At 40.9% G+C, this 51,812-nt stretch overlaps 1 protein-coding gene across 3 annotated transcripts; it reads right to left on the bottom strand.

The window, feature by feature from the left end:
• Positions 1 to 9,542: 9,542 nt before the first annotated feature.
• On the bottom strand, positions 9,543 to 43,347 carry Vapa (VAMP associated protein A). Of its 3 annotated transcripts, XM_048806741.1 has the most exons (8): positions 42,092 to 42,112; positions 41,484 to 41,544; positions 27,312 to 27,464; positions 24,398 to 24,501; positions 23,895 to 23,975; positions 17,919 to 18,053; positions 13,601 to 13,774; positions 9,543 to 10,306 (listed from the first exon to the last, which is right to left on the bottom strand). In XM_048806741.1, exons 1-8 carry the CDS (start codon positions 42,095 to 42,097, stop codon positions 10,148 to 10,150), a joined length of 873 nt encoding a protein of 290 aa, XP_048662698.1. In that variant the 5' UTR covers positions 42,098 to 42,112; the 3' UTR covers positions 9,543 to 10,147. The 3 variants fall into 3 exon arrangements, with proteins under 3 accessions (XP_048662698.1, XP_048662699.1, XP_015361521.1); XM_048806742.1 differs by lacking the exons at positions 41,484 to 41,544; positions 42,092 to 42,112 and adding an exon at positions 42,632 to 43,347; XM_015506035.2 differs by lacking the exon at positions 17,919 to 18,053.
• Between the last annotated feature and the right edge of the window lie 8,465 nt (positions 43,348 to 51,812).

Here is a 51,812-nt window from a genome sequence, read left to right as displayed (position 1 = left end):
GGGGGGGGGGGGGGGAAGAGACCAGAGTCCTGCAGGCCCCAGGGACTTCACTTCCCTCCAACTGAAACCAGAGGCCTTGGGGCACGCAGAGCTAGGAGAGTGCTCCAAGTCCTGCCTGATGGAGCAGGGGACAGGGTGGGGTCCAGCAGAGCTGCTAGAAGACCTGAGAAGAGGGAGACCAAGGGGTAGATTGGGAGATGGCCACGGAGGCAGTGGGGAGAGGGGGATTCCGGATGCACTTTGGATGCAGGTTGTTTGGTGTCCATGTGGTTCTGGGGTTGAACCTGGGCCCTCCACACGGGGCTCTACCCCCAGCCCCGTTTGAGACAAGGGTCTCACTAAATTGCGCTGGCGGACCTCCACCTTGTGCTGCAGTGTTGAGGGGCGACAGGAAAGGTCTGCCCATGTTGGCACAGCTGCAGTTTTTCTCCAAATATTTCCCACCTGCAGTCGGTTGAGTCCTCAGATGCCACAGAGGAGGGCTGTATCTAACCCACAGTGTCACACAGATGGCCGTGACGATCAAGATCTGAATTCAGGGAGCCATTTGGGCTGGGGAGAGTGGGGGAAGGAGGAAGGATTGCAGCCCTCAGGTGTTCGGCCCCACTTCCTGCTGGGGATCTGGGGAGACCTGTAACAGTGCCACCCTGCACAGCGTGGGGCAGGAGCGGCCTCGGGAAAGATGGGTGTGGCTGGGTGCTCAGAGGAAAGTCAGGGAGAGAGAGGCTCCTGGGACAGGAGAGAAAGGCCCGGGCTGGCCAGGGCTGCACTGGGAACGGACAATGGAGGGCCAGCAGAGGCCGGAGCAGGGAGACCCAGAGGAGCAGGAGCACCAGTGAGACCCACGTCTGAGGCCAGACTGGATCTGGGGCTTTGAATGGAAAGAGACCAAAGTAACCAAGTGCGCCAGGAGGAACTGGATCTGCCTGGGGGACATTCTATTCTGCTTCCTCGACTGACTTCCCAGTCCCTGAACCAACAGATGGAGTGACCAGCCTGCATCCTCTGCTTCCCCTCTGCTGGACGTGGAGCCCAACATGAAGAAGTGGTCATTGGCGGTGCCCCCACCACGCCCCGCTAACCCCAGACCTGTAAGCAGGAACCGCGGTCTCAGCAACCGCAGCTGGGGTGACCCTGCGCCCTCGGCCATGGTGACTCACCGCAGGAGGGAGGCAGCAGATCAGAGCCAGAAAGGGCCCCGGAGTCTGGGCGCAGGACAGGAAAGCAGCCGGGGCACAGGCGCCCTCTCGTGGCCGGAAAAGGAAAGGACCAGGTTCTTGGCAGGCTCCAGGATTGTCCCGGCCCCGGCCCCGGCCACCCCCAGACAGATTTTAAGATGTATTGAGTCACTGAACTTCTGGTCATCTTTTACAGCCACAAACAGGAAAAGTAACAGCCTTCCAGAAGGAAAGCAGAGCAGACTTCAGGAAGAAGAGGGAAAGAGTGATGGTGCCCAACTCAGCGTCCCACCCCTAGGCTCAGTCCCCACCAGGACAAGTGACTGTCACGGGTGGGTGTGTTTCTACCTGCATGCAACCCTCACATTTCAGAACAATCTCCAGATGGCTGGGCTTCACCCCAGAAAACCCAATGCAGTAAGATCCCTGCGCCTCCACATCCCTTCCCAAAAGAGATTAGGGCCGTCTTGAGCATCTAGGAGAATGAAGGGGAGAGAGAGAGAGGAACTAGACTGCTTGACCTGTGTGTCCTCCACCTGTTCAAATGGGAAAGCAAAGCCTGGGCTCTTCCCCACATCCCACAAAGGAAAACAGGAGAGAGGCAGAGGCCAGTCCTCAGTGGTCCCTGTTCCACACACACACAGGTAAGGTCACTTCACATAACCGGGAACTTCAGATTTTATCTAAATGCCTGAGAGGAGATGTGAAGATGTGGAAATCAGCACCATTTTCACATTTCAAATACTTTCTACCAATGTCCAAAGATTCATCTGTTTTATCCAGTGGTAGAGATTTCAAAAAAAAAAAACCATCACTGGGTTCTGAGTGAACAAGTTCTGTCCATTTCTCTCTCCAAGGCCAGAGCCTCACCCACAGCAAGCACCTAGGAGGAAGAAAGAAGAAACCCCACGCCTGAGAGGCTTCAGGACCCTGCAGCACAGGGCGTGCTCACCAAGTCCTGCCAAAAACAAAGACTGTGAGCCTGGGAGTGGGGAGAGTTTCACACCGTGTGACCGCGGCCAGTCGCCACAGGCAGCCGGACACTGAGGGAGGGCTCTGAATTCCAACCTTCACCAGCAGCTTCTGGGGTGCCCTCTTGGAGGCCCTTTCACAGAGGAAACAATAATGTTGACGGCTACCCCAGTTGGCCTTCGACCCAAGCAGACCGACTCCATGAGGGGCAGGGAACCTCAGTGTCCAAGATGATACCTGGAGTAGGACACATCACGTCTGTAAGTAATCCAGCTGAGGACCAACTCCAGACTCTAACCACAAGGAAACATGAAGACCTTTCTACTGTGCAGGGTGGGGATGGGAGAGGACTATATTCTTCAAACCATCGGTATGATAAGACAAAGGAGCCAGGTGGGTGCAGCAGCCAAACCAGTAATCCAAGCAACTTGGGAGGCTGAGGCAGGTGGATCCCAAGTTGGAGACTAGCCTCAACAACTTAGCAAGACCCTGTCTGGAAATCAAAATTTGAAAAACTGGGGAAGTAGCTCAGTGGTAAAAGCGCCTGGGGGGATTTAATCCTGAGGAACTAGTTCAGACCAGAAGATCAGAGGGATGACAACTAATCCCTGGACTGGCACTGCACTGAAGGGACAATGCTGTGAATGACATCAGTCAATGTGGAAATGGATGTCAGATGAGGGGGGGGGGTTGTATCCACGTGTGATTTACTGAAGCTGAGAGCTGTCTTCAGTCAGGAGTGGCACCCTGAAGTACTCGGGGATGACACAGTACGTCATCTGACATGTGCAGTCTATTCTTGGATGGTCTCAAGAGAATTTGTATGGACAGGTACACACACCTGTGCGGATGTGTGAGCTTGTGGGCACATGTGCTCATACGTGTGAGGAGAGTGAGAGGAGGCAGTGAAGCCAGCGTGACCACGGTCAAGGGTGACAACCAGCGTGTGGGGATCTTGTGGCTACTCTTGCACCTTGCCTTACAACAAGCTCAAAAACCGCTTCCAGGTAAAAGTGAATTCTTTTAATACCAATTTATTGATTTACAAAAACCACCACCTTGGTTTCCACAATGCTGATAGTATCACTATACACATTGGACTTGCAGTTGGGCCTTCTCAGGGCAGAGTTGTCTGCACAGTGGGTGTTGGAATCCTTTCCTCACAGCCACTTTCCTGTCATTTCCAAACTTCCAAAAAGGGCCGTCACCCAAGGGAGGTTCCCAGGGCCCCAAGGATGCCTGAAACCACAGGCGGTTCTGAGCCTACACACAGCTGCTCCCCAACTTTCAAAGGGTGGAACTTATCATCACATGTCCAACCTACAGAGCACCCTGGCATGAACTACCCTGCCTTACACAGAGCACACTGGCCTGCAGTGGGCCAAAAACTACCTAACAGAGCCTACTTAAAGTGAAGTGCTAAAATAGATCATGTAGCTGCTGGCTACTGTACTCCAAAGCAGTTGGTCAGAAACATTCATGCCCCATTGCCAAGTCCAAAGCCACCTAAGTCGAGCTATCCTAGGTTTCAAGTGGCAGGGGGGAGGAAGCGTGTTTTGGAGAGGGTCCAAAACTTGGTCATGGGCAGAGTCGGGCACTGAATCCAGGTTTGCCAATCTGAACCTCAAGCTGTTCTCCTGCGGCCCTGCAGGTACTCACGAAAGCCCACTGTGGCGAGTAAATACCATCAGCTGGAGAACTAAAGACTTCAAAACCCAAGTTATAAGTCAAACACCCATTGTCTGCATATCTTATATTTTAACCTAAATAAACATTGTCCAGTTTTCCATTTCATTCACATAGATGTTAACACTTGCCGAGTCTCTGCTTTGGGCCACGCACTCATCTAAGAGGTGTACACTTTTGTGTATGTGCCAGGGATCGAGCCCAGGCCTCCACACATGCCAAGCACATGCTGTAGCACCCACCGAGCCACACCCCTTTAATACCTTCTGTCCAGTGAATGATGGTTGTTACCTGCTGTACAGGAGGAAGCTGGGACAGAGAAAAATTGCCCAAGATCACAAGGGAAGTGACAGGGCAGAACGGTAACCTAGCTATGTCAACAGGCTTCCCTTCAAGGCACACACTCATGCCTAATGTCCGAAACCTCCGCCCAAATACCAGGACACAGCTGGTTGGCAGGACAGCTCAGCAGTCTCCAAGGAGCTTAAGTGCTGTTGGAAATGCTATGCTCCATTTCCCCACCCAAATGCACAAATGCTAAGGGCTCCCTAGATGCTGAGTGACAGCCACCACGGCCCTCGTCGCCTAAACATACATAGGGAAACATCTCCTCAACCACTGATGGATTCAAGTCCAAAATCAAAGAGCATTTTTCATCAGAGGGATGAGAATTACTTGACATAGTTGAACATGATCAATGAACTTTTAAAAGAAAACCTGAACTTGATTTCTTGAACTTTGTCTCATAAAATGTTTTTGATCTCAAAGTACCCAAAGAAACACTTTTGCAAAGTACTTTGCAAAATGACTTTTTGGATTCTCCAAAGGTTTATTTTTTTATACTGGAGATTTAACCCAGGGGTGCCATACCACTGAATTACATCCCAAGCCCTTTTAATTTTGAGACAAGGTCTTGCTAAATTGCTGAGGCTGGCCTTGCACTTGCAATCCTCCTGCCTCAGCCTCCAGAGTCACTGGGATTACAGGTATGTCACCACACCTAAGACTTTTCAAGTGACATTGTTTACTTCAAAGTTTAATATTCATTTTTATCGACTGACTATATACAATTAGTAATATACATTGAATTACAATAGCATACAAAAAGTACTTTGCCAATTATATTAAAAATGTTTACATAATTCCTAACAAACTTCTACTTTTCTCAAACAAGGAACTAAGAAAACTTACTGCTCCAGAACATGAAAACAGATTTCCATTACTTAATTTGCAATTTCAACCGTTTTTTAAAGAACTTAATATTGTCAGTAACTTTTCTTCCCCAAAATATAATGTCCCTGTATTCAAATTTCTTAAGTATTATTACATGTCATTTCTTTGTAACTACAAACAGTATCAAGAATGTTAACTTTGAAGTCAGTTTTAAAAACCTAGCCATTTGGTTTAAACCATCATCAAATTCTGAAGGAAAACATGTTCATGTTGGCTTTTCGTTCGAGGTTGAGATGATGAGCAGTGTTTTATCCCTCCTCACTACTTCTGGGGATAAACAGGAAAAAAGAAAGTCTGAAAACTTTAAACCTGCAATGTCTTGAAGACATCACTGAGAAATACCTACGTCTTTAATGGAAAACAAAGGCATCACAAAATTACCATACTTATTTCCTCTTTAGAGACACTTGCCTTGACCAGCACACAGGAGATTCCTTCACGTGGCTGAGGACCACAGCCCTGCACCGGAATACCTAAGCCCTACCCTTCCCTTTACTTAAATCTCTGCCATCCAGGAGGTATCCTTCTCCTGAGGTCTGTGAAGACCAAGCAAACTGACACACAGCAACAAGCACCTTGAAAACATCATTAAATATTGAGAAATACAAAAGCAAAATCCATCTCCTAGGTGGACACTTAAATCACACGTTCAGGAAATTCCTCAAAGTGCTTTATAATTTCACACAACTTGCACTTAGAAATTAAAAACTTCTCAAAATTGCCCTGCTTTGGCATTCACAGCTCCCACTTATTTACGAAGTAAAAGCCTTTTTCCTGTGTCCTAGCAACCTGATTTCACAGAGGCGGCTCTCTAAGCCATGCTTACAGGTGACTCCTCCAATTTTCTTTTTTTTTTTTAGTTGTAGATGGACACAACTCCTTTGTTTTTATTTTTATGTAATGCCAGGGATCGAACCCAGTGCCTGCTCACACATGCTAGGCAAGCACTCTACCCCTGAACCACAACCCCGGCCTCTCCAATTTCTTGTTTAAAAGAAAAATTTCTGAAAAAGTTTCACCATATTATAGGAAATAAAAGTCCTAGGTGGGTGTTCCACATAGTAACAACTGGAAAACAAGAACTTGGTTCTAAAATGAAAGACTGATAGGGCTGTATGCATAACCAGGAGGAGGCGGGCCAACCCAGTAGCCCTTGTAAAACATCCCTAACCTTAAGCAAGAAAGTTGACTAAAAATAAAGCAAAATACTTTTGTCATCACTTACACTTGGTTTTCAATAAACTGGACAAATGATCAAGATGAAAAAATAGGATAAAGTAGTATATAATCTGTGATGTGCTTAGAGTTTAATATTACAGGAAAATAAAATGTCCATAGCAACTGGAGGACAGAATTCGGACTTTTCTACATTTACTTTCCAAATTGCTTAAAATGCACGCTATTCTGCAATCCAACATGCAGGAAGAAGAAAGTAAAATGCCTTTTCCCCAGGGATGTATGTTCAAATGTCTTTGCACCATCCCTAGCAGGCTGGACATTCCCAAGTGTCACTCACTGTCCTGCAGAGAACTCCCCTGGAGCTCAACTTCCCCCACAGCAGGCTGCCAAATACGGAACTGAAAACTCAGCTGCTCTCATTTCCTACCAAGAAGTACCTTGAGGTCAGGAGCACACCTGCCATCAGACCCCAGTCCCAGCAGACACCCAGCTGTGAGCTAATACACAAACCATCATGCTATGTGGAAGCAAAATTTTTGTGTTGTGAAAAAGAAAATTACACATCCCATTTTTCAAGTCTATTTATTCACAATAAATAATGGTTTACCTTCCCTTGAAAGCTAGAAAATAAAGATTGCCTATGGACCTGGATTTGTTTTGTTTTCCTGCAGTAAGCACTCATAAAGGTCAAATTTTTAAAATCTATGAACACACCAAAATCTCTTCATAAAGGTCAAATTTTTAAAATCTATGAACACACCAAAATCACTGGACAGAAATGTGCAAAGCTCTGGGAAAGCAATTAGTTGAGTCTGTCTACAGTGGCAGACCAAAATTAGGGGACATACTCCATAAAATGTGGGGTTTTTTGTAACCTTATTGTTAGACATAATGGTATACTTCCAAAGGTCACAGCCCCCCAACATGTAACAACTTCAGGAGGACGTCTCAAAGAAATTAAAAATATTATTTTGACCAGAATTCCTAAATTTGACCCTTTTTTCTCAGTGTATTTTCTTTGTTTACAGGTAACACACCACACACTCAGAACACAATTCTTGAGAGAGAGAGAGAGAGAGAATTTTAATATTTATTTTTTAGTTTTTCGGTGGACACAGCATCTTTGTTTGTATGTGGTGCTGAGGATCGAACCCGGACCGCACGCATGCCAGGCGAGCGCGCTACTGCTTGAGCCACATCCCCAGCCCTCAGAACACAATTCTTAAATTTGCTTCTTATAAATACAAGAATGGACAAAAGTAGGGCACGTGAGAGAACGGAGGAAGGAAAGCAGTGCCCCCAGTGCCCCCAAACCCAAGGCCTGGGCTGCTGGCCACCTGAGTACCCGCTCCACACACACCAGCCAGCAGGTTCTCAAGACAAAACTCCTGACAGCGGAGACCACGTAACCTGCAGACCATCCATGGATAGAGCAGGACCCTGTGGAAGGGTGGCTGTAGGTAGCCCATCTGAGCACACTTCACAGAGTGACTGACAAGCACAGAAAGGAACTCTGTACTCAGCACACATGACTGGGGAGGCCCTGGAGGCCACATGGACTTGTGAGGTGCTGTCCAGGCTACAACCTACCTGGACCAGCCCGTGAGGCACTCTGTAGATGCCTTCCTGAGAACACAGACATCAGTGCAGGTGTGGCCAGCAGGGAGGTGGCCGGCCTGAGCACCAGCGCCACTCCACAGGGCGGTAAGTCTCACAGGCACCTTGAAGGGCACTTCTGCTCATCAGGACAGTCATCTTCGTCAAACAAGTTTTTCCCCTACAAAGTTTCCAGTTACAGCTCTGCCTCTACCTGGAAGGCAAGGAAAACTCTAAGCTCTGGGAAAGCCTCAGATTCCTCAGCTATAAACAAAGGGGATGAGCACAATGACTTCTAAGGAGCAGTCCAATAAGACAGGATTTTGCTTAATTTTTGAAAACCTAAAACCTTCTTAAAGGTATCTGTGAATCATCAAACTTGATACTCTCATCAGTGACGCTGACTACATGGAGAGTTTTAAGACAAGGGATTGATGTGCGTTTACAGGATAAAAATGTCAGACTCTTTTTTTTTTTAGTACCAGAGATTGAGCTCTGGGGCACTTGACCCCCAAGCCACATCCTCAGCACTAGTTCTTTGTATTTCATTTAGAGACAGGGTCTCACTGAGTTGCTTAGCACCTCCCCATTGCTGATGCTGGCTCTGAACTCCCAGTACTCCTGCCCCAGCCTCCAGAGCACTGTACCTGCCAGACTCCCTTTTCCTTTAGCAGCACTTTCCCAGTTGCGAGGGGCCGGGTCTTTACCTGGCAACAAAGCCGACAGCAGTGGAGACATGACCCACAGCAGGCAAGCAATGTCTCCGCACCACTGTTTTTAGTAGGTTTTGGATACATGCAAGAGATTTTTATTCAAAATAACAATGCATGGGATCTGACAAATCCAAAACAATTTTGAAATAAAAAGTAACACAATACCTGAGAACATGTCACTATTTTTACAAAACGTATGCGTGACCTGAGCTGCCATGCTTCACCGCACCACATGTAGCCCCCAAACCCCACTTCCCTCACGTAGAGTGTGCGTCTTTTACAAAACCAACACCTATGTTCAAGAATAAAAATTCACTTGTACTACGCTATACTCAGTTGAAAACTGACCATCTTTTCTCTGGTCCCAAAAATTTTTATTTTGGAATAGTACAAATAAAATAAAGACATAATTGCAGAAAGTGGCAGACCCCATAATGAACACCCATACTGAGAATATATTTCACATGGTTAACAGATCTTGCGAAGGAGACGAATTTTTTCCCCCAGAAAATTCCAGGTTTACTCAGTAATACTAAATTTCCACAATGGAAATTTGAGTGTCAAATTGAGCAGGAAGAAGTCATTTGACTTTTAGCTATGAGGTATGTTATAAAGTAATAAGAATGATTAAGCTGTTGAAAACACCTCAAGCTGAGTAGGTCTTCCTGAGAAGGCACTAAAGAACCTACTAAGGGGTAAAGGAAACAAATGCAAGCCACGTGGCACGCACACACACTAAAATCATTTCACTTTTATTCTCGTGGCATTTGGTTACTTTATACTTCTTAAAAAGACAATTATCTTCCAAAATATCAAAAAAGCTGAAATTTTATCCATTCCTTTCCTTAATAAAACACAGACTATAAATTACAATCAGGTAGCATCTGGACGGGTTTCAACGCAAGAGAATGGTGCACCATGAATTTCCAATCACCACACAGTGGACACTGGTCCCCCTCCAATGACACCACGGACACAAGCAGGCTATCGAGCAAGAATCTGTTAACAGTTTTATTTTTTATGTTAAATACCATGGGACAGGATTGTAAGGATGAAAAACTCAGTCAACAACTGCCTCACGAGGGATAAGAAAAGTTCTGCCATGATATTAGCAAAGGTAGAGGGAGATTTACACTAAGAGGCACCACTTCCCACAGAACACCTCTTGGCGCTTCCTGAATGAGTGGGATTAGCAATCTAAACAAATCATATTTCAAGAGGCAACAGCAACAGATAAAATTTAAAGGGATTATTAAAATAACATTTACAAGACTCGGAACAATTCTTGAACTCTTATTAAAACCACAAAGAAAGAACAATTCTTTATTTATGAATTTCATAAAGGACTGAATGTGCAACTGACATCTGCTAGTGATGATCTGGTAATGTACAATTTGTCCAGTAGCCGAACAGTTTGTTTTTATTGTGTTTTCTAACCGTAAGAGATCATTAAAGGCAAAGCCTATATGACGCTGTACACACAAAAAAATGGTCACCGCGGGCCATACTACCAATGAAATGGTAGGTAAACAAATCTTTTTCTGGTCAAGAGAAAAAAAAAAAAAGAAATAGCACTCTGCATGCTTCGCTCTACAAGATGAATTTCCCTAGAAAGAATCCAATGAAAATGGCTGCAATTACAACAAGAAGTGAAGGAAGAGGACTGGTGACGTTATCTCTGAAGGACGCAGTTGAGGTGGATCCAGGTTTATCCGAATGTGCTACCTTTCTGAGCCTCAAGCCTTCATCCTGCAGAGGAAAAAAATGCACAAAAAGATTTTAAAAACAAACATATGCAACTGGGGGGGGAGGGATGGTTAAGTCTATAGAGATGGAAAGATCAGGGCTTGCCTAGGGGCAGTGTGAGCAAGGATAACTGCCAATGCGTTAGGAAACTTTTTGGAGTCTTGGAAAGACTTGAAAAATTGGATTATAGTGCTGGCTGCACAATTCTCTAAATCTCCCAAATATCACTAACCATACACTCCCAAGGAGTGTCTTCACAGGATGTAAATTATACCTCAATGACACCGGCATAGTGGCCCAGGCCTGAAATCCCAGCAACACAGGAGGCTGAGGCAGGAGGATCACAAGTTGAAGGCCGGCCTCAGCAACTTGGCAAGACCCTATCTCAAAAGATAAAAAAAAGACTAGGGGTGCAGCTCAGTGGTACAGTGTCTCTGTTCAATCCCAGTACCACAATCAATCAACAAATAAAATTGAAAATGAAAAAATATATACTCCCTAAAACTAACTGTGTACATACATTTATTTCTATGATGGCCCAAGGTATTTAAAAAAGGTTACACCTGTCTTGACCCAATCACAGTCATTACTAGATTTTCTGACAAGTCTATTGGTTCACTTTGGCTCAGGAACCTACATGGCAGAGGAACAGGGGGAAGAGATGGGACACTACAGGATTGGGGGGCCAGGAAGATTTCAGTATGAAATTTAAATAACTCAAAGCAGGGATGCTGGTGTGCAGAGGGCGAGCTCTGGGTATGGACTACATAGCAAGAAGAATCACATTTCCTTAAAAGCGGCATATTAAGGCAGAGGTGGGATACTGCACACAGAGCACCCATCGGAAGCTCTGCACCTGGACTAGAGACTGATGTCTTGCCTTTAGTGTCAAAGTGACTTGGATCCAGGCAGCAATAGGCCACTTCCCTCCAAGTGAAATGGCTTCTCACAGCCAAGTGCAGGACAGTCTGTGTACCACGGAGCAGAGTTTCTCATGACAAGGCGGCACAGGCCCAAAGCATGAGGCAGCGATGATGCCCAGTGCTGTGCAGGGCACATGCTGGGAAACACTGACACCCCCCACCAGCCTAGTCTCAAACGCAAGCTCCTCTTTCTTGTCTCGCACAATTGCTCTACTCTGCTTATAAACACATGATCCTCAACTTTATGATGGTTCAACTTACAATTTTTGACTGTAGGGTAGTGTGACAATGATATATATTCAGTAAAAAATGCTCTGAACTTTGACCTCTTTCTAGTATAAGCAACACAGGGCACAGTCCTCTCTTGCCATGCCTGAAGCTACATGATCACAAGGGGAGCCACCAACACCCTACGGTGTGCTTTGTTCCTAAGCTGGGATGATTGATGAGTGCATCAAATCCATGTCTGACTTTTTGATATTTTCAGGTTATGAAGGGCTTCTCAGTATGCAATTCCACCAAAAGCCAAGGAGCATCCATCTGTAAGCACTAACTGGAATAAGAGCCATTACTAGATTTTCTGGAATTGGGCTTTTTTTGATCTTACACAAAGTAAAAAGAAGTTCCAAGTAAAAAGAGCAATAAGCTCCAGCTACACAGCACCAACATCTGAAGACTTTTAACTATTCCCCGGGATTCTGACTCCCTAGGTCTAGGAGTATATAGTTTTGTTTTTTAAAAGCCCAGTGGGTGACTGAGATGCAATCTGGACTAAATTATCACAGGACTAGAGGAGTTACAGAGAGTAATGACCAGACACGAGCAAGAGCAAATCTGACAACACAGTATGATGGGCCTTGTGTGGGATGCTAGGGGCCTAGGGTTTATTCTGTAAGCCAGTGATCTTTCTGGGTGTCTCATTTTTCTTTTTTTAAACAGTAGAATCCTTTTCAAATAAAATCCCATAAGAGCAGAGGCCAGGAACCAAGCCTTGCCTGTTGCTATCCCTGGTTCCCCTACCTATTCCCTGTCCCTCCCCACCTATGCCATCCCTTCAGTTGCAGTGGCCTTGAGAGTAAGTCTGCAGAGCATCCTAAGGAGCACACCCTTCACCAAAGAACAGAAGTCACCGCAGGAAAAGCAAAAAAGCACATCATCCTAAAGCCCCTTGGTGTATGGATGTGAGAGACATTCTTTCCACTTTCTGGAATGGGGGACCTCGAGGAGGCGCTATGGAATGTGAAGAAATAAGTCCCAAACATCCATTCAAAAAATTCTTCAGTGGAGTTCAGAGATCAACTTAAGATACTGTGCCTCAATTCAGAGTGTACTTCCTGAGTACATTTAACAGAAGGAATATCAAATGCAGACTAAATATCAGAATTTAGATGATTTCCTTATATACACTTTTATATATGTTGTAATGTGATCAGGATAAAAGAAAATTTAAAAGTACTCAGGTCTTAAATCAAGTAATCACTTGCCAAAAGCAAATCATTCACCAACTGCGCACATGGTCAACTCCAGCCTCCCTTGCCAGTCATCTAGTTCACCACTTAAACACATGAACAATGACTCTGTGCACGTGCCCAAGAAGCACTGCCGGCTGGGCACAGAGGCAGCAACAGGCCTCGACCATGCTCCTGCTGAACGGAGAGAAGACTACACTGAAGACAACAGCACTATGTCCCAGGTGAAGTTGTGCACAGTGTGTATTGTGAGGAAAGGGACAGGATTCACCTGCAGTCAGAAGAGCCTATGCTAGAGCAAAAGAGGGATGACAGGAGGCATTTCCTCAGAACACAGTAGTTCAAGAGTGTCAACACAGACCACTGTGCACTGCAGACGTGAACCACATGCCACTATACATTTCCACTGTACATTAAAAATAGAGAGCTTGGTAAGTTTTAGTAATATATTTTATTCAACCCAGTAAATCCAAAATATTTTTATCTCAGTAAATAACAAAACAATAAAGAGATTCTACTTTTTTGGTACTGAGTCTTCAACACTACCTTGTGTTTTATGCCCACAGACACCTAGTATGAACTCATGTTTGACAGCTCCACGCAACTAGTGACTGCTGAGGACAGCAAGCAACACGTCTCAGGCAGTTCAGGGTGACAATACAGAGATACAAGGTCAGTAGAAATCAGAGGAGGTGAGCAGATCACAAATGACTAACTAGGAGGTCTGCCTGCTAAAGCCAGGAGGGTCAGGGTGAGACGGGAAAGAGACAGGCTGACAAGGATGGGGACAAGGCAGAACACAGTCTAACCGGGAGGAAGAAGGAAGCGGTGACTCTGGACACACTAACATGGCCTGTAAAATGGTTGGGGGGTGCACCTCCGACTCCTTCAACCAACACACTTACCCTCAGATGTCGATTTTCTTCTGACAGCTTCATCATCTCTCCCTGAAGTCTTTTACACTCTTCCATGAGCTTCCTTGTTTCGGTATCGTTGAGTGAAACACTGTGCGGTTTTGGCATGGGTCCATCTTGCTTAGATGCGTTCAGTGGAACAGCTTTGCTAGGTTCCATATCATTCTGTACAAAGATATGGAGAATTTTTAAACTCAACAACCATGTAAAATTCTACATCTTTCCTTTCCCCAAAATTCTTGAAAACTTTTGACAATTTTTAATTTCATTAATAAGATTTTTTATACCAAATATTATGGTTATATGCAAATGATTTTAAAAGTCCTTAACCAGTTAAGTACCAGCAGTAGAGAAGCTAAATAGGCAGCACTCCCATCCTCTACTCCCACGGCCCCTGGCACTTACCTTACCACAGCATTCATCCTACATCACAATCATGTATCTGTGAAGTTCTTTCCTACAACACTTCAAAGGTTGGGACAGCAAGAACCATTTACCTTTGCATTTAACCCCTAACCCCAACACTTTGGTTATTCAATGAAAATATGCTGAATGATGCCAACACTCAAAATATGAAGGTCATTTTCAGTGCTCAGATTCTGCACAAAGAGGGGTTGGGGACTTGGGGAATATTATCCTAATCATTACAATGAAATCAGAAACTACCTAAGCAAAAAAGACTCAAAAGAAAGCGCTTCTGTTAATGGGAAACAGTATGTGAAGAATTTAAATATTGAAATGGAGGTGATAAACACAAACATATTCTTGCAGAGAAAGAGGGAAGGAGTTTAAGAAGTCTATGATCTAAACATAAACCTTAAACCCTTAGTAATACTGTCAGCTTTAATATGTGGGGCTCACTGTGGAATAAGAGTAAGTAGCACCTGAGGTCCTTTACACACTAAGGCCAAGTCTTCCTCCCTCCTGACACTACTAACCACGTCAAGCTGGTGAGAAGGGCTAGAGATACACACACAGTACCTGCGCGTCTCCTCAAAACCCTTTGACCAACACCCTTTTCACCACCACACATGGCATCAGCAGCAGTGGGGCAAGCCTTCCTTCTCATTTTAAATAAATGTTTTATGGTTAAGTCTCACAGGCCTGGGGTGTAGCTCAGTATAGAGCTTTTGTCTAGCATGCACAGGTACTGGGTTCCATTCCCAGTAAACCCCCCCCACCAAAAAAATTTTAAGATAAAATATCTAGATACTCAGCTGTAAACTGCTAACAAAGACATCTGCAAAATCAATGCTGTGGCCCTTCCACAGAACTCATTTATAAGACTTTCTAGAAGCTGCAGGAAAACACCATCCCTGCTGTCAAAGGCGAGCAGAGGGTAAAGAGACCATTTGCCCAAGAGGCAGAAGGGTGCGTCTCAGGCAGGAGACTGGCTTCCCGGGGTCTAGACCCTCGTAGGAATGCTTCTGCTTGGCAGAGGCTCTAACACACCACGCCACACAGCTGCACTTGTCTCCACACCTGTCCGCTCTTCTTCAGGCTTCATGGCTGAGAGGGGCTCAGAGCCTACTCAACGTCCTCTGAGCTTTTCTGTTCTAGCCTTCTCGTTCTTCACTTTCATCTCCCCAGTGAGCAACCAATCCCACCTCTACTATTAAAAGTCCATTTCAGGTAGACTTTGCTCTCTGCCAGTATTCTTTCCTGTTCTTTTCCCTAATTAAAATTAACTTTTAAATGACTGTCCAAGTGTGCTCAAAGGGCATCCTCGCACAAAGCCAACTTCTGCTACCTCCATGCAGGAGGCAATGTTCAATAATATGGCAACGAACAATCTTCAGGTTCTAGTGAAGAACTGAAGAAAAAATCATGTTCATATCAGAAAGCTGACTGAAACATCAGGAAGACACACATGTGGCCAACAGTGAGAGGAATTAAAGAATCATTGAGCTCTTCACCACTGGATTTTTATTTTTAAATGAAAATTCTCAAAAGTTTAAAAATCACTAACCCAACATGGGCTCATGTTTTCTTCCTGTTTCTCATACTCATTTTATAAAATCTCCAGGCATATCATTCTGCTTTTTGATTTGCTTGCGTATCTTTTCACTTTCATTTAAAATATAACATATCATTAAGAATTCTGTTCTGTGCCTTATCAAACATTTCACTTTGGTTAGGAGTTTGATGAGAGGCTTCCCATTCTGTGGGATTTTAAGTAACTCATCAATGAATTATCCTCTTATAGTGATGGAATCAGATGTTGATTTCCATATTGAAAGTTTTCTAGATGTTGTTATATTGCTTTTATAACAATATATTTCATACCCAACTAATGGAGAATAACCATTAAGACCAGAATGCAAAGGATATATAATAAAGCTTAAATATACTTTGAGCCAAATCTATAAGACAAGCTACACAGAATAGTTACATAACATATTATTAAGCCCCTACAAACCAGTCAACATACATATCAAATGCAAAGAAATCTAATTTATTTAAGTATATTTAATGTAGAAGCATAGATAACCTAACTTGGCGGGGGGTAATGGGGGAGGGCTGTCATTCACGTAGTGACAATCTGAAGAGCCTGATGGGAAGCACTAGGCAGGTGTGACTTTAAGTGAATGCCTCCATTCAGGAGCTCCATTAGTGAGGGCGGCTGCAGGAAACAGCTTGTCCCTTCAGAGGTGCTTCAGACTGGTCCAGAAAGAGGAGACTGGTTGTTCTGAGAACCATGAAACAAGCAAACTAGAAGGATTCAACATGCTGTGACTCTTGATAAACTGAAGAACAGCAGTAACGTTACATTAACATTTAATACTGCGGCTGAGAATAGACTGAAAGGTCAAGAAGTGGATTACTTAAGACAGGACAACATGTACTACATTGCATTCTTCCACGGCTTTATATTAGTTAGCCTGTCTGTGGAAGTCCCTCCATCTATACTCTGCACTCCTTTTCAAAAGGGATCAGAATTTTAATTCCAATATTACAAACAATTCCACTGAAGGCAATTAGATAGAGGGAACACCAGTCTGGAAACAGAAGGGGAAAGGTCAAGTGTAAGGCAAAGGAGTGACTGCAAGCCCTGGGAAGAACAAAGGAACTGAATGTCACCAACACAAGGCTGCATTCTCAGAGTAAGGGACAGCAGCATGGAGGGAGTGGGGTCCTATGATATGAACATCGGGATTAGAACCTTAACCATTAATTGAATAACAAGGTTGCCTGAAATCACTTTTCTAAACAACCAATCTACTATTTCTCTAGGACCATTATTCCCAGAATCAGTTTTAACTCCAAATCACAAAAAAGTATAAGACATTTAGATAAAGGATAATAATTTTCAAAGCCTTATTAGCATGTAAATCCATTGTAAGCCAAATCGAAGTATAAATAATCTGTTAAAACTGCATGCTTTCTGCCACACACAGTGGCACATGCCTGTGATCTCGGCGATTTAGAAGGCAGAAGGATCATAAGTTCATGGTCAGCCTGGGCAACTTAGTGAGACCCCGCCTCAAAATTATTTAAAGGTGGGGGGAGGGGTATGGACTGGGGAGGTAGCTCACTGGCAGAGCACCCTTTTAAGTCCCCAATACAGTAAAAAAAAGGGGGGGGGGGGTTAAAAAACTCTCAAGTTTCCTGTAAGCAAAAATGATAAAAAATGATAAAGGGAATCATATTACACCCATTCCTCCAAAGTCAGCGTTAATCTTAGTCATAGAGTGGCATTTTATCCAAATGTATATTAAGTACACACATGCACACACACGCCACATACACAAACGTTAATATTAAAATTATAACTAAGGACTTGAGGGCTTTAGCTACAAAGAACTTGGGGCATTACAAATCATCAACAATGACAGTTACAGGAAGGTTACTATATTTGTACTTGATAACAAAATATAAAGTGTAATTTCACTTATCTTTTTTATATAAACACAAATACAGTGCCTGCCAGAAAATATAAACAGAAAGCAGTGCCTGCCAGCTCCCATCTTTACAGCTACACCTGCTGACTTGACTCAGATAAGCAACAAAAGCCTTGGTTAGCAAGTGTTTTCCAAATCTCATTCCCAGGAAAAATTACACCAGCTTAATAATGTTCACACTTACTTTGTCCTGCTTATTACTGCAATTTTATTACGTGATAAGGTTTTTTTTTTTTTTTAGAACAGAATCATCAGTGTGCATGATTTTTAAGTGCTTTGTGGTTCTATTATAATCTTAAACAGTTCAAAAATTCAATTCTATCCACATCATATAACACACAATACCACTTATCTGCTTTAACTGTAGCACTAGTAGATGCCTAGTCTGTTAGCTCCCTGTGACAAACCTTCTGCTTCTCCTGTTTGAACACATTGAGTCCCCTGGGGTCACTCTTCGTGTGAAAACTGCCAGGTGTTGCAACTGTGTTGTTGATGCTGCTCCCTGAGGTGACAGTCGAAACAATCCCTGGTGGAGTTATGCCCTGAGATGGCATGGGAAACACATTCTCAGATTCAACCAAATTCTGCCTTCTCCTGTATGATACTGGGAATGACTGACAGACAGTATTAGGCTCTACAACATTCATATTTTACTCTATAAAAATGTGTTACACATAAGAAACAATATGAACAAATAATAGCTCTGTGAAAGCAAAAAATACAAGTTTCTGAACTAGCTTTTTATTTCTCAAATAAAATTAGCTATGATCTATTTGTATTATGATCAGTTAACTATATACACTATGATAGCTTCTTATTGTCCTAAAATAACTTCGAATAACTCTGACTTTGAGGTTCTTAACATTTGTTTTTCTGTTTGTTTGTTTTTTTTTTACTAATTTATACTTGTCGATATGTGAAAAACAAAAGAGCACTTCCATGTTTTCTTACCTTTGATACCACTTAACTTGAACATTTTTTCCCTTTGAAGTTCAAAAACGCCATGATTTGCAAACCTCTTTTTGTACTCAGAAACTCAACATACAGACGCAGACACACACACACACACACACACACACACACACCCCAGAACAATGAACCTGGAGTTATTAACTCCACAGCTCTATAACTCTTCAATTTCCTTTGGTACAGACAAAAATAATATTCTATAAAAGGCTGGAATAGACTCTGAAATAATACTTACTGGTATCAGATATGTTTTCTGTCTTAGAAAACAAAGTATATTTTTAACCATAAAATGTCATTCTATGTATGACCCTTGAAATTTTATTGTTTTGAAGTCTTCATTAAAACAAATCTGTTATTTTTTCTAGAAAATGTCATCATAAGCTAATAAAAACATAAATAAAATTAAATACTAAAGAAATCTGGAAATTGCCAAGTGAAGTTAAGACCACAAAATTTTTTTTTAAATTCTTGGACACAAAACACTACACAGGTTATAAATATTTCACATTAAATCCTGGGGGAAAACCTACCATTAATTCGACATTAGGCATTACATGATATAAAACTGTCAAAAATTAGATGAAGCCCATGGTTCCAAGAACCCCATTCTACAGAACATTCCACACCCAAGTATCCCCTGCCTCCCTCCAGTTGTCCACCCCCAGGAGCGTGCTGAACTCCAGTGCTAGCACTGGCCACCTCGGTCCCTGGTGAACTGCAACACACTTAGTCACATACCTGCCATTCCCTAGCACCAGGTACCATGCCCCCGAGGGTACTTGAGGATAGTAGTAATGTATACCTGTTGTCCAGAGAAAGTTACAATCCTACCTCATTTTATTCTAAAACAAAAGTGCTCTTGGGTCTCCTTGGCCATCCTATCTATGATCCTAATTAGCCATTTCCCAAAAAGAAACTCACACTGTAATGATGGATGGTTCAAATAAAAGCTATTTTGTCACACATAATTTCTTACAATGTTAAAATGAAAACACAGATCCAACCACTCCACTTCTAAGGCTGGCTCCTTTCATACCTTACAAGATGATCACAAAAATTCAATCATTTTCTTATTTAAATATTCAATGTCCTAAAATCTCTGGAGAAATAAAACACAACTCTCTTCCCATTGTTTTCAGAGTGTGTAAATGCCCAAGAACTCTCAGCACACCTAAAAAGATCATGACTCTCAAAACAGTGTGTCATACTTTCATGACCACACTCAAAGGCCTGCAGACTTACTGGGAGGGCAAGAATCTAGTGGGGCAGTAATGTGAAGGAGTGGGACACACTGAACTAAAATCACCTAGACCTGTGCCACGTTTGAGGAAAAAAGCATCAACAACTGATCCAGCTACTACTACAAACTATCTGCTCTCCAAAATATCCAAATTCTTGACTATGAAGATCAAATTCTGATAACAGACTCTTTACAAAATAAATGACCAAAAAAAGAATTGGTAACTGTGCAAGCTGACACATTAGCTTGACTGTGGCCATCATTTCACAATGTGCACGCACAGGGTTACGAACTGAACATGGGCTTGTCCATTGCGGCCAGCAATGAACAGGGCTGAATGTGTATCACACATGCCACCAAGACTCATACATCAGGCCACGCTGTCACCAGCCACCTGCTCAAGCCAAGATGAGCAGTGCTGACATATTTCACACAACAGAAACAGGGCCAGGCGCATCAATCAGTGGCTGAGCCCTTGCCTAGCACCACACCTGGGTTTCAACCCCAGAAGGGCTAAGTTAACTTACAAAAGAGTCAAAAGATCTCAAAGAATTTGCTGTTACAATCATAACTACAAACGAAAAAGCACATTTTGTCCTCTATTCTTTTATTACATTTCCATCAATCTCTCACATTTAGAAATGTATATCCTTTGAGTAAGGAAATGTGATCTTTAATCAAGTTTCCTAAGTCAGAATTCAACTTTGTAGAGCATTTTATCAATTTACCCGAAGAAAACTGACTAGACCTCATACTATCCAATAATGCCCAACCTTCTTTTCTAAAGATAAATTTCATACTAAACCTAGGCTAAATATACACAGAGGGGAGATATTAAGTAATCATATCTATGACAGCTAGAAAGAAATCAATAATGTCAAATACAACTTTAAGAAGTTTAATCAACCTCACATATTGGCAATTATGAACTAGAAGTTATCAACACAGTCTAATTACACATAACGTAACATGGCGGAGATGTTTTCCATGTAATTTTATAGATTAAAAAAAGTCTCATTTTTTATTCGTCATTATGAACAAGTAAACAAGAGCTTTCTCATAAACACAGTCTGTCATGAAGACTTCAGATTCGGTGCTTCGGTTTCACATTTTCCATAAAGGATAAGATGACTTGATGACTTGACAGAAAGTCCTACCATCATCCAAAATACAGAACTGGCTTGTGCCAGGCTGTCCTGAACATACATACATTTCTAAGGAATTAACATTTCTTGCAGAATCTGAAGGTCAGCAGCACAACAAGAATGAGTTTAAGTAGCAATAATATATTCAAAGTGCATTTTTCTGAACACTGGATAATCCAAAAGTTACTTATGTTATATTAAATTGTTAAATGCTGGTCTGCATATATTTACTTACTGCAGACCCTCTCAGAGCCTATATTACTCAAATACACAACATGATCCCTTTCTGGTAGCCATGGTCTTTGAAGTACTTTTTCAAACTCAATTGACCATAAAACTCTGCCAAGCTCATGTTTTGGGGAAAACTGCCATATAAAAACACAGCCGTGGTCTGGGGATGTAGCTCAAGTGGTACAGTACTTGCACAGCACGCACAAGGCCCTGAGGTTTGATGCCCACTACTGTCAAAAAGAAAGAAAACAAAAACAAAAAAGGGTATATTTAATCCCCTCTTCTTCTTAACATAAGCACTCATCAATGAAGGTCATCTCAAGCCTGTATAAAATATAGACACGATGTTCACACATTTTTATTTGACAAATTTGAAAGTGGTATGTCTCATTTTATATGAAAAACCTGAAAGTGAGTTTCAATAATTAAAGAATGTCCATCAAAAATCAAAAGAGCAAGGCTAACGAGCCATGAGTCATAACCCATATCTACAGTGCTGCTGTATCAAAACACTACTTCAGCTGGCTCATACAAATACCTACCCACTCTTCTTAGAATCAGTAATATAATTTTCATATTCTGAATTATTCAAAAATCTTCAAAAACATATCCTAACCACAAAATGCAATCATTAAAGAAAGGAAAGGACCCACATCGTCATGTGTTGACATGATTTTACCACTAAAACTCTGCCATGTGAAAGAGTACCTTCAAATGACAAACGGGTCTCCCTCTCATCTTGGTCAGAAGAATGGTTTGATAAAAATGCCAATAAAATTCAAAATCAATCTCACCCTAGATGTGCCATCTTGCACTTAGAGGGCCCTGAGCTCCTTGAAGGAACAGGTGGCTCAGGTCTAGGCCTGGAAAGACCCTGCCATGCTAGACACCAAGAAAGTACCAAAGACTAGCAGTTGTCAAAGGGACCAAAGATCAACTTGCAAAACCTCCTCCCAACCAGTCTGAGAGCCAACAACAACAGAAAGGAATCCAAACCTTCCTCTATTTAAACCCATGGTTTTAACAGTATAGAAAGTATAAGTGAGGAAGAGGAGGACTGCATCACCACAGGGAGGCTTGCCAATCGACTCACCTTTTTAAACCTATAAGTAAGAGAATATACTGCCCCTATAAACTCAAATCATTCAATCACCAAATGTTAGATGAGCACTAGTTTCTCACTATAAAAATTCTTAGTACATCAAGTAGGAACAAAACATCACTTGTAAAGAACCTTAAATGAACTAATACAATTTCAATATTACTGATGTTTTGGGCAAATCCTTGTCACAGCCATTATCCAGTGCACTGTATGAAACTGAGCAGCATCTACACAGATGCATGCAGCAAGGCTCCCCACCTACCAGTGTTGGCATGCTGCCTGCGCTGGGGGGATGCTGGATAAGAACCACTCTCACCAGAGGGAGAGGCTGTGGTGCTGTGCCTCCTAGCGAGAACAGCGCCTTCAGGTCCTGCCCAGTCCTACCCTCAGCACAACAAAGCTGGATTTCATCAGGCACCAGACCCAAGTTCCAATTAGGAAACGCCAAGGACAGACAAAGTCAAATGAGGCTGTGAGGATGCAACAGCAAAGACCAAATGTGGGGAAAAGTCTAGAGGCAAACAAGTTCCCTTATTAGAAAAAGGGAGGGACCTCAAGATGACAAGACGTAAGACACACCTCATCCATAATACCATTGAGACTTTACGTTTACTTCGATTCAAACAAACTTCCAAAAAAATCTGGTATGAGAAAAATGTGAATGCTTCCTGGACAGTTTGATATTCATGAAACAAATTTTAAAGGCATAATAATGGTCTTCATGTTAAAACACTTTTATCCTTATAAAAAATCTTTTGAAAAATATGCATTAAAATAGTTACAGATGAAATTATGATTTGCCTTAGAACCAATCAAGTGATGGGAAGTAGTAGGGTTTAATTAAATAAGATCAAGCACGAACAAGTAATTATTTGAGATGGTAACAGGTTCACAGGGGCTCGCTGTAGTAAATCCTGCCTGCTTTTCTAGGTGTTTTTCTAACTCTGAGTTTTTCAAAACAGCTATACACATTCACAGACTAATGGTTTGATTTTGATCTTCCTGAACACCCTACCAACTCAGACCTCAATAATCTATTTTCCTCATACTCATCAAAAGGCAACAAAAAATTATTTACTAAAGAATAAAATCATGGGCTGAGGTCGTGGCTCAGTGGTACAGCGCTTCCCTAATATGTGTGGCACTGGGTTCAAGTCTCAGCACCACATATAAATAAATAAAGGTCCATCAACAACTAAAGGGATGTTTAAAAAATAAATAAATAAAATCACATCGATTTTGACCAAAAACAAAAGTGAACACAGTATTTGGGAAAGGCCAAACCCTGCAAAAATATGTATCCATATAAATTAAATTCTTTATCCCAAGACTTCCAAAATGTAGCTGCCAAAAAGCAGCTTATATCCATTCCCTAAATATACTTATATATGTATGCATCTCATTCTAAAAGAGAACTAGAAGTGGTTTAAGTGGCCAAAACTTAGAATTAAATAAGTTGTCCCCATTCTGCACCTTGGACCAAAGAGGTGAGTATTTCTTTCTTTCTTGGATGAGCAAAAGGTTATGAAAAAAGCATATCACCTTGTTTGAACTTAAAAAAGCACTAAGTTTCATTAAGTGGACTAGCCATAGCACATATACTCTAAAGGTCAAAAACAGAAGCTAAAAAAAAAAAAAAAACAAAGAATCTAACAAAGGTCAATAAGGTCCAATTTTCTTACACTTAACTACTTACCAACTTGTCGTTTTCACTCGGCATTTCAAAAACACATCTCAATTTAGAATCCATTAATTCATCGGGTTTTGCCTCTTTCCACTGAAAACAAACAAAACCAGACATGAGACAAAAGAGCTCAGGGCTCAGCAGACAGGTGCTACCTAAGGGACAACTAAAGAACCAGTAAGGCTGCCTAGAGTGCCGAAGAGCACACGAGTCTCTGCAGAGAGGACAGCAACACTGCTGCACTACGTACCCGCCAACCTCACGGAACTCTTAGGTGATCCCAGGCCTACCATCACTGTCAGGTAAAAATCACACTGACACCACCAGCAATTACAGGCTAAGAAATATTACTTCGAAATTCTTCCCTGAGACTAACCAGGATTTTCTGTAACAGACAGACTTACACATTTACTATTTTAAAAATCAGGTTTCCCTATTGACAGCTACACAAAACCTACAATATAAAACTACATTCGCCAAAATAAATTCTGTTGAACTTCTTTTATTAGACTTACCACAGCTTCCATATCTGAAGTGTTTGGTGGAGCAAAAATCGTCTGCACCATGAACTTATGTTTACTCTTTTCATTGGGATCATAGTCAAAGGGCTGCAGCATCACTGAAGAAAAAAGGACACATTACTCTGCCTTCTGCCTTGGCCTGTTCACCACTCCCCCCAGTGCCTCAGCAAGAGGCCAAGGTGCAGGAGACGGGCCAAGAGCCCTCCTGCTGCACTGTTTACACTTGGCATCTAGAAGCTACTGTATGGATTCCAATTATATTTAAACTGTCTGCTTTTCTGATTTGCTAATTCTTTGATAACCTGCAAATAAACAAATAACAATGACTTATGACTGACCCCTCTACACTGAAGTTTGTGATATTTTCAAAACTTTGCTAACATCAACTGCTATTATGTTTGTAAGATATATTAAACCTAAGATATATTAAACCTATCAGAACTACTTATAATATGGATTAGGCTTCATTTCAGTATTCGATAATTATCTCAACTGGGATAGTTGTCCAACTTGAGATACGGGAGAAATACTCAGTGACTTTAAAGCTCACCTTCATATATTGTTTTAACATAACTAATATTTCTAAAATGGATTTTAAATACACAGTTACTCAAGAAAGAGCCTACCTATTTGTTTAAATCTGATTCTAAGAAAACAAGGTACAAAAGAAAATCAGAAGCTCTTGAAGTATAGAACTTATTCTGGAGTCCCAACAAATAATATTCTCATTTTTTTAAGCACTTATGATTATCTATAGGCTATAAGGGTGCTCAGAGGTTCCAAGTGGTTTTAAGTCATGCCAAACTTATAAATCCAAAATAAGAAATCACAAAGAATAAACAAGGGCTGGGGGTGTAGCTCAGTGGGAGAGCACTTGCCTAGCATGTATAAGGTCCTGGGATCAATCCCCAGAACTAGAATAAAAAAAAAGAAGAAATCAACAATTATAAAAATATATGTGTAGGGTATTATGTAAATTTTTCCCTACTAATCCTTAGATTATTTCTAAAATCTACAGCAGTATCTTCAAAAAGACAAATGGAAGAAATATCTATTATATAAGACAAATTTATCTATAAAGTATGTCTGTGAAGCCCATTAACTCCCTTCATGGTTCAGATTCTTTTTAAGGGCCAAATCCATAGCAGCAGAAAATGCACCAGATAGATGCCTCAGTTTACACCAGTACTTCACCAACCCATCACTACAGGCTCATCACTAGGAACCACAAGTCCACAGATACAAAGAAAATGTAAAACTTGGTATAACTTTACAATGTACACTCTTTAAAAGAAGTGCAGACCACATGATAAAAAGAAATCAATCTCAAAAATACACGTAAGTGTGTACAGATCAGAAGAGCAAATCCACAAAACTATGTGTAACAGGGACAGAAAGGGGAAAATGAAATGAACATGTGGCATAAGGTGTGCAGGTGGCTGCCAGAGGAAGCAGAGGTATGAAGGACTGGTGGAAAGACTCCACACTCAGCCCTAGAAAAGCCTAACTGCTAGCTGGAGGGGAGGAATTAGAAACCAGTGCAGCTATGACTAGTTTAGAGCTTTTCACAATCCAGGTATGAAGAAAATACTCTGGAAGTAGTATCAACTCTCATAAAGAAACATTAATATAGTAAGACTTCAGCAATATGAAACCCTCAAAGCAATAGTTTTAGGGATACATAAGGATTCGCTGCACCAAAGAACCATTTTTAACCACATGGACTGAAATAATTCCACCTTCTCCCAATGCAGTTGACAGCTTACAGATGTAGACAGCAATGTGCAGAACACGTGTGTTCCTCTTCCATACTCCCCACACACTTTCCCAAGAGCTCTGGGTTTGCCTGAGCAAGCACAGCTGAAAACACTTCTCCCAGGCCACCTCAACCCAGGGGCTAGGAACATCAGCTGCAGAGCCTCCTCCAGGTTGTGCCTTGAGGGTCTGGTATCACCAAGACTGCCCATAATTGCCTTGCAGTAAGGTTCTACTTCTAAAAGGGTCTTAGTGGGTCTGCTCCAGGCTCTCATTCTTGGTATAACTTGCTATTTTTAATCTGCTGTGGGCTTAAAAACTAGAAAATCAGTAGAGAATTCTCAGCATCTTAGGAATACTCATAAGGATTTACACACCTCTAGGCTATGACCCTGGAGGTGCTCATGTGGGAGAGGGTAAAAATCCACGGGCCATCTACGACACAGTGGGTACTGAGCACTGCTACACAAGAAAAAGTAGAGGACAATCTCGGATCGTGTGAGGCCTAAGGGGCTCCCCACCAGGAAGACATGATTCTCCGTTTCCCAGCTGCCTAGAAGGCAGTCAAGGAGCACAACCTTGGGAAGAAAAGAAACAATCCACAGAGGTGTTAACCACAGCACCAGTACATACTCCACAGCAGGAGGAAGGGGCCTCTATCTGGGGAGAACCAAGTACACTTTGAAACAGTAAAAAAGAGTAATAAAAATAAAATTTCCAAGACATTGTTAACACAATATCAGGCGTAAAGACTCATGTCACTGAATACAACAAGGCAAAAAAGAGGCACTGCACAATTTTAAGCAAAAGAATTAGAACACTTCCACAGCTGCTCATAATGTGTACTATGTAGTGATCTAGTTACCAAAACGGTGTCATTTTTCAAAGACAAAACAAGGGCAGCAATGCAGTGGTGAGGTGCAGGAATCCAGACACCAAGTTTTAAATTGGCAATAATGACAAGTTAGCCTCACACCCCCGCACACACAAGGTGAGAAGTTTTCTGTGGCAATCTGCATACAGGAAGATAACAGAACATCTTTAAAAACTGTGTCCGTCCCTCCAGATCAAACACCATTAGATAAAGCAAATTTGACACAATCATAAAATGTCAACATTCACAACTGCCTTGACTTCAGGATGAGATTCCCACCTGAAACAGTCACAGTGGACCCTGGGTCAATGATCCCACTGTTGGGCCGCACACAGTACCGCCGAGGTGCCGTAGTCTTCACTTTGAAACACACCTTCCTATCGGACGGATTTCGGAGTTTAAGATTCGTAGTGACTACATCTGTGAAGGGGCCTGTGAGGATTAAAGGGGGAAAAAATTTGTTGAATTCACAACAACAAAAGCAATATCCAAAACTTAATAAATATAACCTAATTTATGAATTAATGTCTGTACACATATAAATGTTACCAAATGCCAAGAGCACCTTTCTCCAGGTGTTTTATCTTATTCTCAAGATAAAACAGATCTTACAAATCTGTTTTCTTCACTTCTTAGCACTATTTACAAACCTACAGTGAACATAAATTATTTCTATTTTTTGAAAGTCTTTTGGAAGCTTCAATCTATGAAATAAGCCCACAACTGCATAGTTATAATATGTCCTTACCACATAATGAAAATATCAGGGCAGGCATGGTGGTGCATACCTGTAATCCCAGCAGCTCAGGAGGCTGAGGCAGGAGGATCACAAGTTCAAAGCCAGCCTCAGCAAAAAGCGAGGCACTAAGCAACTCAGTGAGACTCTCGTCTCTAAATAAAATACAAAATAGGGCTAGGGGTGTGGTTCAGCAGTCAGGTGCCCCCGAGTTCAATCCCCATGGTCCTCAAACCAGTGCCAATCTTTCAAATTTACTTTAGTAGGCACCCACTGCAAAACTCTACATCTGAAGGCCCCACTCCACCTCCAACAACGTTCCTGCTTCTCCTCCTCAACCCCGACCCAGCCCTGTCTGAGTTAAATCAGCACACCCACTTCCAAGGGAGGTAAGGTGGAAAGATTACAGATACTGTGCTCTTAAAGAAAAGTCAAAGGCATTGTGTGGATTAATTTAGACAGCAAAATTAATTACTTGTTAATTTGGGATCAGAAGATCAGCTTAAAAAACTGTTCCAATGGGAAGCAATAACCTCACACTCTAAACTGTGAAAACACAATTGGGAATGATTTTAGTAAGAATCAGTTAGTTATAAGTGATGTTTTAAAAAGAGAGGCAGGTAGTTCAGTGGCAGAGCCTGCCAAGCAAGAGGCCCTGGATCCCCAGAACCAAGAAAAAACAAACAAGAAAAGATTAGAAAGGGCTGGGGCTAGGGCTGAGCAGCAGAGCACTGGCCTACCATGCGTGAGGCACTGGGTTCGATCCTCAGCACCACATAAAAATAAAATAAAGATATTGTGCCCACCTATAACTAAAAAATAAACATTTTTTAAAAAAGGTTAGAAGGTTAAAACAAAAGAAAACTACTGTAAGGGTTACCTTTTCTTCATTTAAATCATGAACAAAAATAAGCATTTTATAACCAATTTAAAATATTCATATTATGGAACTTCCAATTGAGAAAATTCTCCAACTATGCCATTTTGTTAACGCTACAAAATTATCTAAGACAAAGACTTAAAGGGAGACAAGAAGTGGCATCAGGAAGATGTGAACACTAACACAGTGCTGCCCAATGGAACAGGAGATAAAGCCGACTTCAAGTATGAAGTTCAGATTTTAAGGAAAGTCATTTTAAGTAAAGAAGTCAGTGATTTCATCCGATGCTTAGTCTGTGAGTTAAAAATATTTTCTAAGAAATAAAGATCTGGAATTGGGATGAGAGGCAAGAGACAGAAATAAGAAAATGTAAAAGGCAGAGAACTATTTGAGAAAAGAAAGCATTTTTATGTAAAATCCATCTGATAGAACAGGTCGGCTTGTTTGGGGAGACATGCATACATACACATTCATACACACACTATACATTCGACCTTTGAACTGCTGGCTGAATTACATGGTGAAGGTGATCGTCCAGTCTGTAGACCCCTCACCCCTGCGCTGTTCCTCAGTTGTTGGCATTTTTTGAAAAGCAAATGTTAACAGCTCTACTCTACAACTGGTATAAGAATAAAGAAGAAAATTCCCATCTGTCCTTTTTACCACATGAATCCACAAAAACATTTTGAAACTTATAGAACTAGGTCTCAAATTCCATTTCTTAACGTTCTCAAAGCCCCATAAGTCACTACAGATAATCAAGAGTATAAAAATTTTGTAGCACTATTTTGACTAGGACTCTAACATTAACAGCAAGCACAGACAGGATTTTTAAAAAGCCTAAGTTCTTAGTAAAAGGATAAAAGAATCATTTCAAAAAAATTTAATTCTGAACAATCCTAGATTTTATAATTGCAAGTTGAATATATAATAATTATCCAAAATAAGAGGTAAATTTTTTAAAAACCACCATGTTATTTTTCATCAAATCCCTAAGAATTAGATATATTCTTCAGTAGTCTTTAAATGCTATGATATTGGTGGAAAAGATGGTGGGATGAGACGGACATCATTATCCAAAGTACATGTTAAAGACACAAATGGTGTGAATATACTTTGCGTACCACCAGAGATATGAAAAAATTGTGCCCTATAGGTGTAATATGAATTGTAATGCATTCTACTGTCATATATAACAAACTGGAATAAAAATAAATAATTTTTTTAAAAAGCTATGATATTGCTATTAGTGATTATAAATCTCCAAGGATTATAGATTCTGGTCTTTCTAGTCAAAAAATTAAAATCAAAAAAACTAACATGCCTATGTTGATGCCAATACCATGCCATTTTTGTTACTATAGCTTTATAGTATAATTAATTTAAGGTCTGGCATTGTGATGCTTCCTGCTTCACTCTTCTTGCTAAGGACTGCTTTGACTATTCTGGGTCTCTTATTTTTCCACATGAATTTCGTGATTGCTGTTTCTATTTTTATAAGGAATGACGTTGGGATTTTAATGGGAATCATGTTGAAGCTGTATAGCACTTTGGATAGTATGGCCATTTTGACAATATTAACTCTGCCTATCCAAGAGTATGTGAGATCTTTCCATCTTCTAAGGTCTTCTTCAATTTCATTTATTGTTCTGTAGTTTTCATAGAAGACAGAGACAAACCCACATAAATACTGTTAACTCATACTACACAAAGGTGCCAAAAACATACACTGGAGAAAAGACAGCCTCTTCAACAAATGGTGCTGGGAAAACTGGAAAGCCATGTGCAGCAAAATGAAACTGAACCCCTATCTTTCATAAATATGCACAAAACTCAATTCGAAGTGGATCAAGGACCTAGGAATTAGACCAGAGGAGACCCTGCACCTAACAGAGGAAAAAAATAGGCTCAAATCTCCATCACGTGGGATTAGGCCCCGAGTTCCTTAACAAGACTCCTAAAGCACAAGAAATAAAATCAAGAATCAATAAATGGGATGGATTAAAACTAAAAATCCTTCTCTTAGCAAAAGAAACAAAGAGGTGAAGAGACAGCCTACATTTTGGGAGCAAATTTCTACCACATGCACATCAGAGCATTAATCTCCAGGATATATAAAGAATTCAAAAAACTTAACACCAGAAAAACAATCCAATTAATAAATGGGCGAAGGTGCTGAACAGTCACTTCTCAAAAGATGATCAATCAAACAAATATATGAAAAACTGTTCAACATCTCTATCAATTAGGGAAATGCAAACAAAACTACTCTAAGATTTCATCTCACACCAGTCAGAATGGCAGTCAACAAGAACACAAACGACAACAATAAGTTTTGGCGAGGATGTGGGGGTAAAGGCACACTCATACACTGCTGGTGGGACTGCAAATTTTATTTATTTATTTTTTTTTGCAAACAATCTGGAAAAAGCAGTATGGAGAAGTCCTTAGAAAACTTGGAATGGAACCACCATTTGACCCAGCTATCCCACTCTTCAGTCTATACCCAATGGTGTTAAAAACAGCATACTATAGAAACGCAGCCACATCAATGTTTATAGCAGCTCAACTCACAAGAGCTACACTGTGGAAGCAACCTAGATGCCCCTCAATAGATGAATGGATAAAGAAACTGAGTACATATACACAATGAATATTACTCAGCATTAAAAAAAATAATAAAATTATGGCATTTGCAGGTAAACGGATGGAGTTGGAGAATATCATGCTAAATGAAGTAAGCCAATCCCCAAAAAACGAAAGGCTGAATGTTCTCTCTGATAAGTGGATGTTGATCCATAAGGGGGTGGGAGGCAGGGGAAAAACATAGGAACTGTGATTGGGCAAAAGGGTGGGAAGGGGGCATGGGGTCAGGAAAGATGGTGGAATGAGATGGACATCATTACCCTAGGTACAATTGACTACACATATGGTGCGACACTACATCGCATACAACCAGAGAAATGAAAAGTTGTGCTGCAATTATGCACAATGAATCAAAATGCATTCTGCTGTCATATATACCTAATTGGAATAAATAAATTTTAAAAAATTAAAATTAAAAACAAGTTACTGTGGCAAGAGAAAAAACTCTCCCCAATTTAAAACAAAATCCTTAACTAGACATGTTAACCTTATGATTCAAATGTAAAATTATCTATCTAATAAAGCCACTTAACAAGTAAATTTGAGATTTTCTCTGCACTATCTTCCTTTAAGCAAGCCTCTCCAAGAGTGTCGCTCCAGGAGACAGCTCACAGTCTGAGCCCATTTTCCTGGTTAAATAGAAAATCAGCCAAGTCTTGACCACCAGGAATATAATAACCACCAGGTTTCAGAGCCTAAAAAACAGGTCTGGTGCTTCTGTGAGATGCAGAGCCCTTGAGAATCATGAAAGCTGCTTCCTACCACAGGCAAATACACTCAGCACATATCCACAGAAGCTGGACACTGATTTCTATGGGTAGCTAGAGTAAGAGAAGGTTAAAGGGGTCAGCTGTGTCACCCCTACCCACGTGAAGCTGGTGAAACAGACTTGGTGAAATCTACCTATATGGAGCTTCAGCAATGAGAAATCCATGACTTACTGAAGTGCTACAAACAGATCCATTCATATACCACTGCACTAAAAGGTGTTTTGTTTGGCATTATGACTGGGTGGTACAGCAGGGCAGGTGGAAGACCTCAGCATGGCGGAGACTCTGCCATGCCCAGGCAGGCCGACACAATACTATGTCCGCATCCCATGAAATGTTCAAACACTCTTCCTGCTGAAGTTTGGGTCTGCAGTGTCCCCCAAAGGCCCACGTCCCAGGCCTGGTCCCCAAGACAGTGCAGTTAAGAGCTGGTGAGATCTCAGGCAGTGCAGCCCAGTGGGAGGTCTCGAGGTCACTGGGGACCATAGGGCCCTCCCTCCTCTCTTCACTTTCCCAGATCACTTGCCCTCCACTCCACCAGGCCATCCTACCACTACATGCTCCCCACCAAGGGCCCAAATCAACCAGGCAAAATCGACTGTGGACAGAAACCTCCAGAACTGTGAGTGAAAATAAATCTTTCTAAGTTGATTAACTCAGGCATTTGTTTAAGTAATGGAAAGTTGACTAACACTCTGAAAACTCATATTGGTTGAAAAATCTTTTTCTAAGAATACCTCTGTTATATAAAACAAAATTTTTGTTCTTTTCTTAAAAACTTTAAAAGTTCACCATTACAGAAAATCATTCTACCAACACCACTCGTGATACTTAATTCACCAAGACAACACTTCTCTATCAGCAAGCATTCACCGCACTCCCATGATTCCACCAATATGCATGAGTGTTCTGATTATCAACGTTAAAACTGTCAGCACTATTCAGCAACTTGTCATATTTCTCTTAAATATAAGTAACCCATTACAAGTAGGTACAAGCATCTCACTACTTTATTGTGTCTACTATTGTGCTCATGTCCAAACATTTAAACATTGAAATACAGTTTTCACTAAAATATTTCCTTTTTATTTCTCCCCTATATTATACATACTTAGGGCATTATATTAAATTTTAATTGTGGATGTTGATATGTAATTTTGCATATGAATTGCATTTTGAAATAGTGAAAGGAATGTTATGAAATACAACCATAAAAATGAAATATGGGGTCAAACAGTGTTAAAGAACCACTGCATTAAACCAATAATCTCCTGCTTTACTAAATGAAAACTCATGCTTTGCAGTGCTTAGATGGTTAAGCCGTTGGGAATATCAAGGAAGTGGTTCCCATAAAAGTCCGAATGATAGTCAGACGTATAGCATGAGGAGGGGGTGATTAATGAGAAGAAAGTACAAGCAAAGCTTTCTGGAATACTGGCCAATTTTCTAATTCTCAACTCTGAATGGTCACTGTATATTTTTTGATAATTTTAACTTTCAGATTTTTCTTTAGAATAAAAGAGTATTGTTAAAAAGCTGATTAATGTAATTTCTTAAAAATTGAAAAATGCTTAAAAGCAATTTTGATGAAAGTGAACATCTGAAGCAATTTTTGTAGAAAATAAATAGTAATGTTCTGAGAATTTCTGAAACTGAATTCCTATAAAGGAAGAAAGACCTGTCATTTTCCCAAAATGTTTGTTTAGTTTAACATTTAGGAAACAATTATTAAAAACAGTCCATTTTAAGATCCCGGGATAACATCCAACTGAACTGCGTCACCACCATGGAACTTGAAGTGGGTGAGGAAAACCAACACAAATATAAAGATCATACAGCTCTTAGGACCACGATCAAGTCCACTGTCTAATTCAGGTGTCTCATATCTCCTAGCAACATCCAAATTTCTAGTCCCTTCACAATTCTTGACAACTTATTTCCAAGCTCTTGCCAATGATGTGCAGGCCAAGCCAATGGCTTCTGGATACTTAACAGCACCAAATGCAATGAACCAAAGAATAAATACAAGGAGACACATGGCTGACCATACAACTAGCACCAAATATAATCTGTACCTATCTCATGGCTTGTCTCATGTTCCTTCATTACTGTCTTATGTCCTTCATTATAAGCTCCCCAAGAAATAATAAATTCATTCCAAAAAACTGGAGTAATGAACACAGGCTTTAACTTACAGTAGCTGCTCAATATCCACTTGTTGAGTGAACACTAGCAGTATAACTGAATGGCCACATAAATAATTATTAATTAACATGCAAAAAAAAAAAACCTAACAAAAGTATGCATGTTTTGTTTCAAATGTTATGACTCTAGGTCTCCATTAATCATTTATTCCAACCCTTACATTTTTACTTTCATCCGACCTTTACTGAAACAGGAAAGATAAAGCCCTTGGGAGAACGTCGGATGCTTAGCTCCAATACATAAATCATGCAGCTGCGGCGACATAGGTAAGGATGCTCCCCATAGATTCTGGCAAACAACTACCACTCACTAAACAGTTTCCCACTTCCGCAATGGTTATACTGCTACTAAATATGTACCACTCTAACTTTAACGTAGAACAATTATGCACTATGAAACACATACTGTAAAATAATAACATATACTGTATAATACATGGATTATCTACTAAGAATTTCCACAGTAACCACGGCAGTGACAATGACAGTAATAAGTTTTTACAGCAGCTGGCACTTATTCATGAATCAGAAATTGTGTATGAATGCTCCTGGCCACATCCCCAGCAGTCAGAACCAGGCCCGCACAGGAAGGAGGATTGACACACACTGCTGCACAAACAAGCAGCCCCAGCTTCTGAAGAGACAAACGAGCTCTACTTCTACTCAAAAAGACAGGTTCTTAGAGTACTAAAAACTCCTTTATAAAATATCACTAACCTAATCACAAAAGCATAGATCCTGAAATTAGAGCAAAAGCAAGACCTCATTGTTTTTCTTAACCTTCTAAATACTTAAAAGCTTTAGTTAAACTGCTTACTGCCCAGTTTATTCATACTGTATTATATAACCAATAAACCAATCAGCAGCTTCAGAATTTATCATGAAAAAAAAAATCTCCAAAATCCATTTACTATAGAAGTGGTCATTTGAGGAAAAAAAAAAAAGTTTTCCACTCTACAGACCTAAAATTGTAGTTCAGAAGCAGCTACTTAGGCAGGGGCCAGGTCCTTTGTTCCTTTCATACCACTTCCACACAGGATAATATTGTCTGGACAAATACTTAAATATGCTTCCATCACCTTCACGTTAAAATAAAAATACTTAAACCAAATTAACTATATTCTCTTCATTTCTTTGGAAAATTTGGAGAGAGAGAGAGAAGCTAGCTTCTGTTATCGAGGCCCTATGACTTTTTTTAAAAAAAGTATAATGCAGTATTTTTAAATTCTAAAACCATTAACCAGGTGACTGATCTTGGGCAAATCACTTAACCTCTCTGGCCCAGTCTATAACCCTTTCACTTTGGGATTAACAAAACTGTCCTATTCTTTAACTTTCTAAATGAAAAAGAATATGTATGCATACATAAAATTTTTGAAAAATAACAATGCTTGTGTCAAAGACTGAACATTCAATGTGTGTATGCAACTTGACTACCTCAACTAAAATAAAAACAGGTGGTCCACAATAAAAGTTTAATTTTTATGATCTAGATAGGAGGGTATAAGCAAACAGAAGGAAATGGATATTTTGAGAGAATGTGAAAAACACATTTTTATCAATTTATAATCTAAAGCTGTTGTTAGAGGCAAATATTTATAACATGAGAAAAATGCTCACAGTACATTTATGCCCAGCAAACAAAAGAAATTTATCAAAATGTAAACAGTAGTTATTTCTAAGTTCTAGGTGGTACAACTAGGTAATTTTTATTTGCTTTATCTATTCAACTTTCCATATTAAGCATGGTTTTATGATCAGAAGGGACTTTTAAGCCTGTGCGCTCATTAACTTCATTTGCTCATAAAGTTTTTAATCTGTAAAGTCCTAAGGGAAAACTTCCAAAGATTCAAAAGAGCAGATCTTCCAAAGTTTGTGTTACTCAGGATTTTGGCAGTGGAAACATGAGGCTTAGAAAAATAAGACCAACAGATGTCTCTTCCCTATAGGTTTTATAAAGGAATAAGTAAAATTTTCTTCACAGAGAAAACAAAGCAAGTAGGAAACACACTATAAAACTTATATATACTGTATACCTTAATGTATGGCAGTCACTCCATTCCATGTCAGATTACAGAGTACTAAAAGTATATATGCACATATTCATATATGCACAATCCACACACATGGAAAATACAGAGCTACAAAATTAAAGGCTGTCAAATCAAAGGCCATGAGCAACTTGCCTAATTATATTATGAGCTGATTCTCTTAAAACCCTCTCTCATAATAGCAATTCTGTTTCTAACATCCATATTTTTCTTAATAATTCAATCTAATCACATCCTTTTAAAAAAGAAAAAATGCATGTTAACTGAACTTTTCCTCCCTTTAAACCTGAATTTATCAAACATTCACAGGTCAAGTTATAAGAAACATCCCAAACGCCAGAGAAGAGCAACTAAGCACACTACAGTATACTAATGATTCATGTCATCAAAAATAATGTCTAAAAGTAGGTTTACTTTATTAAGACATTGGTCTAAATTATTTTTATAAAGTGAAATGTTACACAATCATAAAGTTAAATGTACTTTCAGAAATTATGAAGTCCAATATTATTTAACAAAGATATGTTTTTATTGTGAAGAAGAAAACTGTATAAAGATAAAAACAATTTCATTGGCACAAATGAAGCTCAGTGACCTCACAGGAAGAAGCTGCGTTCAAGAGAAGGGAATTCCTGGGACCACAGATATCTTTGCCCTTTTTCTGCCTCTCTCAACAGGATGCTTCTGCTTGGAGTGGCTCAAACTGGCCACTGTCTCAAAGTCTATAGCCTCCCACCACCTGCTGATAGCTGTATTTAAAGATAAGGCGCCACAATGTCACAGTCAGCTCGTGCCATGCTTCGTGTCCCTTTCCTTGTGTCCACATGGGGGACTTGCTCAGAGACAAGATGGTCAAGCATTAACCTATGCACAGCTTCCCCTATTCTTTAAGTACGTCTACTTAACAACACCAAATACAATATAAATGCCATGTTAATAGTTGTTATACTATTAAGGAAAATTGACAACAAAAAAGTCTATTTGTTCAATATACACATATTATTTTATAAATATTTTCAAGCAGTTGGTTGAATAGCAGATGTAGAATCTGTGAATAGAGTCCACTTTTTTTTATAATCCCTTACACATGATTTTGTTCTTCTAATTGAAAAAAAAAACTACTCAACAAGACTGGACTTAATGATTTCTGAAAAATGTTCAACTTTATAATTCTGACACATACTTCAGTTTATAAAAATAATGCAGAACAAGCTGCTCACTGAAGCAATTGACACTCTTCATAAACAGACCTACCTGGCTCTTTAATATAATCATGGGCAGGAGCCATTCTGAGAGAAGTACATATCCCCAAATCCATCTACTAAGATTCCCTCACAGGACCACCAACTGATAGCAAGGATAAGAGGCAAAAGACACATTTATGTAACTGTGACTTAACTGTTTTAAGTATTTATTAATAAAACTTACTTTTACCTAGATTTGATTTGTGAATTGTAATTGGATGTGTTAACTTCAAAAACAGATTCTCCAAAGATTAATAAATACATTTGTAAGTAGCATTGCAATGGGAACAGTCTGGCCAAAATAAACAATGTGTGTATTCAAGGGGGCTGAGACAAGCACCAAGTTTTAAAGGCAAAATAAGGAGCGTCATATAAATTATCTTGAAACAATAACCCTTGGCTACCAGGCTTGATAACAAGATGGTGGCAGTTCAAGGCCATATAGGCAGCTGCTGGGCAGACATCCTCTCAAGTGGCCTGTGTGCAAGACTGTGGTTCTGGCAATTTCCAGCACGAGCACAAGGCCTCTCCTTCACAGCCTCCCAGCTTTACTTTTTGCTGTTGTTAGGGTTTGACAAGTGACTATTAAGAGTCTAACAACTTACACAGGTAGCTGTAAACATTAGATTTGTTTCTTATTTACCTTTACAGACCTTTATTACAAAAGATTTCAGACTACACAATACTTGTTAATGAAAAGAATATATAACAAAACCTTTGTTTCAATCTCTCAAAGCTATCAAACTGAGTAAATCAATTATCTTGTTTATTATATTATAAAAAGAGCTACAAATTCTCTGTAGAAACTGTCTTAAAACACAGAAAAGGAAAATGGATGAAAACAAGACACCCTAATCCTGAAGTTGGGCTAAAGACTGCTAACTAACACTCTTTGCTTTCTGACCTTTTTTCTCCTTATAAAAAACGGCTCATATTTATGCAGCTTTCCAACAGGAGATAAGGGTGTCACCACTGATCATCGGATTACCAGAAGTATAAACATGAAGCAATACCACTTGCGAAGCACTTTTACCACAAAATATTGAAACCTGAATCTAATCCAGCCCTTGAATCTACCTCAAAACTTATGAAAAAATCATGTAAGATATATCCAGAATTTGAGACTCTCTGCTGGACAACTGACGGGGTCTTTTCAACAAATCAATGGCATGATTTAAAAAAGGCAGCGGAAGTCACTGCCTAAGATTTAGACACATGACAACCAAATGCAATGCACACCGAAAAACAGAAACAATAGCATAAAAAAAAAAAAAAATCAACAAACCTATTAAACAGATGCTGTTAAAGAGTTAGTGCAGGCCCACAATTCCAACAGCTTGGGAGGCTGAGGCAGAAGGATCATAAATTCAAGGCCAACCTGGGCAACTTAGCAAGACCCTATCTCAAAAAAACAAAATAAAAAGGACTGGGGATGTAGCTCAATGGTAAAGCAACCCTGAGTTCAATTCCCAGTACCAAAAGAAAAAAAAAAAAAAAATCAGTGCTGGCTTCAGATGATAACAGTAACATGATTACACAAAGAAAATTTCCCATTTTTGTTGTCAGAAAATGCAAACTCAAAAGGACAAGATTTGTTTTATTATACAAACACAAACACAAATAAGTATGATAAAATGTTAATGATTAAATTTATATTAAGGTAAGGCAGATAGGTTTGTACATTTTTATAAAAAGTTTTTACAAATTTTTTCTTATTTTTGGTACCAGGGATTGAACTCAGGGGCACTCAACCACTGAGCCACATGCCCAGCCCTATTTTATACTTTATTTAGAGACAGGGTCTCAGTGAGTTGCTTAAGCGCCTTGCTTTTGCTGAGACTGGCTTTGAACTCCCAATCCTCCTGCCTCAGCCTCCTCTGGAGATGCTAGGATTAGCTGGGATTACAGGCATGCCCTACCATACTAAGCAAATTTAAATTTTTAACTGAGTAATCAGTCATATTTCAGTTCTAATAAACCCAGTGAACAAGCATTTGCAAATAATAGTATTTTTATGAATGTTTTCATGCTTCAAAGAAAGCAAGACTCTCTTACCTCTGAAAAGCAACTAAGACTTCATTGAGTAGTTTAGGTAAAATACAAAGGCTCCGTAGTTCAAAGCCAGCCTCAGCAATGGTGAGGCGCTAAGCAACTCAAGAGTGACCCTGTCTCTCTAAAGAAAATATAAAAAAGGGCTGGGGATGTGACTCAGGGGTTAAGTGCCCCTGGGTTCAATCCCTGGTACAAAAAAAAATAAATAAAAATAAAAAAGATGCAAAGGCAAGAGAAAGAAACGGGGAATACCTACCCTATGAGAAAATGTTAAAAAATGTCTGCTAAGAGACTGTTTCCACACATCAGCACTGCCCCATTAAAAAAGCCTTCAGGGAAACTTACAGGGAGAGGAAATGGAGAGATCAAAGTCAGAGGGTACCAAGTATCAGAACCAGTCTAGATCTAACGCGCAACATGACCAACACCGACATAAAAATTTTCTGTACTTAGGATTGCAGCTAAATGGGTAGATTTAAGTGGCTCTTCCCACAAAATAAAATGAGAGAAAGAACAAACTGTGTGAAATGAAGGGATATATTAATTTGTTTCACTAAAGTAACTATTTTACCATCTTTATGTATCCCATTAGCATCACGTTATATACCTTGAATATATACAGTAAAATTGAATTTTTAAAAGAGGAGAACTGGTACAGTAAATAAACAATGATATTACCAACACTAATAATCAGAAAACACTAAATTTTGAAAAATTTAAAATCAAGTTTTCCCCATTCTTGTATGTAGTAGATCCCCACCATCCTTGGGGAATATGTCCCAAGACCCACAGGGATTACCTGAAATGAGAAAAGTACCAAACCTTGTAATTAATGCTTTTTTCCATCTTAATTAAGCAATTATCACACAGTTTTATACTTTGTGGTATTACAGCAAAACCAGCACAATTTATTTTTCCTTCTTTAAATTTTCATAGACATGATTTTTTTCTTATGGTAGATCTTAGCAACCTCACCATATGATTTTATTTCTCTGTCATCAAGTCAAAAGTTGTCACCTTTCACTTAAAGGAACACTTTATGAACTCTCTTCAGCATCTGAACTGCCTGGACCCCACACTCTGGTTCCTTAGGGCCATTATTAAGCAAAATAATGGTTATTGGAACACAAGCACTGCAATAGCCACACCCTGATAAGGAAACAGCTCCCCAGTGACTTAACAGGTAGACACCACATCCAGTATGGAGATGCTGCCACCCAAAGGGACTGGTCAGGTCCCAGGTAGCAGAACAGGACAGCACAGGACTTCGTCTCGTTACTCAAAATCGCATGAAATTTAAACTTGTGAATTATTTATTTCTAGAATTTTCCATTTAATTTTTTGGGACCCAAGTTGGTCAGAAGAAACTGAAGCCACAGAAAGTAAAAACCACTGATATAAAACCACTGATGGAGGTAGTGGAAGACATTTCTATTTTTCCACTTCATAGAAAAATGCCATTTTCTTTTTGTACACAGTGAATGCCAGAACACGCAAAAAATCACCTACAAAAAGTACAAAATTGAAACCATCTACCTATGAGGTTAGTCAACTCTTTATAAAATACTCCAGTAACTACTTTCTGGAACAACAAAATTTTAAAAAACACAACTGTTTGCAACAGGAAGATGAAAAACCTGAGGGAAAAAAAAATCCAAGATTTTTAAAAATGGGAATTATAGGTGAAATCATCTAAGTTTTATAAATCCAATAAGCATTTGCTGGGCGATTATTTATGATGCCAGATCTTGTTACCATGGATACAAAGATAAATAGAAATGGGTATATCCTCACAGCATAATCTGGGAGAGAAAATTATGTAAGCATAAATACTAAAAAGTACCATTAATGTGAAATGTGAAAAGTACCATTGTTGTAGTAAGCACAAGCTTCAGCAGTGGCGTGAAAAAGACAGTGACCATCTTGAACCTGGGGAACATCACAAAAGTGAGTCTTGAACTGCAGACTGCCTGACAAATAAGAGGCAGGCCATTATTCCAAGGTAAAGTGCAAGAGCTCTTGCAAACGTCTCGCATCAGCCTGAAGTGTTTGGGAAAATGGTTTCATACAGCCAGTTAGGGCAGAAGAGAAAGTAGTCCCTAAGGTTAGAGGGGTAGGCAGGGATCTTGGACTTTCCCAAGTACATAAAGGGAAATACTTGTTCTTTAACCTATTGAGCAACAACATCAGGCTTTACTTTTTCAGAGAGTAGTTCTTGCAGTGGTGTGGAAGTCAATCTAAAGAAATGACTGCAGAGAAAAGGACCAAGAAGAAAAGATGAGATAATCATCTGAAATAAGGAAATCTCCCCCAAAGTTCAGATGTCACTTTTGAGTTAACATACCCTATAACCACAGGCCTACTGGGTACCTTCTCAGAATATCCTGAAAGGACCTAAACACATGAATCTCACCTAATGAGACCTTGATCTTCCCCCTACCCCCTCCCACATGCTCCTAAAGGAAACACAACTGACCTTCATCCAGACTCCAGTTTCTTCGCTGGGACAGCACCACCAGGTATGGAAGTAGAAATCCCAGAAGAGCATCCCATGACTTCAGCCCTTCTATAGGCCCATGTCTAAAAGACCCCAAATTTCACTGTGGTGACCTCTGAATTTCCCATCGCCACTCCTCAGTCCTGTGGCACCTCTGGCCAGGACTGCAGCTGCTGCCTGCTCTTTCTTTCTCACGTTTAATTTTGACTTGCATTGCAAAATACAACCACGGATCTGATGTTACTGGAGTTCCTCTGCCGTTACTGCACCTCCCATACCACATGGTACACTTACGAATCCATCAATGGGCTGGGATCAGTGGTACAGCACTTGAAAAGCACGTGTGAGGCACTGATTTGAGTCTCAGCACCACATAAAAACAAATAAATAAAAGTGTTGTGTCCACTATAACTAAAAATATTAAAACTTAAAAAAAAGAATCCATCAGTGGCTTGAGATAAAAATGAATCTCCTCATTTAGCTCATTTTGGTCATTAACAAATGGAATACCACACTGACCTCTTTCAGTCTTCAAACTCCCAGGTTCCTTCCCACCACAGGGTCTTTGCACATGCATTCTCCTTTCTTCTTCCTCTAAGTAACTTCTGCTTGTTCCTGCACTCTCAGTTCAACTGGGACAGCTTTCCCAGACCAGATCCAAGTCCCCTGTCTTAAATTCTCAAAGCACCACATCTTCATAGCTACATTTCATTCATCTCAATATTGGTTTATTATACATCTCTCCCTTAGAATCACCCCATGAAAACAAGGATTGTGTTTAGCTCACAACTATAATTCAAATACTTATCTGGCATATAGCACTCAAATTTAATGCAATTACATTAACTAATTAATTAGATTCATGATTGAATGAATTTAAAAATCAATTTAGAAGCAGAGATACATTAAAGGGGACAGGGTCAAGGCAGAAACATTTTAATTATTAGGTGTGCAAAGTCAAAATGTCTCCTGTATGAGTAATTGTGTCACTAAAAAATAAAAATTAAAAATATACAAATATGGGGGTAGTGGAAAAATAAATACACACAAAAAAGAGTAGGCTTAAGCAGTGGGGGAAAGTACTAAATGTTGATTATGAGCATCTAAGGAATATTCAAATTCAAATGGTCAATAAGTTGTTAAGAGTATGCATTCTTGACTAAAGTCTGAATTAAAATACAAATTTGGGTGTATATCAGAATGTACAGAAGAGAAAACCTCAAAATAAGGAGAACTCAGAATGAGATAAAGATGAAATCAAGCTAGAGTCTAAAACAGCATTTAAGAAAAAGGACATAATAAGATTTTTTTTAAAAAAAGAGCAAAGAAAATTAGAAGGCAATGTTGTAGAAGTCAAGAATTGGGTTTAAAAAAATCATAGGTAATATTAACTGCCAAAGAAAGGTCAAGCGAGAAAAAAAAATTGTAAATGATCAATGCAGTTGGCAATCAATAATTATCACGACAGACATGACTACAGTTGACTGAGGAGTGAAGAGAGGTGAGGAGCCAGAGAGACACTGAATGTGGACTATGTGTCTGAATGCAAAAGAAACAAAAAACCAGGAAGGGCACAGACTAGGAGTTGCAGGTCAAGGAAATATTTTATTTGCTTATTCTCAAAATGAAAGACTTTGGTGTACTTATGTGTTAAAAGGAAGAGGCCAGTGGCTGAAAACATGAGGGAAAATATCTGATGGAACACAGTCTAAATATGAATCACAAGGGATTTTACCTTAACTAGCTTAAAAAAAAAAAAAGGAACCAAGAATCTTAGAGATGAGAGGTGTTTCTGTATCAGGGCAAGAAACTGTGGATGTAAATATGGATAGCTGCAGATGGACAGGTGTTCCAGAGGGGGCAGCTTAAGAATCATACGAAAAATTTTATCCTGTGGACAACAGAGATACTTGACAATAGAGACACTTGGAATAATAAGATGACACTTTATGTTTTAAGGAAGTGGTGGGGGGGGGGGTCACCCCAAAGGTTTGGTGTAGCCAATATGAAATGGAAGGGTCTTCTAGAACCACCTGAAAGTATGCTAACTGTTCAGTAGAGTATTCTTCTCCTCGCTGTGCTACTTCTTACTCCAAGTGTACAGGTCCCTGATCCCTCTGACAGCTCTATTCTTGCTTTGTATTGTTATGGGCCATTTCATCACAATGATTTTGTTCTATTTTCCTACTCTCCCTGATAATTAAGAGGAAGAACATATCTGGAATTTGTTTTAGCATTTTCTAAACTTTCTTCAAATTTTCCTCCTTAACTGCTAACAGAAAAATAAAATGCTGCCTAACACAAAGGAAGAAACATTATGAGGTAAAAAATTTAAACAAAAAAATTAGTTCCACATAAAATACCAAATTTCAAATCTAAATTCCAAATCAAATTCCTGCCAGGGTTTAATCACACAATTTAAAGAAAAACAGATAAATATCTTGGTCTTTTTACTAACATGGCCAAAGATCTACTTCAGAATTCACTGCCATGGTTAAAGCACTTCTGCATATTACTGATTACATAAAAAACAATATAATTTTTTCAAAATACTGAGGTATGCAGAAAACTTCCTATTACCAACTTCTCCAAAATTGTACAAGGTGCTGAAAACTCATCTCAAGATGATCATATAATGCACATAAAAGAAAAAACCACCCAATTTCAGAATGATTAAATGACACACTCCTGGAGAAATTATCTTAGTCAAATATAGAATCAAAACAATTAAAATAAACCTACTAGAAGATGACCACTGGATTTTGCAAAACTATCTTGTAACAGACCTTCACTTAAACTAAAAAGTTGTAGGTTGACTCAAGTCAGTTAAATAATTTTATTACACCATCATTAAACTGAGCACAAACACTGTAGATTCCAAGTCTCCCCACTTAGTGCTGAGCTGTTCAAAAACAAAGGTTTCCATCCCAACTATTTACCTTTAACTACAAGAGTGACATTAAAAATCAGCTGGCACCAAATGTCAACTATTTCACCCTTCTCTTTCTTCCCCCCTCCATCCTCCCCATCCCCCCACCTTTAAACAGAAGCACAGACTCCTGGACTTTCAAGGATGGGCTTGGCATTCTCCCTTCAGTGCTTACTCAACCACTCCCTTGCCCACCTTCCCCAGCAGCTGAAAAGAATCTTCCTTGAAGACCTCCTTAACCAGGGAAATAGGGCTGGGTTCCTCCGACATGCTTGTGAACGCCTGTCATCTCTCTTCTGTCCCTCTCACCAGTCTTGGAGTTCTTTATAACTCAGAATGGTCACACAGAACAACCTCTTCTGGAGTCCTAGCTATGATTTTTCAATACCCAAAGAGAATGACACATAGGGATAAGACCATGTAATGTTTTATGTTTTTTTTCTTAAACTTACCTCACCCCTGAAAGTTACCGTGCAGGGTGGGTTTGGGTGCCTTTTTAAACTTGCTTCTGCACTACTTACTCCCTATGACAACATTACAACTTCGCTAGAGAATCCTTGAAACTGTAGTAGGCATTTCCTGGCCTAAAACTAGCTTTAGATTTAGAGGCTTCTGAGAGATTCCTAATGACCACACATTCATGGCTACTGGTCGGAAAAAGTTCCTCTGTAAACGAAGCCTGTCAAAACGTAAAAGCAAACTACACTCGAAAAACACATCATAGAGGTTCACATTAAATTCTTTATGCTTAAGGTAAGGGCTGCTTTAATGAAAGTCATCTCAAGACCTTTCAGATCTCTGCCCCAGATAAAACTACGCAAAATCACCCAACGAACACAAGTCTGCTGCAACTAAGTGCACTCACCGCACCTCGGAATATTAAGAGCCGAGTTAAAACTAAACCCTCGGCTCACAAGCAGTTCGCTGGCTCCCACTCAGAGCCCGCAACGTGAATGTCATTCTGAGAATGCCAGAACCAAAGTTCGTTTTTTAATTCCTAAAACTACTTAAAAATGTTCCTGTGTTAACAACCCAGCTGTAATTATTTGGACGCAATCCAGTGATAATTGATTTTCCGTGTACCCCTGGAAATGCTTGGCACCTCGCAAAACCCATCTCCGCCTCGTTCCCGAGCTGAACCCTCCGCTGTCTTCCCAGCCGGCGTCGCCCGCAGCCGGCCAGGGCTAGCTAACTGCCCTCGGGCTCCACTAGCGCCCTCGACACGTGAGGAACAAAGCCACTCCCCGGCGTCCCCCAAGTCCCCTCCACCGCGCGGCGCGAGCGGCCCGGATTCCACGAAGGTCACGGGCACTCCGCTCCCTCCCCGCGGGGCGGCACGGCTAGCGACACCTCGTCGCGCTCCGGGAGAGCGGCTCCGGACCCGGCNCGGGTCGGGTCCCCTTGGTCCCCGCGGCCGCAGCACCTCGCGCTAGGAGCGGACGTGCGCTGGGGGACCGACCGGCCCGCTAGGGTGGGAGGAAACAACTTCTCTGGCTATGCCCCGCGGTGGAGGGAACCTAGAAGGCCGCCACGTCCACGTGCTGCAAAGACCCCGTCTGCGTCACGGGGTCGCTGCAGCACGCGGGGCCCGGAGAGGAAGTCCCGCAGCAAAGCCGGTGGCCGGGCACTCGGGGACAGACGGGTGGAAGAAAGGGACGTGCGGGGGGAGGGGGGGGAGCGTCGCTGTGCTTTCCACTCCGCGTGGACCTAAATCCACGAGCCACCAGGATAGAAGGACGTGTTGAGGCCACTCCCGTGCAGGGGCAGCCCAGACCCTGGAAGCCCCGTGGACAGAACTGGCGCCCAGGTGGCCGAGCCCAGCGTCCGGAGACCTCCGGCCATCGGCTGGAGCTCTCAGGGGACGCCCGCCCAGGGTGGGCTTCGGCCGCGGAAGCCCCGGAGGGGCGCTTAAGCAGTTCGAAAAACGTGCCAAATTCACCTCTATGTCAGATTCTTTTTATTCACAAGATTTATTTTGAAATCGTACACTTATTAAGGGGAGGCTTGTGATTTGTTTCCTAAGGTGCCGGTTGACTGTCAGCCCAGGGAAGATTTCCCATGTATTTAGCTGTGCACCGGCCATCCCGACAGTCTTCACCAACTCCCACTTTGCCGGCCTGAGAACCCTCCCACGGGCAGGCTAGCACCGGTAAGACCGGCCCTCCACGGCTGAATACACCCCTCTTACCAGGAAGTCTTTTGGAATCCTGGGCACAAACTTCCAGTTAGCAGGACAGCATAGGAGGATGTCCGGTCGCCCCCCTGTGGGACTATGGCTGCCGGTTCACCACAGGGCTTAGTGGGAATCCTGAACTGGATGGGTTCCAGTTTGCAGGCTACATCGTTAAGAAATCTCTGCTCATTGAAGTCATTTACCATTGGATTCAACTTTTTCTCTTCTCATTATTGCTCCAAAGATCTTGTAGGTATAGTCTCAAGGTCTATAAGAATTTACGTAACTCATATTCTAAGAGTTACGTGAAACATCTTGGAATTAACCCCCATTACTATTTTAGGGCTTTGCAGGAATAATGAGTCAGAGTCCTCCTGAATTATCTACCTCTCATCAAATAGTGCACTGTTTAAGTGGTTTGTGCTTTGGTAATATTAATACCTTTCTTCTAGAAGTGCAAAGAACTTTATAAATACCATCACACACCGCTCAGAACAACTTTATAACTTTTGTTATAAAAATGAAATGAAAACTCTGTTACTAACAGAGCTAAACCGTAGGGGAAAGTTGCCCAATGTAACATTCTGTTCATTTTTGTTGTTCCCAAAGCCACCATAAAATGACATCCCAATGATCAAGGCAATAGTTTTAAATGTGATTGACATCTATTGTTTAACATGTGACAGGGAGCTAATGTTCATTCTCTTTGCTCTTTTCAGATTGATTAATGCAACACAGGTCTCAAAATATATTCATTATCTATATATACACACACATATATACATATATACATATATACATATCATTGAAGTATATATACACAGACATATTTATATGCTTTTGAGCTTATTTCTCTAGCTAATTTTCATGAGACTAAAAGGTATGGAATCCTTGATTTATTTCAACTTGTTCAAGTCACTAACAGTATTCACTTTTGGGTAGATTATCTTTTATGGGTTTGGCTACATTTTAAGAAAAAATTTCTAGTATAGTGGTATCAGTATACACCCATCTTCTTCCCTACAGTTAAACAAGTTTTACCATAGAAGTGCTCTGTAATGAATTTATGAACAATTCTCTGAGTAATTCCTTTCAAGGTACGTACTTCCAATAAATATTAAGCAGTTGCAAAGTATGTTGGTAAAAGTAACTTGGGGCTGAACCACTGAGTCCAAGTTCTACTTCCCCTGTGTGATCTTGGCAGCTTGCTTCACCTCTCTGTACCTGTTTCACGTTGTAAAATGAGGATAATCACAATGCCTACATCCTAGGTTTACAAGGATTAAATGAATCACCACACATGAAGGACTTGGGGTATGCCTGGCCCAGCACTGTTACCTTATTATTGTGTTGAATCTTAAATTTTTGCTGTGTACTTGGCACCTGGAAGCTTCTGGTGACTAGTGATAAGACAGGGTTCCTTCCCTTAAAGGCCTACGTTCAAGGCTGAAAAACTGGAATACCAACCCCACAGTTATTTTATTTGAATTGTGAACATTAGGAACAGAAGTCTAGGGTGGCAAGAGAATGTTCAGGGGGAAATGAGCAGAGATTTGGAGACATCACCTTTGGAAAGTGACAGGAAATGTGTTCTGAAGGATTCATGGACATCCCAGGCAAAGGAACCTGTATGAGGACCACACTGGACCTAGGAAGCCTTGTTTTGAGTTACTGAACAAAGTCCTGTGGGCCCTGGGAATAAGGTGAGGAAGGAATACCAGGAGTTAAGGCTGAAAAGTCGAGCTCAGCAGATGATCAGAAGCCATATTAAGAATTTGTGTCTTTATCATTAGAAAATAGGAAACCATGGCAGGGTTTACACAATGGAGTCATATGAGCAATCTTTGAAAGGTCTCTTGGCTACCGTGTGGAGATCAGATTAGCGTAAGAGAGCTGTTGGCAACGCTGCTGTAGTTTAGAAGAGGACAGTGTTGGAGAAGTTGGTGGCTGGCACTAAGGCAGATACAGTGGAGATAGATAAACATTTGGGTGGATTTGGGAGATCTTTCAATGGTGGAATCAATGACCAATCAGTTATTGATTAGTTATAGGGGGGGAAGGGAAAGTGAGACGGTGGGGCTCCCTTCCTCTGGCTTGTGCAGGTGGGCAGATGATGGTGTCATCCACAGGACAAGATTCTGATATTGGATGCAGCAGAGGGAAGATGGGGAGGCTAACTAGATGTAAGCTAGCAGACATTCCTGAGAAATGTTGCATAAGTGACTGGATGTTCTGGCTGGAGTTCAGAGCAAGGAACAGTTCTGGGCTGAAAACTAAAACTTCATGCTTGGCACTTGATGTCCTGGGCCATAGTGTGGATGAATGCCATCATCTAAGACAGAAATGAAGAGACTTTTCAACTGCAACTATTGTATATTGCATTAACTCCCAGCAGCTCAAGAGGCAGAGGCAGGAGAATCACAGGCTGAAAGCCAGCCTCGGCACCTCAGCAAGGACCTTAGAAGCTCAGCAAAATCCTGTCTCTAAATAAAATATAAAAAGGGCTGGGGACATGACACCCCTGGTTCAATTACCATATGTATCTATATATCTCTCATTAAGTAGAATAAGTCAGCCCTTTTGGCTTCCTCTGGGGATGCCTCCTGTATTGCAGAGGTCAGCTGCTTTGTAGCTGGGATCTTGTTCATGAAATAGATCCGACGGTGAGATACCCTTGTGTGAGATTTGGAATTAGAATGCTCTGGAGGCCATTGTTCTGTCCCTCCCAGCTATTTTCCTGCACAGAGCACAGAGACATGAGGTTTTCTTAGCAACATTCCAGTGCTCACTTACCAGCTTCCTGGATACCAAGAGCAATTAACTGGTGCAAGTTCAACAGAAGCTGTAACACCAGAAGCAAACAGTGGCCCCAGTGTCCTGACTTCTGGATCAAAGGTACGGGTGTGTCTTCAAGTCACCAATTCCAGGGCAGCCTCCTCGGGTGGGAGCCCTGGTGAGACTGTTCAGTCTTGTCCTGAGAGCCATTCCTGGGGAACCCACTCTGGGTCCTATCCCTCCAGGCCTCCCAACAATTTTGTGAGCACTTGTCACTCATCCTGCTTGTCATATCTGGACGGTCAAGAGCGAGTTGTCAAGAGGCCAGGAGAAGACTAGGAGGGAGCTCGCCAGAGCAGAAACCTGCCCACTTGTCCCATAAGGCCACACCTGGAAAACACTCACCTGCAGAGTGGGGGTGACGAATGAACACAGTACACACCTGCAGCAGACCCACACAACACTGATAAGGAGCCAGAATGTGCGCAAGGCCAGCAAGAGTCACGGTGATGCTGTGCCCCAGAGTTACATAGGCTCATTGCAGCATATTATCAGGCGTCTACAAGAAACAAAGTTCCGTAGAGAAGGCTGATGGAAGTGTCACCCTGTAAAACCAAAGCTGGAAGACACTTGTCCTGAGGACTTGACCTTGAATGTGCAGGTGAAGTAAAAACTGTAAGATCAGCCATCTTTATTGGTGAAAAAGTCATTTGAAGAACATGCGTTCCCCTGTTAACCTTTTCTACTGTGGAAGCAGTGTGTGCTTATTGTGACAATGACACACCCAAAGGCATAAACACAACTTCCTCCTACATCTGCCAGTTCCCACTCCCCCTGAGGTAGCCAGTGTTAACTACCGGGGGATGTGTCACACCCCAGCCTTACCCACACCTGTAAAAATATAGCTTATTGCTGTTGCCACCATTGTCTACACATGCAGTTCTAGCTCGTGTGGTGGGAGTGCCTTGTTCACCTGATGGTGCATTAGACTATCTGACCAGGTCAGCTGGTGTAGATCCAGCTTAGTCTTTTAATAGCACAGTACGTAGAACAGATTGCCTTACCGTGGAGTCATTTGTCCCCATTGATAAATGTGTAAATTGATGTGTACTTTTATCACCACAGTGAGCGCTGAGTAAAGATACTTATAATGTATCTTAGCCTAGGATGCTTCAATTTCCAGGAAAGGTTCCAATAGGACCACAGGATCAGGAACAGTTCTGTTTCACTAGACTACACTCTTGTTTACCTAAAAGGGTGTACCATCACACCAACAGGAAAGTGCCAGGGTCCAGCGCCCATCCACACCAAGCACCAGCTCTCACTCTTTTAAACACCTAGGGGCGTTATAGATGTCCTTGAGTGGTTTAGGCCTGTAGTCTTGCCCTCTGAAAATGTAGGCATCTCCCCATTTCCACTGAATGCACCCTGCTCCTTCCATTGCCATTCTATAAATTGCAAAGATTAAGCAACCAGAGACTCTGCAGCTGACATGACCGTTGTTCTTAAAGGCAACTCAACCAGAAGATGCCTGTGAACACTACCTCCTCATTTGGCACCTCGCCTGGCAGCTCCCAGTTTCTGCCTAGGTTTCTTTGCACCGCCGCAAGGACACCTAGAGTAGATGTGCATGTGCATCAGCAGAGGGTCATCCTAGCCCATCACTTTTCCCCTGTCATGGTGCAGTTAACTCTAAGGTAATGGATAGAAAGGCAACAGTGTAGCCTATATCTTGTATTGTAAATGATACAAAATGTTTGAAGTGCTTAGGGCAGTGCTTCCCACGTAGTAGGCTTTTTTTTTTTTTTTTTTTTTTTTTTTCC

Source organism: Marmota marmota, unplaced genomic scaffold, assembly GCF_001458135.2.
Source record: "Marmota marmota marmota unplaced genomic scaffold, marMar, whole genome shotgun sequence".
NCBI classification, from domain to species: domain Eukaryota; kingdom Metazoa; phylum Chordata; class Mammalia; order Rodentia; family Sciuridae; genus Marmota; species Marmota marmota.
The sequence above is the reverse complement of the archived record's forward strand: the minus strand, read 5'-3'. Positions and strand labels throughout refer to the sequence as shown.

Coding starts and splice junctions, on each gene's coding strand:
- Vapa (XM_048806741.1), bottom strand. Junction 27,465..41,483: donor TTGTGCTTACTACAACAATG/GTACTTTTCACA, acceptor TAATCCTCACAG/GCCCCTTCACAGATGTAGTC. Junction 10,307..13,600: donor AAGAAAATCGACATCTGAGG/GTAAGTGTGTTG, acceptor TTTCCTCTGCAG/GATGAAGGCTTGAGGCTCAG.